This window comes from Physella acuta, unplaced genomic scaffold (genome assembly GCF_028476545.2).
Source record: "Physella acuta isolate Inbredline_101_S28 unplaced genomic scaffold, ASM2847654v3 ptg000860l, whole genome shotgun sequence".
In the NCBI taxonomy this organism is placed as follows: Eukaryota; Metazoa; Mollusca; class Gastropoda; family Physidae; genus Physella; species Physella acuta.
This window is the reverse complement of record NW_026732377.1, coordinates 125,366-180,717: the sequence shown is the minus strand read 5'-3', so window position 1 is coordinate 180,717 and position 55,352 is coordinate 125,366. Positions and strand designations below refer to the sequence as shown.

The window sequence follows — 55,352 nt, the reverse complement described above, 5'->3', positions numbered from 1 at the left end:
TGTCTGGAAAATATCGACACACTCAAGACAATTTACCCATTTAGATTGTTACATCATAAGGGTTAGATAGGGAGATAACTTATGGTCTCGTTCGCAGATATTTTGAGAAATTGTTTACGTCCGTATCGGAAATTATTATAATTTTATTGTCTATATTTTTATTTTCATGTTGTTACAAAGCCCGGCTTATTTACGAGTATATTTTACGAACGGTTTTTAAAAGAATTTTTCGGTTTCCCTATAAAAATATTGTTGATTTAAATTTTAATACTAAGGAAATATAAACTACATTATTTTTTTTTTAATTCAGTGCCTTATTTTATTCAAGTCGCATGTTTACTTTTTTAAATGATTGTTATGATAGGTCTATTACATTTTAAAAGCTTTAATGTGTTCAGTTCTATGCCCAGCCGCCTTTAGCTTCCTTATCGTGAGTCAGGTACCCATTAGAGCTGGTTGGACTCAGGGGCTTTCCACTGACTTGTGCCACCAAACAGTCAATCTTCAAATCAATCACCGTCGATTCAACCACTGTCCGATCAGAATTTTAAAAAAGTCTAAGTTGGTACATGTATCGGCGTCGGTGGTGTAAAGGTCAGCATGGTTGCCTTCCAAGCAGTCGATCCGGGTTCGATTCCCGGCTGACGCAAGTCTCAGTTTTACTTTTTAACTTTTACAAAAGTCGTGAATAGTAAATTTTTATTTTAAATTTTAATGATCCTAAGATATATAATAAAATACTTAAAAAAACTTTTTAAAAAACCACGTTTTTCTTGTGGACTAAAAAGTAGAAAATAACTATTTACATACATTTGATGACAAAAAACGTGGGTACGTTCACCATCAAATTTCCCGACCCATCTGCCCGACCCACGTTTTTTGTCATCAAATGTATGTAAATAGTTATTTTCTACTTTTTAGTCCACAAGAAAAACGTGGTTTTTTAAAAAGTTTTTTTAAGTATTTTATTTTCTCCTTTTTAGTCCGTTGCTACACATAAAAAACGTGGTTTTTAAAAAAGTTTTTTATATAGTTTATTTTCTACTTCATCTAATGACTTGATTAAGTATGACTTGACTAAGTGTTTATAAATACACGGACTAAAAAAATCTTGAGCGACCAGGATTCGAACCTGGGTTGTCGCGGCCACAACGCGAAGTACTAACTACTATGCGATCACGGCCAGCGCGCTCACATCGATTGGGGCCGAAGTAAATGTGTCGATAGGCCTCCAGTCTTGTCGGTATCTTTAGAAATCATGTCCTCAGTTTTATGGTCCTTCGGGCGTAATTAAATTAAGCTAATTACGGTCTCTAATTGCTAGTTTTTATGATTGCATCTGAAATTGTTAGGCGAAAGTAGCCTGCCTGCCAAATTTCAGAGCTCTAGAGCAATCAGAAGTGGGTTAATTTTCGATGTCAATTTTAACAACAAACATCCAAACAAACAAATAAACGCGAAGCTGAGTTAATAAAAACGTGTTAATAACATCAATGTGCCAGTTATCACATTGACATAGACCAGGGGTCGGCAACCTGCGGCTCGCGAGCCGCATGCGGCTCTTTAGATATCAAGATGCGGCTCTCCAGCTCCTTGCACAAATACTAATAATCTTAATCAAAAAATAAAATATTTGAGATAAAAAAATGTTAGTGGCTCTTTAAAACCAGGGAAATTTTGAAAATTGTAACTTTTGGCTCTTCCGCTTCAAAAGGTTGCCGACCCCTGACATAGACTGAAAGTCCGAAAGTCGCCCCCCACACCTTCCATAAAATGACGTTATACCTAAGCTAACCACTGTTCTATTTCCAGTTGTTCAATGGCTCTGGTCTGTTGTCGTACGTACCCTTCAACTTGCCTTCAAGGTGTGTGACGTGAATTGAAGGTAAGAATACTCAATCACCGTCAACAAATGATCAGAAGGTTATATTCTCAAATTTGTGGATTAGAGATTATCTTATCCCATAGTGTCGTGGTGTAAAGGTCAGCATGGGGTCTTCCAAGCAGTCGATCCGGGTTCGATTCCCGGCTGTCGAACTGTTTTTTAATAAAATGTTTGATTACCAAAATAAATGCTGTAATGGAAAATGGGAAATTACATATCTTAGCGACATACGCTTTTATTTAAAGTAGAAAGTTTGTTTTAATTTCTTATTCTCATTGCATGTACTAAGTTTGTTACAATAGAGGAGTTTATATTTGTTATTTTACTAGTTATGCTAATAAAATTAAACGCGATTGTTTTGTTGTGGCTGTTGACTTGTAATTGTAGTTGAAAAATAAAATTATTATGTGGATAATAGAATTTAACAACGAAACACTAACTTTAACGAATCGTGTTAATTCATAAGGATAAAAATGCAAAAAAACAACTTGTTTTTATTTTGGTATGTAGTCATTTTGTTTATTGATTTTAAAACTAAAATACTCCAATTACTAAACACAACAATCAAACAGTATTTTTGTTAATATTGAAAACACTTATAAACATTACATAAACCTTCTACTTCCCGAATTATTAATTTTAATATTAACGAGAATACATTTGTATTTTCCCTTTAACAATGTTGTATTGTAATATGGGAGATGATTGATTGCACTTAGTTAGGCAATCTTTGAAATTATTCGTTGTATTGTCAGGAATATATCTCCTATAGTGTCCTATACTAAAGACAATTTACCTACGTCAAATTGTTACATCATAAGGGTTAGATGGGGGATAAATCATTTACGTCCCTATCATAAATTATTATAATTTTATTGTCTATATGTTTATATTTATATTCATTTTTTTTTAAAACAGCTTATTTACGATTATATCTTATGTATGGTTTTTAATAGACTTTTAATTATCAGGTATTTAATGTTATAAATCATATTAGTCGACTTACGAATGTATAAAGTAAGATGAAGTTGTCTTTGTATTCATACTTATTGGGATTATTCGATATTTTAACAATGTTTACATTATACACGAAACATACAATTATGTTGTCTTGCATTTTTCAATAAAGATAGGTTTTAGGCTAAACTAATAACAATAGCATATACTTGTTTAAACTTTATTTGCATGTAGGGGCGGAACTACAGTGCAGCCATACCCCGCAATGCGGAGGGGGGGGGGGCGGGGGGGGGGGGCACGCCATTTAGGGGCCCACAGCCGATAATAATAATTTATTTCATAGTTTGATTTTTAAAAATGTTCTTGCATTTTGACTTGATGGTTTTTTTGTAAACAGATTACCGTAGCTGCGGTTGGATTATGTTTATTCTATAGACACCACTCATACTCCACGCTCTTGTATATTCTTTTTCATTTTGTTTTTAAACCACCGTGAAAACCGATTCCTCTTTCTCCTACGATCAAACGTATCAAAGATAAGCAAACGTTCCAACCACTTCCATGACTTATTTCCCTTTTTTAAATAGTCAAATAGGGGTGCTCATAAGCCTGTTCTAATAGATTTTGTACTAAACAATTAATAAATTAATTGATTTTTTAAAATTAATTATTATTTTAATTAATTGTTATTTTTTTATAAAGTACTTACTAAAGAATGACATGGTATAAAAAGGAAATGAATTTAAAATTAATTATACAAAAAAAAAAACATAAAAATAAACATAACACGAGACACCATTACTTACACAAAGCTTTCATGTTTTATATTCATTGACCTTCTAGAGGTTAAGGGAGCTATTAGCAGAAATAAAATAAAACTGATTTTCACAATACGCACTAATGCACTTAGGACAGCGATGAGTATCCTTTGATCGTATTTTGTGTTTATATATATGTATATATATATATATATATATATATATATATATATATATAAATTGCGGGGGTTGCCCTTTTTTTCTAGTTCCGCCACTGTTTGCATGCCATTGACTCCACAACCCTTACTTGTCTTAAATGTTTTATGTTTTATCCAATTATTTGTCAAATTTTAGACAAGTCTAATTTTATAAAAAGCGTTAAACTGGAATTTTGAGATGAAGAGGAAAGTAGACAGGCCAAGGAAATCCTGGAGAAAGAAAATAGAAGAGGCAAGGGTTGCCGGGCTTATAAAGAGGGCTGCCCAAAACAGAGTACGGCAGAGAAGTGTGACGTCAAACGAATGTAATATTACTCAATCACTGTCACCAACTGATCCGAACGTTTTAGAATTTACCTTATGCCTTTTACATGAAATCATATTTGCTGTAAATGTTAAATTTTACAAAAACTTCTTTTTAAAAAGCGAGTTAACAGCGGAGTAGCAAATTTAAAAAAAATATTTTTTAAATTAAAAAGTGGTGTTCACTTCCTGGACCCCACACTAACATTTATCTCTGATCAATGGCAACACTTTGTCACCATATTCCACACCACCTCCTCCCCCCCCCCCAGTGGCGTAGCGAGCTCGGGTGTCACCCGGTGCGGCACTTAATGGTGTCACCCCCCCCCCCAGAGGCGTAGCGAGCCTTACCGGGGACAAACTTTCAAATTTTCGATTTGCACCCCCCTCAAGTTTTCGATTTGCTCCCCCCCCCCCTTAAACTTTCGATTTGCACCATCCCCTCAAGTTTTTCTCTATATATTCTGCTATTTTTTGCCTTGGTGTCACCCCCCTAAATGGTGTCACTCGGTGCGGTACGCACCCCCGCCTCCCCTCGCTACGCCCCTGCCCCCCCCCCCCCTCAACCCATTGTGATATAGTTTATGGATGACCATACGCAGATCAATATTCAAATTCCTCACATTCGTTGTTTTAGTGTCAATAGTAGACTTCTAGATAATTGAAATTTCCAGTTGAACTTTCTCCTCACCCCCCCCCCCCTCCCAGGACTGTTACTACAAATAGGTCAATATACGAATCAATCACTGTCAAATTAATCACTATCCGATTAGAATCTGAATGAAATTGAGCTCTACTATGTATCGGCGTCGGTGGTGTAAAGGTCAGCATGGTTGCCTTCCAAGCAGTCGATCCGGGTTCGATTGCCGGCTGACGCAATTATATTTTTTATTTTTTTTACTTTATTTCTTGTTTTTGAAAACTTTTGTTATTTTAAAAAATCGCAATAGAAATTTGTTAGAATACTTTATGTTGACAGGGTTCAGACAGGATTTTGGAAAACATAACGATGTATTAAGTAAAAATTCAACTGTAATTGTGAGGGCGTTTGTAGGCTGAAGTGTGACGTCATTTTTTTGTGACGGAGGGCAGGTAAAAATAAAATCGTCCAAAAAGCTTAATGCCATTTATGGATGACATCTAAAAGAAATAAAAATGTTTATTATTCAATCACTATTAATAAATGTTGTAGTAGTTTTTCTTCTAGTTTTTTCGTTGTATATCGGCGTCGGTGGTGTAAAGGTCAGCATTGTTGCCTTCAGTCGATCCTAGGACTGTGACTATAAATGGGTCAATATTCGAATCAATCACTGTCAAATTAAGCACTATCCGATTTGAATTTGAATGAAATTGTTTTCTATATAGTATCGGCGTCGGTGGTGTAAATGGCAGCATGGTTGCCTTCCAAACAGTCGATCCGGGTTCGATTCCCGGCTGACGCAGTTTTTTTTATTTTTACGCCTATTGTCAACTAAGTCTTCTACGGTAAATTTTTAATTACCTAAAAAAAAAGCAAGAACCTTCACTCTATTAACACAAAGCCCTATAGTCCCAAAACGCCTTCCCCCAACTTCCCTCCCCCCTCCACATCTTGCTCATCCCATAATGTGACGTCACGCTGATGCTTACAACTCCACCCCTGCAGAGTTTATTTTCTTAATAAATTGATTTCTTTCTGAAATATTGACTGAGCTCCGACAACATTGAGTATATTATGATGCAGAATTTCTTTATTACAAAAATAGTTTTTAAAAAAATCGACCTACGTTTGAGAATCAGTTTCAAACATTACTTTATAATATGAGAAATTTTCCGCCACCCCCTCCCCCCGCCATGAAATGTGACGTGGTTTATTGACGACGTAAATGCTCAAATCAATCACTGTCAACGACTGATTATAATGTTGTAGGTCTATAGCTACTATTTGGTTTTCCTATAACTCAATGGGGGGCCACACTTTAATATCGGCGTAGGTGGTGTAAAGGTTAGCATGGTTGCCTTCCAAGCAGTCGATCCGGGTTCGATTCCCGGCTGACGCATAGTATTTTTTAAATTTACCCTATCCCCCACTACTGTGATATGGTTTTTGGGTGACCCCAAAGAGGTCAATAGAACGTTCTTACGCCTGGAAGTATCAGTGGATATTTCAAGAACTCAATTTTTTAAGTGGATAAAAATGAAATAAAACAACGCCTTTTTGTTTTCGTATGTAGTCACCTTGTTTATTTAATTCAAAAACATAATGCCTCAATTACTAAATCAAACAACCAAACATTGTTTTTGTTAATACAGAAAACATTTATAAACATTATATAACCATTGTACTTACCGAAGTATTAATTAAAATATTAACGAGAATACATTTCTAGTTTCCCATTAACAAGGTTTTATTTCAATATGGGAGATAATTGACTGCACTTAGTTAGGCAATCATTGAAATTATTCGTTGTGTTGTCAGGAAAATATCCCCTACATTAAAGACAATTTACCGAGCTCAGGTTGTTACATCAGAAGGGTTAGATGGGGGAGAAATCATTTACGTCCCTATCAGAATTTATTAAAATTGTATTGCCTTTATGTTTATATTGATTTTGTAACAAAGGTGGCTTATTTACGATTATATGTTCTTCAAATTATTCACTATCCGATTTGAATTTGAATGGAATTGAGCGTAGCTATTTACGGCCGTCGGCGGTTTAAATGTCAGCATGGTTGCCTTTCAAGCAGTCGATCCGGGTTCGATTACCGAGAGACGCATTGCGCATTTTTACTTTTTTTACTTTTTTTACTTTTACAAAAGTCGTGAATAGTAAACCCTTTAAGTCGTATGTTTTGCTCTTTAAAATGTTGGTTATGATAGGCCTATTAAATTTTAAAAGATTCACTTTTGGTAAATATGTCCCATTGTGATGTGGTTTATGGATGACCTTATACAAAGCAATATTCAGATTCCTCACATTCATTGTTTTTGTGGCAATAGTTAACTTCTAGAAAGTTGAAATTTCCAGTTGAAGTTTCTCCCCCCCCCCCCCCCCATCCCCATCCCAGGAGTGTGACTAAAAATAGGTCAATATTCGAAGCAAACAGTGTCAAAATAATCACAATCCGATTTGAATTTTAATCAAATTGAGCTAAGTTGAGTGTCGGCGTCGGTGGTGTAAAGTTCAGCATGGTTGCCTTTCAAGCAGTCGATCCGGGTTCGATTCCCGTCTGACGTACTTCTTATTCATTTTTACACCAATTACCAACTAAGTATTTTATAGTAGATTTTAAATTACCTAAAAAACAACAACAAGCAAGAACCTTCACTCTATTATAACAAAGGCCTATAGTCCCAAAACGCCTTCCCTCAATTTCCCACCCCCCCCCCCTCCTCTCTGACCCATCCCATAATGTGACGTCATGCTGATGTTTACAACCCCACCTCTGCAGAAAATTATTTTCGTAATAAATTGATTTCTTTCTGAAATATAGTTGAGCTCCGACAAGATTGAGTAAATTATGATGCAGAATTTCTATAGTTTTTCAAAAATCGACCTACATATTGTTTCATACATTACTTTATAAGATGAGAAATTCTCCACCACCACCCCCCCCCCCCCCCTCCTCCCGCCATGAAATGTGACGTAGTTTCCTCACGACGTCAGTGCTCAAATATCAACGACTGATTATAATGTTGTATGTCTATAGCTACTGATTGGTTTTGGCGTAAGTCAGAGGGAGGCTGCTAATAAATATCGGCGTCGGTGGTGTAAAGGTCAGCATGGTTGCCTTCCAAGCAGTCGATCCGGGTTCGATTCCCGGCTGACGCAAGTTTAATTTTTAGTTTACTTTTTACAAAAGTCGAATGAAAAACGAAAAGTTTGAATGCTTCGGAATGGACAATGTAATAGGAAGTGCATTGAGATAAGGAGTAACTACATATTCTAATAGAATTGTGAATGTTTATTGTTTATAGCTATTGTTATATCGTTTATCACCGAGTGTTGTAGACTAATATTTTAATGAGTTTTGAAAATAAAATTATTATTATTTGTGCATGGAGCTGAAGAGCCGCAACTGCACAACAAAAGAGCCGGCCGCATGCGAGCCGCATTTGCCGAACCCTGGCTTAGTTTTTTGTCGCTTTTTGCTTGTAGATTAAAGAAAATTTTATAAGCTGATCCGTATTCCGCAGTGCAGTACTACAATGGAATAAAGTTTCTTTTAAATTATAGGAATAATAATGAAATAAAACAACAGGGTTTTGGTTTCGTATTTAGTCATATTATTTATTTATGTTAAAAACAAAAATAATCTAATTACTAAAAAGCAACTAAACATTTTTTTTAATAGAAAACAATACTAATAAACTCTATATAAGCATTGTTCTTCCCGAAATATTAATTAAAATAATAACGAGAATAAATTTCTAGCTTCCCTGTTGCAATGTTATCATTAAATATGGGAGATAATTGATCATTTAAAGTACTAGTTTGATAAGGAAAATATCATCTAGACTCAAGACAATTTACCTTGCATACATTGTTACATTATAAGGGTTAGAAAGGGGTGATATCTTATGGTCTGCTATTTTTTAGGCAATCATTGAAATTATTCGTTGTGTTGTCAGGAAAATATCGACACACTCACGTCAATTTACCCATCTTAGATTGTTACATCATAAAGGTTAGATAGGGAGATGTCTTATTGTCTCGTTCGCTGATATTTTGAGAAATCATTGACGTCCGTATCAGAAATTATTATAATTTAATTGCCTATATTTTTACTTTCAGGAAGGGGGGGGAGGAAGGGGGGGCGGGGAAGGAAGGGGGGGAGGGGGGGAGGGGGGGGGGGGGGGGGGAAGGAAGGGGGGAGGAAGGGGGGGGAGGGGGGGGGGGGGGGGAAGGAAGGGGGGGGGGGGGGAAGGAAGGGGGGGAAGGAAAGGGGGGGGGGTTATGGTCCTTAATGAGCTACTTAAAGTGTTTTAAAGAAATATTTTCAGTGTCAGCGTTGGTACTGTCGAATTCACAAATTATGAATTACTGAAAATTAGAAACAACTAAATAGCGGCGTATGTTATGCCGCGGGCCGGCTCGTAGTAAATATTTATTTTAAATTTTAATGATCGTAGGAAATATAATAGCATCAACATGCCAGTTATCACATAGACTGTAAGCCCCAAAGTTACCCCCCCCCCACACACACACACACACACGCCATAAAATGACGTCATACCTATGCTAACCATTCCTTTGCCAGCCCCGCCCCCCCCCAACTATATTTCTAAAATCGTAGCTTTTCTTTTTTTAAAATATCGATTGCTTTCTGAAATATTTGCTGAGCTGATTCAACACTAAGCACATCAATATGTTACACAATTCTATTACAGTTTACGAAAATAGTCTTTCAAAAAGGGAAATAAATGCTGAGATTAAGTTTGAAACATTACTTTCTACACCGTAAAAGTGGTCCTGACTCCCTGAACCCCCTCCCACCTCTACCACTGATCAGTGATCCACCCCCACCCCATCCCTCATTATTAATGTTTTTACGTCGGGTAGTGTCAATGGTTGGTTTTTTAGATTTTAAATTTTCAATGAATGTTTTATTTTACGAGATTCTATTCTACTAGGCATGCTGCCCAGCTTCGCTTAGGCTTTCAAAAACATTGAGAATTTGAATGCTTAATTAATTCGGGCACCCGACAACTTTGCTTCATATATTATAGAGATTAGCAAATTGCATAGATAAACAAAGATTTCCAAAGTAGTTGCTTACTTTATAGTCTAATAAAATACTTAAAAAAAACTTTTTAAAAAACCACGTTTTTCTTGTGGACTAAAAAGTAGAAAATAACTATTTACATACATTTGATGACAAAAAACGTGGGTACGTTCACCATCAAATTTCCCGACCCATCTGCCCGACCCACGTTTTTTGTCATCAAATGTATGTAAATAGTTATTTTCTACTTTTTAGTCCACAAGAAAAACGTGGTTTTTTAAAAAGTTTTTTTTAAGTATTTTATTTTCTCCTTTTTAGTCCGTTGCTACACATGAAAAACGTGGTTTTTAAAAAGTTTTTTATATAGTTTATTGTCTACTTTATCTAATCACTTGATTAAGTATGACTTGACTAAGTGTTTTTAAATACACGGACTAAAAAAATCTTGAGCGACCGATACGCTTTAAACAGAGAAATGGTGTAATTTACGTTGCTGGCGTGGAGATCTACTCACGAATCACGTGATCAAATCTCCCATAAACAAACAAATAAACGCGAAGCTGAGTTAAGGAAAAACGTGTTTATGTGTATTTTAGCATGCCCAGCGTACCAACCGTGTCACCGTTAACAATGTGTTACCGTGTCCGTTCTCCTTTTTAGTCCGTTGCTACACATAAAAAACGTGGTTTTTTAAAAAGTTTTTTTTAAGTATTTTATTTTCTCCTTTTTAGTCCGTTGCTACACATGAAAAACGTGGTTTTTAAAAAAGTGTTTATAAATACACGGACTAAAAATCTTGAGCGACCAGGATTCGAACCTGGGTTGTCGCGGCCACAACGCGAAGTACTAACCACTATACGATCACGGCCAGCGCGCTCACATCGATTGGGGCCGAAGTAATTGTGTCAATAGGCCTAAAGTCTTGTCGGTATCTTTAGAAATCATGTCCTCAATTTTATGGTCCTTGGGGCGTAATTAAATTAAGCTAATTACGGTCACTAATTGCTAGTTTTTATGATTGCATCTGAAATTGTTAGGCGAAAGTAGCATGCATGCCAAATTTCAGGTCTCTAGAGCAATCAGAAGTGGGCTAATTTTCGATGTCAATTTTAACAACAAACATCCAAACAAACAAACAAACGCGAAGCAGAGTTAAGATAAAAATAAAATACTTAAAAAAAACTTTTAAAAAAACCACGTTTTTCTTGTGGACTAAAAAGTAGAAAATAACTATTTACATACATTTGATGACAAAAAACGTGGGTACGTTCACCATCAAATTTCCCGACCCATCTGCCCGACCCACGTTTTTTGTCATCAAATGTATGTAAATAGTTATTTTCTACTTTTTAGTCCACAAGAAAAACGTGGTTTTTTTAAAAGTTTTTTTTAAGTATTTTATTTTCTCCTTTTTAGTCCGTTGCTACACATGAAAAACGTGGTTTTGAAAAAAAAGTTTTTTATATAGTTTATTTTCTACTTTATCTAATGACTTGATTAAGTATGACTTGACTAAGTGTTTATAAATACACGGACTAAAAATCTTGAGCGACCAGGATTCGAACCTGGGTTGTCGCGGCCACAACGCGAAGTACTAACAACTATACGATCACGGCCAGCGCGCTCACATCGATTGGGGCCGAAGTAACTGTGTCAATAGGCCTCCAGTCTTGTCGGTATCTTTAGAAATCATGTCCTCAATTTTATGGTCCTTAGGGTGTAATTAAATTAAGCTAATTACGGTATCTAATTGCTAGTTTTTATGATTGCATCTGAAATTGTTAGGCGAAAGTAGCCTGCATGCCAAATTTCAGATCTATAGAGCAATCAGAAGTGGGCTAATTTTCGATGTCAATTTTAACAACAAACACACGCGAAGCTGAGTTAATAAAAACGTGTTAAAATAGTTAAAAAAAACTTTTTAAAAAACCACGTTTTTCTTGTGGACTAAAAAGTATAAAATAACTATTTACATACATTTGATGACAAAAAACGTGGGTACGTTCACCATCAAATTTCCCGACCCATCTGCCCGACCCACGTTTTTTGTCATCAAATGTATGTAAATAGTTATTTTCTACTTTTTAGTCCACAAGAAAAACGTGGTTTTTTAAAAAGTTTTTTTTAAGTATTTTATTTTCTCCTTTTTAGTCCGTTGCTACACATGAAAAACGTGGTTTTTAAAAAAGTGTTTATAAATACACGGACTAAAAATCTTGAGCGACCAGGATTCGAACCTGGGTTGTCGCGGCCACAACGCGAAGTACTAACCACTATACGATCACGGCCAGCGCGCTCACATCGATTGGGGCCGAAGTAACTGTGTCAATAGGCCTAAAGTCTTGTCGGTATCTTTAGAAATCATGTCCTCAATTTTATGGTCCTTGGGGCGTAATTAAATTAAGCTAATTACGGTCACTAATTGCTAGTTTTTATGATTGCATCTGAAATTGTTAGGCGAAAGTAGCATGCATGCCAAATTTCAGGTCTCTAGAGCAATCAGAAGTGGGCTAATTTTCGATGTCAATTTTAACAACAAACATCCAAACAAACAAACAAACGCGAAGCTGAGTTAAGAAAAACGTTTTAAAAACGTTTTAATAAAATAGGAAGATTCACATATTAAAAAAAAAATTAGGTTTGACTTGGTGTGTCTCGATCCAGCACCACCAGTGAGGTATCAAGTACACTATCATCTGAGCTAATTAGGTACCTTTTAATATAAGGAGAATAAAAGAAGTGTTTAAACAAAATAACACGCGAATATGCCTATTTTTTCAAATGTATGTTTTTAACCAAAATTAGCCAGTTTCATTGCTAAACAAACAAAGATTTCTATAAAATATTTAAGTTCTAGAAAAGTTAATTATAGAAATTTATTTTTGGAATAGATTCTACAGTAGATAAGGTTTGCCCTTGGTCCGAAGAACAAACAAAAGCGGAGTAGGCAATTGTTGAGTCGGTCTTCAGTCGGTGTTTTGGACGGGGTGGTGGCTACTGACTCGCTGTCTCCTACATTAACTTGAGCTGCTTTTGATATTTGCTCCGGTTCTTTCTTCCTTTTGGTTGTTGATGTCAGCAAGATTGTTTGTTGTTGTGAGATTTGAGGGTCGGATGTTTCTTTCTATGGTGTCGATATCTGTGTGATGACTGCATACATGCTTGTTACTGGCTGTTGTGCTGCGTCGCCATGTTGTGGCTGATTAATTTGTTTTGTTTTGTTTTGTTAGGTGAGAGTTCCCAGTCTATGTCTTAGCTTTGCTTGAAATATTCATTTTACCTCGATGTTAGTGCATTTTTTAAAATAAAATCTGAATTTATTCATATTTCCCCACATAGTCGATATATAAATAGCCGTTTGCTACTAGTCTGTTTTCGTCTTCTGTTCTTTGTCTAGTCGTGTTAATTACAATAATTAAGTTAAGTGTGATTACTTTATTTCTTGTGGCTGTTTGATTGGTGGTTTTTAATATTTTCTCAAGTTTGCTTTGCTTTCTGTACTAATAAACAATCTAAATGAATGTGTTTCTCGGTTTCTTGTATATTTTGTCTGACGTTTGACATGTTATTTTAACATTTTGATTTTGACTTTGTATTTCGTAACACTGGTGTTGTATTAAAAATCAGTCTGTACGCTAATTCCCTTTCTTTTGGTGTAATGAGTTTATTATGTAGGTTTCTAAAATATGTATCTGTTATATTGTGTTCCCTGACCCAACTAATCCTGGTGTATAAGATTGTCGCTTGTTGTTTGATTAGGATGTCGTATATTTTGTGTGTCTTCCCCAATAATGCTTTTGTTTCTTTGGAATGTTGCTAGCGTTTCTTTATAAAAGCTGCCTATGTCATTTCCCCCATAGTGTAGTGTTGTGATGTTTAATTTTAGAATTATCTTTATGTTTAACCCTTTGTAGTATTGTGCTAGTGGATGATAATGTGGATCTATCCTTATTCTATCCAGATGTTTTAATCGGAAGGTGTTTATTTTAGTATGAATGTCGTGTAGCCTTATACCTCCATTTAATTTGTTTTGTATTAAGGTTTTGTTGCTAATGTTTCTAATCGTGTTTTTGAAAATGAATGATCTAATGTGTTTGTTTGTTTAATATTGTATTGTAGAGTACGTCGCTGCGAAAATTATTTTTGGAATGATGTATATGTTTACTAATGCAGTTGTGGCAAAGATGGTTGTATTGCAGTATTGGTATTTTTCCGGATTGAGAATTATTTTACTGTTGAGTATGGCCTAAGTTTCTTGGTCGTCTTTTGTGGGATTGCTGTTATAGGTTCTTCCATAAATCCTGAGTTTATCTGTTAATGTGTTGTAATTATCTTTAACTTTCCATTTTTTCCTTTCCGTTTAATTGAGGATTTAATTTTTTTTTTTAGATTTGATTAAAATAATTTGGCAATAGCAACATGGACACAGCTACAATTAAAGGCGTATCGTTTAATTTTAAATAATAATAATGTAACAAAACAATAGCTGTTTTGTTATCGTATATAGTCACGCTGTTTATTAATTTTTCAAAAAAATACTCTTATTATTGAATCAAACAACTAAGAATGTGTTTTGCTAATTTAAAAAATCCACTAATGAACTTTATATAAGCAATGTACTTCACGAAGTATTTAACAAAATATTAATGAGAACACATTTCTATTTTCCCTTTATCAATAAAGTCGTTGAATATGGGAGGTAATTAGCTTCTCATTAAAATTATTCTTTGTGTTGTCAGGGACATATCCCCTGCCCTAGACTCAAGACAGTTTACCCATCTCAGATCGTTACATCATAAGGGTTAGAAGGGGGTGATATCTTATGGTCTCGTTCGCAGATATTTTGAGAAATCTTTTACGTCCCTATCAGAAATTATTATAAGTTTATTGTCTATATTTTTATTTTCATTTTGTAACTAACACCGGCTTATATACGAGTATATGTTACGTACGTTTTTTAAATAGAATTTTTCTGTTTACCTATCAAAATATTGTTGATTTAAATTTTAAAACTAAGGGAAAAAAGCTACATTAGTTTTTACACTCAGTGCCTTATTTTTGTTTTACTTTTTTAGAATTATTGTTATGATAGGGTTATAACATTTTAAAATATTTACTTGTAGTTAATATTCCTCTTTAGATCAAACGATCTTTGGGCAGATAAAGTAGAGTTCATGTTTCTTGACATCGGCCTATGTAGGGATAATATGATCAGTACTATGCCTAGCCGCCTTTAGTTTCCATATCGTGAGTCAGGTACCCATCAGAGCTGGTTGGACTCAGGTGCTTTCCACTGACTTGTGACACCAAACAGTCAATCTTCAAATCAATCACCGTCGATTCAACCACTGTCCGATCAGAATTTTAAATAAATCTAAGTTGGTACGTGTATCGGCGTCGGTGGTGTAAAGGTCAGCATGGTTGCCTTCCAAGCAGTCGATCCGAGTTCAATTCCCGGATGACGCATGCTATTTTTCATACTTTACTTTTAAAAAAAAATCTATAATAGTTAATTTGAACTTTTAATGATTCAAAATAATAAACTAATATCCGCATACCTCACTGTTGATTCGGGTTCGATTCCCGGCTGACGCATGCTATTTTTTATATTTTACTATTTTTAAAACAAAATCTATAATAGTTAATTTGAACTTTTAATGATCCTAAAATAATAAACTAATGTCCGCATACCTCACTGTTGATACGTAGACCGAATGACCCAAACAACCATTCCCTACAATTCACATAAAATTAAGTCACACGTCAGCAAACAACTTCTCTCTTTCTCTTACTCAACCCCTCTCCCACAGACATACACACCCGGCTTTAAAAGTGCCAGTTTTTGTTTTCTTATTAATTATTGAATCGAATTATTTATGAAATATTGACGGTCTCAATGAGGTGTAAAACGATTTTAGCCCTTTTTACAAGACGTCTTCTATACTTGAAGCTGCGTATACGACAGGGTTAGGAATGTTCAATCCATTTTAAATACATCTTTGATCTATGCAATTAAAAAATTTGCGTCAGCCGAGAATCGAACCCGCATCGCCTGCTTAGAAGGCAAACCTACTGTTTAACATTAGTCTGGACTAAGGTGAACATTGGACATGGTCTAAGATAAAAATGGCAGGCTTTATTTTTTTCCCATAAAATTCCTCAGTAATAGGGTGGGTGAGGGTGAGGGGGGGGGGTCAGTGTTTCCAGTGGCACGCTGGAAGACAACTATTGTCATTGACAGACGAAAAAAAAAAACGATGATTTTGACAGACAAGCTGTAAAAAGCTAAATAAAATCAGTCTAATATTTAAATAAATGATGTAAAATTAAAATTATCTGTAGGTTGAACGTTCAACAAAACGTTATTGTTTTCTTGTAGGATAACCAATATTTTAAAATTTCCTTTATAGCATTTGGGAATCAACATTTTATCAAAAATCAATGCGTTAGCCAGGAATCGAAACTGGATCGACCCCACACTACCGTTTTGCCCTGATCAAAGGCAACACTTTGTCACCATATTCCAGCCCACCTCTTTCTCTCCCCCCACCCCACCGTCACCACCCCCACCCCCATTGTGGTGTGGTTTATGGATGACGTTACGCAAATCAATATTCAGATTCCTCAAATGCATTGTTTTAGTGTCAATAGTTGACTTCTAGAAAACTGATATTCCCAGTTGAATTTTCTCCCCCCCCTCACCCCCCGCTCTCAGGAACGTGACTACAAATAGGTTAAAATTTGGATCAATGACTGTCAAATTGTTGGCCAGGTATGAGCGTCGGTGGTGTAAAGGTCAGCATGGTTGCCTTCCAAGCAGTCGATCCGGGTTCGATTCCCGGCTGACGCAAGTTTATTTTTTTTTTTACGTTTACAAAAGACGTTAATAGTAATTTTTATTTTAAATTTTAATGATCCTAGGAAATATAATGCCATCAACATGCCCGTTATCACATAGACTGAAAGTCTCAAAGTTACCCCCCCCCCCCCACACACACACACACATTCCATAAAATGACGTCATACCTATGCTAATCACTCCTTGCCCCCCCCCCCCCTCCCCAACCATATTTCTAAAATCGCAGCTTTTCTTTTCTTAATATATCGATTTCTTTCTGAAATATTTGCTAAGCTGTTTCAACACTAAGCACATCAATAGGTTACACAATTCTATTACAGTTTACAAAAATAGTCTTTCAAAAATTGAAATATATGCTGTAATTCGGTTTAGTTCCAAACAATACTTTTTACAACGCAAAAGTGGTCCTGACACCTTTAACCCCCTCCAACCTCTACCACTGATCAGTGATCCACCCCCACCCCATCCCTCAGTATTATTGTTTTTACGTCGGGTAGTGTCAATGGTTGGTTTTTTAGAACTTGAAATTTTCAATAAAATTTTGTTCGCCCACGCCCCCCCCCCCCCCACCTACCCCGAAATGTGACGTAGTATATTGACGACGTAAATCTTCAAATCAATCACTGTCAAAGACTTATTAAAATGCTGTAGATCTGTATCTGCAGATTGGATTTTTAATAAATCTGAAGCAGTAATTATATCGGCGTCGGTGGTGTAAAGGTCAGCATGGTTACCTTTCAAGCAGTCGATCCGGGTTCGATTCCCAGCTAATTCTAATTTTGTTTTATTTATTTTTCTACCACCCCATCCCCATTGGTGTGATGTGGTGTTTGGGTGACCCCAAACAGGTCCATAGAAATCAACGTTTTTACGTCTGAAAGTATTAATGGTTAGTTTGCAAGAACTCGATATTTTCACTAATGTATTTACGACGTCATTGTTCAAATCAATCACTTAGTTAACTAAGTGAAGTTCTATTTCTAGTTGTTCAATGGCTGTAGTCGTACGTTCACTTCAGCTAGACGTCAAGGTGTGTGACGACAATTGAAGGTAAGAATACTCAATCACCGTCAGCAAATGATTAGAAGGCTGTATTCCCAAATTTGCGCATTAGAAATTATCTTTTCCCATAGTGTCGTGGTGTAAAGGTCAGCATGGGGTCTTCCAAGCAGTCGATCCGGGTTCGATTTCTCGGCTGACGAACTGTTTTTTAAATAAAATGTTTGATTACCAAAAAAAAATATGCTATATTGAGAAATGGGAAATTACATATCTTAGCGACATAAGCTTTAATTAAAAAGAGAAAGTTTGTTTAATTTCTTATTTTCATTGCATGCACAAGGTTTGTTATTAATTTACTAGTTATGTTAATAAAAAAAAGTGCGATTATTTAGTTGTGGCTGTTGACTTGTAGTCTTTTTATAGTGTTCCTCTCTTGCTGCTTTCCCACTAGAGCAAGTGTTGACAGCAAGAGTAGGTTTACGTGAACATATATGTACATACGAGCCGACCCGCGGCATAACATACGCCGCTATTTAGTTGTTTTGTTTTCTACTTTTCAGTAATTCATAATTTGTGAATTCGACAGTACCAACGCTGCCACTGTAAATATTTATTTAAAACACTATCAGTAGGTCGTTAAGGACGATACTACCCCCACCCTCCTCCTCCCCACCCCCTCCGTTAAAATAAACTCCACTTATTTATTCCTCCCCCCCCTACGTTTAAAATCGTTTCAAACTAAATTATCTGCCCCTAATAGTCGTCACTAAACCCGGCTCTGCTTGTAAACATTTAGCGTGAACCACAGCTCACCAGACCATGTAGGGGTGGGGGTGGTAGGGAGCGCGCTTACAGCTTGTTTGTTTTCTAGCGTCTCCCACAAGAGAATTATATATATAGATTATACGAGTTATATTATGTGGCTAATACAAAACGTCTAAAGTGGTTAGTTAACAGTGTTTTATATTTTCCATGTTGCTTGTTCTCTTACTTCTTTTCCTTCTGAGATATTTCTTTATACAAAAACGTCTAAGTTTAACCAGTAGCTAGTGTTTCTTTGTTTTTTACTGTTGAGCGTTCGTGTGGTGGTTTTCTGCATGCAGCCGCATACCCTCTAATGGGAGGGATGCGTTACAAATGTTGCAGTTGTACATTGTTTCGCTGGGGTGTTCTTCTTCCAAGTGTTTGAGTATATCCGTGTAGACTCTGTTCGAAGGACAAATTTCGGATTGTTTGTACTTTCAATGTATGCTGTTTTCGTGCACTTCCAAGATTGTTTTGAATCGCAGGGTGCAAAATTTGCATTATGTTTTGTCATGAATTAGTTTTGCGGGTTTTAGACTTTTTTTTTGTTTTACCTCTGTGTGACTGTTTTTGACTTGTAGTCTAAAGAAATTATCACCTTCTAATATATTCAAATTTGCCAATCACCTGGTTGGCGTATCGTGTTAATATATAAGGGTAAAAATGCAATAAAACAACGGGTTTTTGTTTCCATATGTAGTCACGTTGTTTATTAATTTTAAAAATTAAATACTCCAATTACTAAATCAAACAACCTAATTGCTTGTTGGTTAATACAGTAGACATTTATAAACATTATTTAAGCATCATACTTCCCGACGTACTAATTACTATATTAACGAGAATATATATCTATTTTCCCTTTAACACCGTTGTAAATCAATATGGGAGGTAATTGATTACACTTAGTTATGCAATAATTGAAATGATTCGCTATGTTGTCAGGAAAATATACTAAAGACAATTTACCTAGCTCATATTGTTACATCATAAGGGTTAGACGGGGGAGAAATCATTTACGTCTTTATCAGAAATTATTATAATTTTATTGCCTATATGTTTATATTCATTTTATAACAAAGACGGTTTATTTACGATTATATGTTATGTATGGTTTTTAAAAGACTTTTAATTATCAGGTATTTAATGTTGTAAAACATATTAGTCGACTTACGAATGTATAGAGTAAGTTGTCTTTGTATTAATTCTTATTGGGATTATTCTATATTTTAACAATGTTGACATTATACACGGAATATACAATTATGTTGTCTTGCATTTTTTAATAAAGATAGTTTCCAGGCTAAACTAATAATAGTACCAAATACGGGTTTAAACTTCATTTACATGCCATTCACTCCACAACCCGTACCAGTCTTAGTTGGTTTATGTTTTATCCAATAATTTGTCAAATTTTAGACCAGTCTAATTTTATCAGAAGCGTTAGACTGGAGTCCCCAGAGGAAGAGGAAAGTAGACAGGTCAAGGAAATCCTGGAGAAGGACAATAGAAGAGGCAAGGGTTGCCGGGCTTATAAAGAGGGCTGGCCAAAACAGAGTTCGGTGGAGACGTGTGACGTCAAACGAATATAATATTACTCAATCACTGTCATCAACGGATCCGAACGTTCTAGAATATATCTTTAGCCTTTTACATGAAGGCGTCGGTGGTGTAAAGGTTAAATTTTACAAAAACTTCTTTTTAAAAGCTGAGTAGTAAGTTTCAAAAATTATTTTTTAAAATAAAAAGTGGCTCTCACTTCCTGGACTCCACACTACCATTTAGCTCTGATCAATGGCAACACTTTGTCACTGTATTATACGCATCCTTCTTTCCACACCCTCCCCCCACCCTCATTGTGATCTGGTTTATGAATGACCTTACACAGATCAATATTCAGATTCCTCAAATTTATTGTTTTAGTGGTAATAGTTGACTTCTAGAATATTGAAATTTTAAGTTGAAGTTTCTCCCTCCCACCCCCACCCCCCTAGGACTGTGACTATAAATGGGTCAATATTCGAATCAATCACTGTCAAATTATTCACTATCAAATTTGAATGAAATTGATTACTAAATGGTATCGGCGTCGGTGGTGTAAAGGTCAGCATGGTTGCCTTCCAAGCAGTCGATCCGGGTTCGATTCCCGGCTGACGCAATTATATTTTTAATTTTTTACTTTATTTCTTGTTTTAGAAAAGTTGTTTTTTTTTTTTAAATCGTAATAGAAATTGATTAGAACACTTTATTTTGACAGAGTTTAGGCAGGATTTTGGAAAACATACCGATGTATTAAGAAAAATTCAACTGTAAATTTGAGGGCGTTTGAATGCTGAAGTGTGACGTCATTTTTTGTGACGGAGGCAGGTAAAAATCGTCCAAAAAGCTTAATGTCATTTATAGATGACATCTAAAAGAAATAAAAAATTTTATTATTCAATCACTATTAACAAATGATTATATGTCGATGTCGGTGGTGTAAAGGTCAGCATGGTTGCCTTCCAAGCAGTCGATCCGGGTTCGATTCCCGGCTGCCGCATGCATGTTTATTTTTAAAACAACGTCTTGTGATAAATCAAGTTTAAACTGTAACTATAAACCATTCCCCCCCTATTTGTTAAACCTTGGAGTTACACTTCACAAGTCTTGTGAGTGAAATAGACCAGTGAAGAATATGATTAGCCTTTCTAGAACTTGATGTTGAAAACTGAACAGTGAACAATGATTCTGTAATAAAAACAGTTTCTGATTTAATTTTTGTTATTGTTTATTAAGTACATAAAACATCGCGTACAAAACAACTCAAATCATGTTTAAAAAAACGTGTAATACTGTTTAGTTTAGAAAAATTAATATCTACGTACATCATTAACTATAACAAATGCAGTTTTCTGAACAAGTTTATCTTTTGCAATGTAGAGCAGTGGTTCTTAACCTGATTTCGATTGAACCCCTGGGGTTCGATGAGTGAGTCTCAGGGGTTCTGCGGAGGTCGAGACACACAACCGACTCACGATTGTAATGTGTCAATGCTGATCATAGAACTCTTATAAAGTGTTCGGTGAATGCATGAAACAGGTGGGGTTCGGTACCTCCAAAAAGGTTAAGAACCACTGTTCTAGAATGTGTATATTGATTAGAAGTTGATTAAATGTACTCAGGAGGTTATTGATGTAGGGTAATGATAGCTGTTTACTTTTATGCCACTTCGTTCAACATTTTTGTAATGTTTTGTATTTATGTCAAGTAAAAATAATACAAACTCGAGACTGTTGGGCTAGCAGTCAAGCGCTCTACCACCAAACCACGCCATCCCATTACATCAAGTGTAGCCATGTCCCTGATCATCATCATCATCATTAACAACATCAGCATCAGCATCATCATTCCTTTGGCCCCTTGTGGAAAATAGGGACACATTTACATCTCTCCATTTCACTCGGTTTTAGGGCGATTCCTCCAAGTTGGGTCCATGATATTTCGACTACTTCTGCTTCACTTACAACTGATCTTTTCGAACTACTCCATTAGTTTATACAAAGCTACTGTAATAAAACCTTCAACGGATACAACACATTTCTGTACAAATACATCTCACAACATGTGTGAGTCACTACATTCCTTAATAACATTGTATTTTATAACATTTAAATTAGCTCGCTCACTCTCCAAAAACAAATCTAACCCTTTCACCAATACCTAAACAGATTTTATATAATTATATACGCACTATGAGAAACACGTAACTGGCTTTGTAAACATTTTGACATATTATATAGGTCTATATCAGAATAAAAAAATACAGATGATCTGTAAACCAAAGCAACATTCCACCTTTACAAATCTTAAACTTAAAATCTCAAGAGTTATATATAAAATAAATAAATACATTTTCTAAAAGTAATTTCTAGGATTTCACAACTATAACATACAATGCATTATTTCTAAAAAAAAACAACATTATTTGGATTTCAGTTTTAAAATTTCAGCTACAAAAAAGCATTATTTATTTTATACATTTCTCTGATTTCAGTTTCAAAACTAGATCTATATCCTTCTCGGCATTATTCTTAATAATTCATTTCTGACAAAGGTCACAAGCAAAAATTTCACCACTATTTTCCTGAACGCAATTTCACGATACATACATTTTATAAAAAATTAACTGCGCCAAATAACACAGAACATTCAACATCAAGTGTCTCTGTGAAGTTTGGTGTAACAAATTTTGTGTGCAATGTATATAATTATTGAGACAATTTTATTTTGAATAAAAATCACAACTTGAGATTTTAAAAGACCGTTTTTGTAATTGAGAAAAATATATCGTCAGTCATTCACAATGGATGTTTTCATTTAACGTTGCTAGTAAACTTGAAAAATCTGAATAAAAGCTTTCTGTTTATTTCAGAGTTTAAACAAACAAAAAAATATTTATGTTTATTATTTAGGTGCTTATTTATTATTTTATTGCAAATAAATAAAAATAATCGATGTACATTATAAATCAAATGTTTATTGTAAGTTTATACATTAATTTATTTAATAAAAGCTCCTCTGAACATATCTTTAAAGGTAATTGCAAAGTAGTGAGGATATGAGAAATATGACAGTGACGTTAGATTTGTTTTAACAACCTGTTGCATTACAATATTGTTGTAACCGAGTAAAATGTAAAAAACATAAAACAACGAAAGGTAACCAAAAAAAATCAACATTGCATTGCAAAAAGAAATAACAGACCGAAATTTGTAAAAACAAAAATGTAAATCAACATGATGTAAGGCAAGTTTAATTCATCAAATCAAAATGGAAAAAAAAAATTAACTTAAAAACAATTGTGCATTACCATGGTAATTTAGCTGAGCAAAAAGATGACATAAAATAACATAACATGATTATTACAAAAATTCTTGTAACAGAGATCGATGCAATGTTATCGTTAATAACATGTACAAAGGAATTTTACGCACAAAGAGGTCATTGTGTATGGGTGACACATGTTGGGCGCAAAAATAATTAGCAATTAAGCTTTAAAATGATAAGCTCTTTGTTAAAATAATTGTTAAAATAAAATAAAAATGATGGAATATTGATCTTTATGAACACAAATTATATTTCTAATAAAACAAGGCTTTGTACATGAAATGGCACTGTTGGTTTAGCCCTACGACTATAAGAGATATTATTCAACACCTAAAAACATTTTACATGCTGAAAACTGTAAAAAGACAGATTATTTTCTAGGTGGCAATTAGATATTTAAAAAGAAAGTATTTTTCAAAATAAAAATTAAAAGGCCAAAAAATTAGTTTGTTCTTTTCAAAGGGAGAAAATATATTTTAAATCGAAAATTGAAATTTTTAAAATTTCTGAACACCATGTAAAAATGAAAATATCTGATAAACACAGGAGAAACTGACACTAGCCTTTTCTACATAATGAACCAAAAGTTGTGGTATGGCTAACCCAAAAGTGCTCACATAATATCATCAGAATAAAGGCTCAATGTGTGAATGAGTTTACAAACCAACAAAATAACAAAGAATTATTTAAAATTTCTCAACAATTCAAATGCAAAGCTAAATTTTCTTACCGTTTAAATTCCTAAAAAATTCCATAAATTAAAAAATACCATTTAAATACTACAAAAAATTTTGTTTTACAATATTAAAAACTCATGAACTCACATGTCGTTGTAAATACTGTTTATCTTAAATAAGATTTATTTTTTATGAGGCCAAAAAGGAAAATTGTTAATTTTTTTCATCATAAATTGAATACCACCAACAACATTAAATTAATTAAAAAGGTATTAATACGTCAGTAATCTATACTTCATTTTAAAAAAAATAATGCATCAACACATTTTTAAAAAAAAGATAACTCTGTTCTTTCTTCATCACAACCAGACAACTCTTGTTGTTTATATTTGGTAGTTTAATTTATTTGGCATGAGAGAGGATCATTCACAAAATCCAAGTCATAATGTAATGTTCTGTCAACACTCACTATTAAACAGCATGTGCATAGAGACGCAGCTGTTGTTGAATGGGACTAATCAAACCTGGTACACAACTGCTGTATCTACTGTACGGTCTCATGGGGTAGCAACATAGGTGGTGGTGCAGCCAAATCTGGTGCATCATAAATAGTATAGACAGTGTGTGATTGTGTGTGTGTGGGGGGGGGGGGTGGATAAACTTGATAGTTTATCCCAACCTGTATGAATGTAGGTATGGCACAACCTATTCCACTGTGCAAAAATTATAAATGGTAACATGTATCAAAATCTATTCCATTCTGCACCAAATTGTATAACATTTAACATCTATTCAACTGGGGCACCAAATTGTGCAACTTATAAATTTTATTCAACTGAGCATCAAATTGTGCTACATTTAAAATCTATTTCATTCTGCACTAAATTGTGCAACATTTCAAATCTATTGCACTGGGCATCACATTGTGCAACAATCAAGGTTTATTTAACTTGGGCACCAAATTGTGCACCTATTTCACAACCTTAACTCTATTCTTGTCAGATATTTGTGTTAAAAATAAAAAGTATGTTAGTGTATTGCCCACCATGTTAGCACTGAAACATATCATCCTCATATAAAAACAGGAACATTCAGTCTTCATCAGGTATTGTTTTAACTGTGTTAAAGCTGAAGTGTGTAAAAAAAATACAATTGCACACATCAAATATTTAACGAGGTTACATATTGGTGTAAAAATTCATCTTAATGTAACAGTAAATTTACATAAATTCAACCAAATATATGAAAAACAAGATAACAAAAAATAATGAAATATTGAACTAAACTACATTGGATATAATACATTACTATTTTTATTTTGTTATATTTTTTTTGTATTTTAATTTGAAGACCTTATATAACTGTTAATGCTAAGTTGAGCATTTTATCTTTGAATGAAATAAATGGAAGGCATTAAAGTTAAACAAGATAACTATGGATGAAGTATCACAACAAGTGTTGCAACTTGAGCATTTTTAAAAAAAATGTACTGATTATCAAATCCTGTAGACACAACATAAAGAATGTTTTTTTTTTTCACTATACCTACATACCATATATTTTAGATCTATTGCTACTAAAGAGGTATTCTACCAACAAGATCTACTGCACTAATAATTCACAACCATCAAACTATTTTTCTTTAAGACTGAGGTGAATTACAGGTGAACACAGATATACAACAATCTAAAGGCGTCTACTATTGCACATTAATTAAAAAAAATTTTTTTATACAGAATATGTCGAATGTACGAAAGGTAGCTCAACCGGTCATTTCTCTGAGGTCAAGGTCACTGAACATCATGTAGCTGGTGAGCAGAGGGGGCAGCTGGAGGCGTGAGATCTTGCTGCTGACCGACAGGCCGCTGCCCAGAGTTTTGCGGATCCTGCGCCGGCAGAGCCGCAGCAGGCTCTGTGGCTTGAAGAGGGTCTCGCTCATTATCTCCGCCATGCTCAGGTCCTCCATCTGCAGCATGGCGTAGAAGATGTTCATGTTCCTCAAGATGGTCGCCCCTTCTTCAGCGTAGGCGGCAACCAGCCACTGTACCAAGGTGGGGTTTTCTTTGTGAACGGAGTGGATTATGGGAGAACATGGGCTGCAGTGCGAGGCGTACGATTCATTCTGTTTGCTGAAGTCGCTGTTGCTTTGCAGGAGGAGTTTGACTACGGGGAAGTTTGCGTTGTCGACGGCGTACCATAAAGGGAGAGCATTCACATGGTCTACAGAGTTAGGGTTAGCCCCGCAGGCTAACATCTTTTTAATTATAAACCTGTCGAGATCCCTCGACACGGCTTCGTTGAGCGCGGTGAATTTTTCTCCCGGTAATTTCTCTAACGAGCAACCGTGGTTGAGGAAATATAAAATTGTCGGCAGACGGAAGTTGCGAACGGCGCTGATGAACGGAGTGACGCCTTCGGTGTTGCGGATATCCACGCTGATGCCGTGTTTGATGAGCAGCTCACAGCACTCGATGCTCCCCCCCTCCGCGGCCAGGTGGAGGATGGACAGGTCTTGCGAGGTCCAGTGATGAAGGTCAGCCTTGTTGTTGATGAACAGCCTCAAAGTCTAAAACAACAAGATTGGAAAAGTTTATTAATTATAACAAAATCTAAATTAATTTACTTCTTTGTAAAAAAAATTTTTAACTTTGTTTTTAAAAACAGAATCAATCAGCAGATATAGATTTTTTTTATAATGGAATTAGTGTTACACAACAGAGTTTAGAACTAAATTTCAGTATTATAAGGCAGAACCAGGGAGTTGCTTAATTTATAAAATAGAAAATTATCACTTGTTGCCGATGTTCTGTACTTAACTTAGACATGCTTGAAAAAAATATTAAATACACATAACCATGTGTGAAGAGTTGTTAAATATTTAACAAAAATATTTCCTAGCTCCTCCCAATTGGGTATAAGAGCAAGTACATTGAAATTTGGCTTTACACCAGCTATAAATTTATCTGACTAGTGATATTTTCCAATAAAAAAAACAAAAACCAAAAGTCATTCATATGACAGTCAAAATAATGAAATGAAAATTCTTTAAATAATTATTTCTAACTAATTAACATCAGCTTTTACACATGAAATAAAAATACAACCAGTATTAATCAGCATCATACATAAGATCAAATGACCAGACAATATACCTCAACATTGCCTTTGGCCGCAGCTAACATGGCTGCTGAACATCTCTCAGAGTCCAAGCTCTCCATGAAAGCCCCGGAGTCAATCAGCTTCTTACAGCACTCAGTGTATCCACGCTCAGCTGCGTAGTGCAGGGCTGTGCGCCGGTTGTAAGCAGCCATGTTGACGTTGCACCTGGCGTCAAGCATCAGCTGGAGGACCTTGACCCGCCCCTCCAGGGTGGCCATCATCAGGGGGGTGAAGCGCCGGATGTCCTGGGCATCTATTTCAGCTCCATGGTGCAACAACACCTGACAGAGAACACACTTGACGATAAATCTGACACACTTGATGATAAATCTGACACACCTGACAATAAATCTGACACACCTAATGATAAATCTGACATACTTGATGATAAATCTGACACACCGGATGATAAATCTGACAAACTTGATAAATCTGACACACTTGACAATAAATCTGACACACCTAATGATAAATCTGACACACTTGACAATAAATCTGACACACTTGATGATAAATCTGACACACCTGACAATAAATCTGACACACCTAATGATAAATCTGACATACTTGATGATAAATCTGACACACCGGATGATAAATCTGACAAACTTGATAAATCTGACACACTTGACAATAAATCTGACACACCTAATGATAAATCTGACACACTTGACAATAAATCTGACACACCTAATGATAAATCTGACATACTTGATGATAAATCTGACACACCGGATGATAAATCTGACACACTTGATGATAAATCTGACACACCGGATGATAAATCTGACACTTGATGATAAATCTGACACACTTGACAATAAATCTGACACACTTGACAATAAATCTGACACACTTGACAATAAATCTGACACACTTGACAATAAATCTGACACACTTGACAATAAATGACACACCTGATGATAAATCTGACACACTTGATGATAAATCTGACACACCTGATGATAAATCTGACACACTTGATGATAAATCTGACACACTTGATGATAAATCTGACACACTTGATGATAAATCTGACACACTTGATGATAAATCTGACACACTTGATGATAAATCTGACACACTTGATGATAAATCAAACACACTTGATAAATAAACAATAAATCTAACATGCTTAATATGGGCATCAGAGGACTTTAGTCTTGTAAAAAATAAAGGGGACAGTATGGTTGGGAGGGTGAGTATATGCTTGCTAACCCAAAAGTCCTGAATTCAGACCCCATGGTCATTAGCTGGGGAAAGCAACCCTTCATGGGGAAAAAACTCCGAAAACAAACAACTGCTGCCTTAAAGATGATCATGAGTAAACTAAGGATATGAAAAAAAACCAGACTGAAGTCAAGAGTCAACAGAGCATAAAATGTTGACATGTAATATTTGTGTTGGAGGAAGTTCCCTTCAATATTAGAATTAAGAATACAAATCTAATTACCAATCTAAAATCATTGCTGAATTATGTCACATAACATGTTGAAATGCTATTAGCAAGGAAATGCAAAATCACAAATGAGGTGGGATTAACATGATGCATTAACCAACTAACAACATCACCAGACAGACACTAGATTGAAATCCCTAAGAAAAGAAGAAAGTAGGTAGGCCAAAACAAACTTGGGAAAGGCCAATGAAGCAGATGCAGCCGGAATGTTGTGAAGAAATCGCCAAAAGTGGAGTACAATGGAGAAGTGTGGTTGCGTCCATATAATCCACAAGGGATCTACAGGAATGATGATTATATAATACTAAACAACATTGGAGGAAATCCCCTTTAACACCCAGATTTACCTTGCAACATGCAGTCCAACCTTCCTTGGCAGCATAGTGCAGGGCGGTTGTCCCACTATGGCTGACCCGGTTGACATCAGCCCCTTGTGCCAGGAACAACAGAACAAGGTTAATGTGACCTTTCTCAGCTGCCCTGATCAAAGGGGTGTTACCAAAGGTGTCTTCATCTTCTAATCCAGCTGGCAAATAAAATTTGACACAGGTATGTACCTTCTAGACCAAAGTTTGTGGATGTAAAATCAACTCTTAAATGGCTAACAATTTTAAAAATGGATTTTTAAAAATTCTGATAATATATTTGTTTTTTGAGCTGTGCAAATCAAGTGTATTTTTCCCAAGTCAAGATCAGTCTCAAAAAGTAGATTCCAATTGACTGACCAATATGCTATTTTTGTCATATAAACATTAATCAGTGTATTGTTTTTTTTTTTATTCCCATTGATTGGTAACTACAGGATTTCTGGAAGATCTTCCAAATATACCTCTTGTTATAAGTACCATTAGCCATCATTCCCACAAACTACTATGGACCATCATTCCCACAACTACCATTGACCATCATTCCCACAACTACCATTGACCATCATTCCCACAACTACCATTAACCATCTTCCCACAACTACCATTGACCATCATTCACACATACTACCATTGACCATCTTCCCACAACTACCACTGACCATCATTTACACATACTACCATTAACCATCTTCCTACAACTACCATTGACCATCATTCCCACAACTACCATTAACCATCTTCCCACAACTACCATTGACCATCATTCACACATATTACCATTAACCATCTTCCCACAACTACTATTAACCATCATTCCCAGAACTACCATTAACCATCTTCCCAACACTACCATTGACCATCATTCCCATAAACTACCTTTTGCTGTGATGAGATATGAACAGATCTCATAGTGGCCTTGTTCCGTGGCCTCATGTAGAGCCGAGCACTCATGGTATCCCCTACGGTTGATGGAGGCGTGGTGGTCCAGCAAAAGCTTCACCACTGGCAGGTGACCATGCTCAGATGCTACAATCAAGGGTGTGTTGTCCTTTTCGTTCCGTATGTTGACGTTGGCCCCTGCCGCAATCAGCGTGCTACAGATTTCTATGTTCCCTATGAATAAATACTTATTTTTTTTTAAAAGGTAAGATTTGAAATAACATAATAAAATGGTTTAACTAATACAAAACCATTGGGTACAGTCCTAACATTACGCATCAACATAAAAAAAAAAATTTTAAATAATCAAGAAATTGGCAACTTTTTTTGAGTAAGAACAATACATTTACATTTTTAAATCAGTTCCAATAAAGAAATATTAACAGAATTTCTTTCATCCAATTGCTAGACTGCTAATACAAAAGTCTCAAGTTCAACCAAGGTTCAAGTCAGTAGAACATCTCTAAGTCCAACCAGCTCTGATAGGTAGACATCAGTGAAAGGAGTCGGCTGGGCATAGTGCTGACCACACTATCTTTTTATATGCTGAGGTAAAAAAAAACAGGTGAACTTGCCCCATGAACCGTCACTTTCAAAACTTATTTTTACTTCATATATTTTCAAAGTTTATGTAATATTAAAACAACCAAACCTATTTCCCATCTTTTTCCTGTAATACATTTTTAAACTAATGAAAAGAGCTGATTTATACATTTAAAGAGTTACAGGTGTACCTGCTGTGCTAGTCTGAATAAAAAAATCAGTGAGGGTCTCCATAAACATGCCATTAGTTGTACACATAAACAGTAATTTCTAATAATTATTGGATAAACATTATCCAGTTTTAATTTTCTAAGAATAATTAATTATGAATTTACAAATAACAATATCCCAAAATGTTAGGAAAATAAAAAAGCTATTTTTTTCTCCAATGAAAATGAAGTAGCAAGAAAATGAATAATAAAAAAAAAAACTTCTTTCCTGTAGAGCCAGAGTTGCTAAATTATATTTTAATATTTTGTCCAAAATAACCATAACTTAAAAATATAAACCTGATGTTTCTGTACTAGTGCATCAATCAAACTGTTTATCCATGCATAGGCTCATGGCCTATATTCTCAATATCAGCCATTGGCTTATAAGCCAATCTTTACCTGATTATAATACAATACTTACTAGGCTTCACAGAAAAGTAATCATTGTAATTCACAAGTTTAGTGCAGTGGTTCTTAACCTTTTGAAAGGTACAACACATCACCATTCATATGCACATTTACTGAGCCCTTCTTAATAGTTCTATTGTCCAAAATGACAATATCTAATTGTGAACTATATGACATCGGGTGTGTGTCTTGAACTACGTCGAACCCCTGAGACTGACTCACCAAACCCTGATCGAACCCAGGTTAAGAACCACTGTTTTAGTTATAACTGTGCAGAAGAACTGCTAAGGGAGAGTGGATACCTTGTTTAGCAGCTAAGTGAAGCGCTGAGTTTCCGTCAAGGCCACCTAATATATCTATCTGGCATTCCCAGGTTACTAAGAGTTTGGTTATTTCCAAGCTACTGGCTGACACAGCATGCATCAAAGGTGTCAATCTATTACTGTCTGCACAATCTGAGGGTCCAGACAAAGAAACAAGGAAGAGCAATCTAAAAGTCTACAGTGAAGATGACAACAAATGGGAAAGTTATGATTTTTTTTTATAATGGAATGTTTTACAACATGGAGCAATCAACACATTACTAGGTAGTTCAAGTAATTTTTTTTACAAAGTTTAGATTAAATAGATCGAGTGTGTAAGACAGTCAGATGATTATAATAAAAAAATGGTGTATATAAAAATTCAAGTTAGTGTACTTATTTATCTTACTATAAAATGGGTTGTTATGTAAATTTTAATATGAATACGTTCAATATTTTTTGGCAAAATAATAAGTCAAAATGTAATTTTTTTACACACATTTGTATATTGAATACCATAAGACATAATGCCTATGTTGGTGAAACTAAAGTACAACATATACTAGCAAATTAAGCACTATTTTAATATAACCATTTTGACTCAGAGAATTCACACTCAATATAACCCTTTGAACCCTGCTGAAGAAATCCACTAATTAAAACTTCAGTAGGGGTCAGTGTGGTCGATTCGGTAAAGCTCATGGTTGCTAAACCGAAAAGTCTCGAGTTCAAACCCTCGGGCAGACTCATTAGCTGGGGACAGCTACTCTTCTTCAAATATCAAACAACTGCTACCTTGTAGTTTGTTTTTGGTTGGACAAAGGCTATGGAAGCAAATCCAAAAAGCAAAGCAGGTTGAAATCAGAGTCAATGACCTCAACAGTGCATAACCAGTTGACATGTATACTTAATTGTGTTGGATGGGATCCCTTCCAACACTAAAATTAAGAACAAAGAAGAACTAGAAGAAACCTCAATCATACAGATATTTTGGTCATGCTGATATTGTCTGACCAAATCCTGATGGCAGCATGAGAGGGTTGCAAAGATACAGCTGTACATTACATGTATGATTTATTTTTAAAACTAATAATGTGGGCATGTCAACATTCAGTATGCACACCCTCCACATATCACAGATAACTCAGCTCTTACACATCTCCTCCATCCTGCTCAATACAGTTCTTGATTTGGTGTTTATCAATACCTGTCAATGCTATGTCTTAATTTTTACAAGTTCAAAATAAACGTCCATAAGTTTGCAAAGGTAAAATGTTTTTAAAGTTTACAGAAAATCAGGTTTTGTAAGCTGAGCACTACAGGTCACCAGAATAGATTTAGTTAGTGAGATACCACTGTATGCCTCCATTTCTAATCAAAACATTCTACTTAAAACTATAAGAATACCCATAAAATTAAAAGCTACTGACGAAAATGCTTTAACAATCAGGGTTCAAAGGGTTATTGTACTTGTGTTAATGAAAAGCAGAAAATAACATATTTTATTAGTAACAAAAAATTATTATAGGATTCTTTTACCCTTGTCCACACCAAAATTAAGTAAAATGGCAACACAATTTTCTGCACAGTAGTCACATGATTTACAAAGGAGAGCCTCTAAGATGTCCTGATTCAATCCTTGATTGATGTGGTTGTTTAGAAACAGGTAATCATCACGTTTAATTGCCTCCTCCATTTTTTCTTATCTATTTAAATATATGTAAAAACCATATTTTTTAATCAGTCAACTTTTGCATTTTCATTCAGTTACTTTGTATAGGCCCTAGGCCTATTTATTTTTAGGTTTTCTATTTTTAACACTAACTAGATCTAATAACTATAGTAATTGCAACACTTAGGCCTAGATGTTTTTTGTACAAAACCCTTACTTTTTTTTACTAATCTAATTTCTGGGCATAAGCCCCTCTCCACATTTTATGGCAAAATTCCAACCCTCCCCCCCCCCCCCCAGAGTGCAACCAAATTTTATCTAAAGAACTTAAAGCGTATTTTTAAAAACTATGCTACCGCTGAATCCAGAAAAACCTATATACTATTATTAATTATAATAATATTGAGAAGGATTTAACCAACCAGTACCTGTGCCCAAAAAAAATATAATTTGTCAATTTTCGTCCAGGATAATCTTGTCCAGTAGCCTACCACTACCTAGTTTGCAATTTTTTAAATTTTTTTTTTAAAATTTGGCTCTTAATAAAATAATAATATTATAATTACAGTTAAATAAAGTCTAAGTCAGCATCAACAACATTACATTGCGTGCATTCTTAAACCGAAATAAAACGCCGAAGAGCCGTCGAAGGCCGTAGGCAGAGAAACTACTGAGTCGTGACTACTCTTCAAACTTCAAACTAGATTCAAGATTCCAGATCTAAGATCTAGATCTAGAAATCTAGATCAAATCGGGAAGCTGCATAATCTCAATGGATGCATTTAAAAGAATGTATATGGTTCTAAATTAAATGAGTAAAACAATTTTGTTCAGTCCTAGATCTAGACAACAGACATAGATATCTAAATTTCTAAATCTAGGCCCATTCTTTCTGTGTTGTTGTTGTTGACAAACACTAAAATATGCGAAGTTTAATTTTAGATCCAACTTCCGCAAACAGCATAGTCATATCAAAATGTAGAAATTTGCCAAAAAATATAACTATTTATTATCAAAGCAATGCATATTTGATTTAGCAATGAATTTTACTAACATCAATACAATACATGGTGGCCTAAACATAATAGATCTAGATCTAGATGTTTTAAAGATAATTACTGTTTATTCGGATAGGTTAATGATAAAAAGCCATGAATATTACAATGATGTTACTGTAAATTAAATGATGGCAGATTTGCAAATGGCAGTGCGTTTTAAATACTCGAAATTGAAAAATAAATAAAACATTTAAAATGCAAACAACATTAAATCTCCTAACTATACAAATGGTATGGATATGAATAGAAAATTTTAGAATATTATTTTTTATGTGGCACAAAGAAGATAATCTTTTAAATGTCAATATGGCAAGCATGCCCCTACGGCCTACCGCATTACCCCCATTCCCTTAAAAAACTATTATTATTTATAATTGAATTTTAGGTTTAAATATATTATAAATTACATTATAATTAAGTTTTATAGGCCTAAGCATTTTTTTAAAGTTCTTGTTTAGTGTTTAGATCTAGAACTAGTTTATGTATTTATGATTATTATCATAGATCTTTGAGACCTTGACATTTTCTTCCTATTTTTCTTTAACTGAAGATCTATTTTCAAAATGGCAGACATGACTACGTCGTATACAATGAAAGGGGATTCAGTTGCTCTTGATTTAAGTGCCGCTCAGTCGTCGATGTATAATTCACACCCTTATGAACAACAACTTGAAAGCCCACAGAAATATATGCCATCTAGAGATGAATTCCAATTTGTTCCACAAACTGCTGAAGGAGGTAAGAAGCCCGAGGGTTCAGGGCAGTTCAGGCCGAATCTTGGTCTTGTATTTTAAAAAGTATTTTTATTTTCGAAGTGTCTACTCGGAAGAAGATTTTTCTCCCCAACGTCTCCATTTAGTCGGCAAAAGATAGTTCTGCGCATGCGCAGTGACCTATGGCTAGGGTTAAGGCTAAAATGAGGGTTAGGATTAGGGCAGGGGTCGGCAACCTGCGGCTCGCGAGCCGCATGCGGCTCTTTTGATATCAAGATGCGGCTCTCCAGCTCTTTACACAAATAATAGTAATCTTAATAAAAAAATAAAATATTTGAAATAAAACAATGTTAGTGGCTCTTTAAAACCAAGGAAATTTTGAAAATTGTAACTTTTGGCTCTTCCGCTTCAAAGGGTTGCCGACCCCTGGGCTAGGGTTAGGGATAGGATTAGGGATAGGGTTAAGGATAGGATTAGGGTTGGTGTTAGGGTTCTGCGGTTGTAAACACACGCATGCGCAGTACCATCGAAAACATTGCCGCTGAGGCAAGTCGTAGTTTCTCTCCATTGCGCATGCGTATCGCATGCGTATCTTATTCCGACTAGAATCTGCCTTTTATTTTAGGCCTAGATCTCTAGATCTAGATCTAGATTTTATTTTAGGGAAAATAAAATGAGGTCTCACAAAATTTTATATTTACCAGGTCTAGATCTTATATTTATTATAGCTTGAGGTCCAACAACAGAGCCTTTTTTTTTCTAACACTGGTGTTGGAACAACTTCATCAACTTGGCATTCTACTCCGAATCTACGCCATTGGGTGTTGCCAGTGTTGGGAAATTGCGAGACACGAAAAGTGAAATGGCGAGGCGGTGAATTGAGAGAAGGCTGCGAAAACAGTCGGTCACATGATATTTTTGCTTAGCCTTTTACCACCACCCAATACTAAAGCAGGGTGGTGGTAGGATGCGAGGTTATCAGCAAAAATTTTACCGCGACCGATTTACAGCAATATTTGATGCAGACTTCAAAGACTTTTCGTTTACATTGTTAAAACCCGCTTTTTCAGTCGTTAGACATTCTGATGATTCGTTAACTTAAATAACTTTCTTTGTTTGTACTTAGAATACTACTGTGTTCGAAACCGCCCGAAATACCGCAGACATTAGATCAACTTATTTCTTATGTGTGGAACATCGAGACCGCTTGCCGCCGCAAGGCCACAAACATTTATTGTATTGTTGCAAAGAAATTTTGTTTTATTACGTAGCAGAACGAACCCCAGATGTAGCCTCAACCAACTGGCGGGTTTGTTGCATTGAGTTAAATATAAACTCAAACAATAATATATTTGATAGGTCAGGCCACATAGTGTTGTGTGTTATGCCGTAATACATTCAAACTAATAAACTAAATAAATAAACTATCTCCCTTTATTTTCTTTAGCAATAATTGAAATAACTAATTAATTAAGTAATGAAATTACACATTTCCTGTATAATTTATTAATATTATTACAGAAACAGCTGTGTTGTTTCAATACCACCCGATCTGTTTCTTGAATCAAACGTTACACTATATACTTACTGAAACCGAGCAAAAAATAATTCACCGAGGTATTGACCTTGAATTATATTATGGCATGCAGGTTTACTTTTTTCCCCTAGAAAAAACAAGGCAGTATGATATAAAGGTTGCACTTATTAAGTCATGATGTAGATTTAATGAGTAAAAGTGGGACGTTGCGAAATGTATACCGACCCTCAAACGGCTTTTTTTTTTTTCCAGAATGTTTAGAATTTAGAATATCTAGATATAGATTTTTACAAATTATAGTCTAAAATGATATTCTCCTTATGAACTCCCACTGAGAGTCTATAAAGGCGGGATTTTTCTCCCGCTGACAAAACGAGCGCGGCGGTCAGAGGATGTTAAGATTGTTTAATATAAAATCGAATTAGATAATAAATAAAAATAACACACAAATTTCATGATATATCATCTGCTTTAGTTTATAACTATAAAAAACAACTACATGAAACAAAATTTGTTTTCGCAAATTGTGTCTCGCTATTTACCCTTGCTTCTGCAGGTATGTCTCACATTTTCTTCTTGCAGTTTACCACCTCGCCATTTCACTTTTCACATCTCGCGATTTCCCAACACCCTACGCCATTCTAGTCTACAGTTATTTTCTATCCAGTAACTTAATTTATGGGGTGGGTGGGTTCCTAGGCTTAGGATAAATAAAAACTGCCAATCTTGCAGAATCTCTTTATTATTTCAATGTGAGAATGCACATAACAGGGTTCCCGCGGCCTCCTGAAATTCCTGGAATTCTCCTGGAATTTCAAAAAACCAGAAAAGTCCTGGAATTCTCCTGGAATTTTAACATTTCTCCTGAAATTTTGTAATATGTCCTGGAATTTTACTCGCATCGATAATTTTAGCGAATATTTTTTTCGCGCTTAGATTTCTAGGTAATCAGACCTGACCGCCCCAGTAAAAATGTTTTGCCTTTTCAATTCTTCGCGTTACAAGGCACACATTTTAAAATATAGACCTAAAGCTGTCTTTAACATGTGGGTTTGGTTTAATTTTTTTTCTCACGTCTTTCTATGTGTGCGGCTCTGTTTAATAGTCCGGACTTTTTTTTTTAATTGGAAATTTCAAGTAGGCCTAGGCCAAAATCTAGTTTTTGCGCAGCTAATTTGAATCTACAGTCCGATAAGCTCTAGATCTACTTTCTATTTTTACATGCGTGTTGTAATACTACCACCCTCCCATCCCGCATTTCAGTTTCTTTCCCACGACAGGGTGGGGGAGGGGGACCGCTGGTTGGGTATATGAAGTATACTCTGTGTGACCCGCTAGTGATGTCATCAGCAGTATACTACAGGCCAACTGTAAGCTCAGATGAACTCAGACTGACCCCGCGCGACCGTGTCTAGCTGGAGGAAAACTAATACGCTACCGGCAATAAAAAAAACTATCTGAAATTCTATTTTTGGCTGAAATATTTTAAATTTTTCAAGTATTAGGGGTCGTCCATAAATGACGTCACACTCGTAAGAGGGAGGGGGGTCCGTAATTTTGTGACGGTGTGTGATGAGGGGGGGGGGGTTCAGATCACACTCCTAAGAGGGAGGGGGGTCCGTAATTTTGTGACGGTGTGTGATGAGGGGGGGGGGTTCAGATGGTGGGACGTCACACTTTTGCATCATAAAAAGCAATGTTAGAAAACGAATTTTAGCCGTTATTTCGCATTTTAGAAAACTATTAATAAATTGCAATAGAAATTTATCAAAATACTCTGTTGACGGCTTTCTGAAAAGATTTTGGAAAAATATGGATGTTTTAAGAAAAAATCATCAATTTTGAGAGGGTTTCAGGGTCCGTAGCGGACCTTGAATCCTTGAAAAACCCTTGAATTCCAAAAAACATCTCAAGGCCTTGAAAAACCCTTGAATTTCCCCAAAAATGAGCAAAAACCCTTGAATTTTATAGGTAAAGCTTGAAAACCGTGCGTAAATCGAATTTTAAAAAAAATTCAATTCTGATGGATCTAAACTTTTTCTGCCTTTATTTATTTTTTGCCGTGGGTCTGCGTTAACTTCGGAGTCTATTTCCAACCCTCTCCTTCGCTGAGCCTCGCGGTTTTGCATAGGCTCTGCCTAACCTAGATTCTAGATCGTGACGTAGACTGTCGTAGATAGCCGAGGGCTAAATTTAGCATCGTTTTTCGGGTATCTCCGTTTACTAGATTCTAGATCTAGATTCAGTGTTTTCTGTTAGGGTCTACCTACATGTACGGTTTTGTCCGTAATTTTTCGATTTTGACACCCCTGTTGCGGAATTAGGCCGCAAATGTTACGCAAAAGCCCACCGTAAACATCAAAATCGATTTAGTGTCGACCTTTTTTTTTTCTTGTGTTAAATTTCCGTGTTATCCGGTTCTATGGTTTCAAACATCTTCAATCATAACAATCGACGCCCCCCGCCCCCCAAATCCCTTCCCGACAATATCTCGGCAGTCGTTGGCTCTATTTATATTGTGAACTTTATTGACCCCGCGAGTGGTCTGTTGTCTCCTGATCGGTGATGTCCGTAAAGAAAAAAAATTGAATGTGGCCTAAATCATTAAAATTCTGGTCGCGCATGGAAATTATCTCGATTATAATTAAACCTACATCTAGAACTAATATTTTTTCTTCAAGAAAATAAGCCTTAGGTTTAAATAAAAAAAAGAATAGCCTGAACTATGCGAGCGTAGGTTTCTATTTATTTAAATTAAAATTTTCTCGGTGTGGGTTAAACACAAAAGGGCGAAACGTAGCTGCGGAATTACGGGTAAATAGCGAGACATAATTTATCGAATTATTGTGTTCTGTTATTTTAGATGTGCGAGAAGACACGTTTTTACGAACCTAGATCAATCACGGTTCTTTGTGTACCCCACGATAGCAGATGTTTCGGTCACTGCGACCTTAGAAGGTCTTCTAGGTCTATCTCAACTTACAGTGACCACGCAGTATATTAATAATTAATATAGTCGTGGATCTTGATCTAGATTTTTAACTATTAACCAACAAGATTTACTAATACCAATAGGCATATTTATCACGTTCGTTAAAAAAACCAATAGCAAATGACGTAATCGTCAATCTCACATGGGCTATGGACCAAATACACATTGACTGTATCAGATGGGTGAGGCTGTAGACAGAACTTTTTGATGTCATTCTTGACGTGGCTGTCTGGTTATTTATGACGAAAGAGGTTGGGGTAAAATTCGCATTAATTACGTGACGTCATCAATGGACTACCGCTAGGCTGTGTAATTAAAAAAAAAACTAAATCCTAACATTACCAGCTCATTAGCATCGCCGATTGTCTTCTTAAAAAAATGAAAGATTTTGCGCCGACGTAAAAAAAAAAATTGTATTTATCAAAAGAAAAGAAAAATAATTTGAAGGACTATGACTGTGCTGTTTTCACTCAACTTTACGGGCACTTTTTACCACCTCTCACTTCAAGGTCGCGCTGACCGTAAGACCTACGACACGAGACCACGCGCGAGCACAGTAGTGTCTCACGGTCAAGGCAGTTCTACAAACGCTGTTTATCTAATTTTAACGTGGTTATCTTTAATATTGGGCTTACTGCTAGATTAAAGCGAAAACAAAAACTAGATCCGCATCGTTTTAGGTCATTGAACAAAATATGTAGGTCTGCTGTAATTTAGTTACACCATCTAGCAGGATCTAGATCTAATTGATTTTTACTGTGGTAAAACGTCCTTGGAATGTTTAAGAAGCCTCGAATTACCGTGTTTGAGAAAATTGCCGCTGTCACTGCCCCCTCCCATCCGCTTGTAAAAAAATAATCCGCTTTTCACTTTGTCGGGCGGCTACATCTCTGACATGAGTATTACTAGCGTAGTTACTTGTGAAATTGTTTTAAAAAAATAACTTAATTCTGTTATTCCGCGATATGAACTAACTTAAAACTTACACGATATTTCTTTACGTCATCATGTATATCATAGGTGGGGACATTGGGGTCGTCCATAAATGACGTCACACTCGTAGGGGGAGGGGGGGATCCGTAATCGTGTGACGGTGTGTGATGAGGGGATGGGGGGGGGGGTGGTCAGATCGTGGGACATCACACTTTTGTATTATTAAAAAGCAATGTTAGAAAACGAATTTTAGCATTTTAGAAAACTGTTTTAATAAATTGTAAAAGGAATTGATTAAAATACTCTATTTTGACAGAGTTCAGACAAGATTTTGGGGAAAAAAAACCTATTTTAAGAAAAATTGAACTGCAATCAAGGGGGGGGGGGGGGTGTAGGAGGGGTTATAGGCTGAAGTGTGACGTCATTTTAGAGGGCGGGGCCTGGCTTTTTGTGATGTGTGACGGAGGGGGGGGGAGAGGTAATAATCTTTTAAAAAGCGTGAGGTTATTTATGACATTAAGCAGGATAATTTCTACAAGGATAGGTGGGTTTTTTTTTTGTTTCTATATGTGTGCAGAGTCCTTTTTAAAGGAATATGTGTGCAGAGTCCTTTTTAAAGGACTATCAAACAGACGAACCAATGCTTCCTTTTATGTATAATGACCTGATTCTGATTATCACTTGACATTGACAAGTCATTCAATTGAAGTTGGGTTTGTTGCTGACTCTCTAATAAAGTCTCTAGAAAAAGTAAAAAAAGCAAGTGAGCTTCAAATTCTCAATTTCAAATCTGATTGTAAGACAACTTTTATAGGATTTTCATCAAATTTTTTGTTGAAATCTCCATTACTTTAGTCATTAGTGAGAGACTTAGCCTAATGCAAATGTTTAAAAATAGAGCCAGTTCACCAAAAAAATGAAGGGAATTCTTCACATCCTAGTCAACAAATGGAAACTGAAATCAGCTGAGTGTAACCAAGTTCTGTTTCAATTTTCAACATTCATAGATACATGTACTCTAAATGGTTGTCTATCTAAATCTTATTGAGAACATGATAGGCTGGACATTTTTTTCATAGAACAGCTTGGTAGCAAAATTTCTTATGTGAACATTTGGAAAATTGTTAGAGATCTATTGCTTCTGTCACATGGTCAAGCCAGTGTTGAAAGAGGTTTTTCTGAAAATAGAAGTTGGAGGAGTGTCATTTGACACCAAAGATACTGATTGCAAAAGGGATTATGCTGGACTCTCAGACAATCTCCTGACTTAGATAATTTTGTAATAACACCAACATTATTTCAAAAATTGTGTGTGCAAAAAACATATATCACCCTCATTGTAATGCCCGTTAGTGGTAGTTTATACCTTGAAATTCCCCCCAAAATCACCTTGAAAACCTTGAAAAAGCCTTGAATTTTCTTTTGGGATTTGGCTATGGACCCTGGGGGGGGTCTGGCTTTTTGTGACGACGTGTGCGGGGGGGGGGGGGGTAAAAATCGTCAAAGACCCCTTGCCCTTATTTCCAAAATACATTTTATTTTTAGTAGGACAAATCTAAGCTACTCAGGTTGATCTACTTGTTCATCAAATGATAAAAAGTTAAAATTACAGTTAGGCTATTTACTGTTGAAGACTCCCATTTAAATCACAATGCCATGTCCATTTTTAAAAGACATGGTTTCAGCTGTTCTGTTTGTTTATAATTGACATTGTTAGTACGGATGATGACATTGGTGAGGGGTTGAGGGTGGGAAATTTATTAGATGAATTTGTGACAACAGGCCTTAGAACTGGTGCTGGGGAGGGGGTATATAAACGGGCTTAATTTATGGACAGTGAGTAGTTAAAGAAAAGTGTCACATTTATATATTTAAGTACAAAGATAAACATTGTTACAGGATAGTGACTGGTAAAAAGTGCCATCACATTTTCCAAAGGGGGGGGGGGGGGGAGAGAAAGAAGAGATAGCAATTTTATAAATAATTTATAAATGGGAGGGGTGGGGTGCAAAATTGAATCTACTTTGACTAAACTAAATGGTTTAGAAACAGTTACTTTTAAAAATTACAAATGCTATGCTACATAGCATTTTATAAAGACCACTTCCTATTTAAGAAATGTCAAACTCCCTTCCATTCAGCGCGGGATTGAGTCGTTGTTGCTTTTTAATAGGTTAAATTATGTCCTGGAATTTTGGTTTTTCTCCTGGAAAACTCCTGGAATTCTCCTGGAATTTCAAGTTCACTTTGGTGTAGGAACCCTGACATAAAAGGATGGTCGCCTGTCATATGTTAGAAAATATATTTTTTTGGGGATTTTCCTTGAGAAATAGGGCCTTCAGGTTTTTCCTGTCAGATATACATCAGTCTCTGCATCAAAATGAAATTGAAAGCTGGCTCAATCATCCATGCTATGGTCTCCACCTCAAGGCTTACCAATAAAACAGTTATTTACCTGAGAAGTTTTTGAAGAAATTTTGAAAATGTAGAATACCAGTTTGCAGAAAAGGCCCCCATATTCCTGACACAAATTGATCAATCATCTATTTCTTTATAGTGTCACATTAAAATAATTATTACATTTAGCAAAACCAGTGATTTTTGCATTGATCCCTTAACCATTAATGTCCCATTCATTCTACCAAAACTCCACCCATGATGGCCCAATGTAAGGAGCATAACTCTGTATGATCAAGTGAATAGTTTCATAAAATATTTGTTTTTGTCTAAATGAAATTGAAAATTAAGATAAAAACTACTGCTTAATGTTGGGAATAAACCTGGCTTTCCAACAGTATTAAATAGAATATATTATATTCGGTAAAAGTACAGTATAAAAATAAAAAATGTCGGAGAAAATTCAAAACAGGTCATTTTCGGTAGTCAACTTTATTTATTTTTGTCTTAACAACTATGCATCGAATTTAACAGTTAAATATCAATTTGGTTATGTTTAACATATATAATTCATAAAATACATGCCTAGATACGTTTAGAGGCATTAATTTTTTTTATTTTTAATATTAAATCTACTAAAAATACGACAGATGAGTCGAAAATTTCGAGATAGAAAGAAACTATTATTTTTTATCTTTCAAAAGCGCCATTGAAATTAGAAGACCGGAAAAGGATGCTGAAACCATCCGACTTCCTGTTTAGTTAAAAATTAGGATTTGTAGGCCAAATTTTAATGAAACAAATTTAATTTTTCTATGCGTATTGTAAGCGGGCGGCAGCGGGCGTTACGGGACATTAACGGTGTCGGGCGGCAGCGGGCGTTACGGGACATTAATGGTTAAGGAGCCCTTGAGACAAAGCCAAAGTTAAGAAATGTCCAGCAGTGTTTTAGTCAGGTCATTTCCACCTTCAATTTTGGTGTTTTATCAATTTGCAATGGATATACTTTGCAATTGAATAGGTTTATACCAACTTTATTTAAATACAAATTTAGTGAGACTAGCTACTAAATTTATAGCAACATTAATAAATAATTTATGTTATTTGAGTTTATAAACTTAAAGTAATGTATGGTATTGCTAATTATAGCAGGAAATTTGCTTTTTCATCTAAAGAAAAACAACCTTTTTTGGACTACATTGTTCCTAAAACTTCTAAAAAAATTGATACTGTGCAGTTTGAAATCGAGCAATCAAACTTGCTGAATTGGCAGTCCATTAGTTTTACTAGAGATGGCCATAGTTATACCTGGGTTAACATTGATACCTTATGGATCTAGTCTATTCTTTCTGTATTTGCCAAAAGAAATACATTTGCTTAGCCTTATCTAAGTTATATATAAATTAATTTGTCATTTTTTTTCTGCATTTGCCAAAAGTAATGAGTTAGCTTAGCCCTATCTAAGCTTCAAATAATGTAGTATGTTAGTAAAAATTTAAACTGCAATCACTTTGTAATGATTAATTTGCATATCTTCCATAGGACATTCAAACATTGAAGGCACTATAGATTCAAAGGCAGCTCCAAGTAGTGGTGATGCCTATGGCGTTAGGAAAAGAGGAGTAACTTCTTCTATTCTGGAATCTAAGGGTTTCGGCTGGTTACTGGAAGATGAAGATCCAGAAGAGGAAGATCAAAGGCCACTTTTGTTAGTATTTGTATTTGTCATGTTTTACTTTTAACTATTGTTTTTATATTTACATTTAAAAAATTTAAAATAATCTTGTGGTTGAAAAAATATCTCAAGATCAGCTAAATAAATTTTCTTTTTGTTTTTGTTGGTACTAGCCCAAACGTAACCGTCGATGTGTTAGGTGACACTGCTGTCCGGGCAGTAAAACACATTTCAGTTAAGATTGTATTATTAATAATATACCAACCTTTTTCCTATAATAATTTTTTCTCTTTTTATTCAGGGAAGAGCTAGACATTGATTTGAAAGACATTTACTACAAGGTTCGATGTGTCTTGTTTCCCCTTCCTCAGTTGGGATTTAATCGTCATATTGTCAGAGAAAGCCCTGATTTTTGGGGCCCACTGTTTGTGATCCTTCTGTATGCAATTATTTCCCTGTATGGTCAGTTCAGGGTGAGTGGGTTTTATTTGTATCTCAATTTGTTTTAAACATAAGTTAAAAAAACCCAGAGAATTGATAATTATTGGTATTTGCTAACCGTAAAATAGATTTTGATTATTTTTATACTGCATCAAACTGTGTGCAGTGATTGTGTTTTTAAATAAAGTTCTGCCAAACAGTGAAACACTGTTTTTAAGTTCTTTATTCCCGTTTGGATTATGCATAAACAATCATTTAGATATGCCCATGTTTTTAAGTTGGAGCAAAAATCTGGCAGGAAAGGTTCATGAGCCTATTTTGTTAACATTAGAATATTGGATATTTTGCATAGAATGTTAATCATGGTTATCATTATTTGTAGGTAGTCTCCTGGATCCTGACTATTTGGATTATTGGTTCTCTCATGGTGTTCCTGTTGGCACGTGTTCTTGGTGGAGAGGTAAGATTGCTGTTTATGATTTGTTTTATGTTTAAATAGTTTTTTTAGCAAGCTTTAGGTTGCTTTTCTTGTAGTCTTAGGGGTCGGCTTGGTCGAGTCAGTAAAGCTCATGGTTGCTAAACCTAAAAGTCTCGAGTTCGAACCCTCGGGCAGATGAGGCTCGTTAGCTGGGGACAGCCACTCTTCTAGGAGAGACAACTCCAAAATCAAACAACTGCTGCCTTGTAGTTTGTTCTTGGTTGGACAAAGGCTATGGAAGCAAATCCAAAAAGAAAAGCAGGCTGAAATCGGAGTCAATAGCCTCAATGGCGCATAACCAGTTGACACGTAATCCTTAATTGTGATGGAAGCATGGTCGAGTCGGCAAAAGCTCATGGTTGATAAATTCGAAAAAAGTCTCGAGTTCAAACCCTCTGGCAGATAAGGCTCGATCCCTCCCAAAAAAAAATTAAGAACGAAGAAGAAGCAGAAGTAGTCTTAGTTATTTACTGCATGTTAACTTACATCCTCTCGTAAACATCCTTTGTGATCTTATTGTACAGTTTTGTATATTTTGTGTAGTTAATTCAAGTTCTCGGAAATTAGTTTTTAACTTGAAGTTTAAATTCTAGATCTTGGTTCAAGTTATTGATATGATCTTTGTTGTTGTTGCAGGTGTCTTACTCACAATGTTTAGGAGTTATAGGATACTCAGTGCTGCCCCTGTTTGTGATTGCTTGCTTTTTGCCACTTTTACGCTCTTTTCATTACTTGGGCAGAGCTTTCAAGGTAAGAAATTATCACTTCAATATTTTTTATTGTAGCTAAACACTTAATAGTTGGGCATAGTGGTGACCACATTATTCCCTTGTGTGCCGCATTCATGAAAACAGATAAACTCTACTTCATCTACCCCATGTGTCTTGGGCACAACTGTGAAAAGATGATGATGAAATGCCTAACCCTGAGATTTAACTTTGGGATTAGTGCTTGAGTTTTCTACCACACCATCCAAAAACTTTCAAATGTCACTAGCTAATATCTTTTAAAAAAATTAAATTTTCTGTTAATTAACCACACCTTTCTACAACTATTCCAGCTGTTGGGTGTGTTTTGGGCGTCATACAGTGCTGGCTCATTGCTGTGTGTTCAAGAACTTCAGCATAAGAAACCTCTTCTGCTGTACCCCATATTTTTACTCTACATTTATTTCCTCTCATTGTACACTGGTGCCTAGATTTCTACATCATGTTTTACTGTCTGAGGCTTAGATTTTGGGAATTTTTAAAAATACTCCTCTATTAAAATGGAGCAATTTTATTTTGAGTTCAAGTATCAATATATCATATTTGTTAATATAACATTTAAATGAATGTGTTACATTTTAATACAATCTCCATTTAAAAAATATGTATAATTGGCTTCTATGTTCTATCCTATCTTAAAAAAATTACTTTAAACAATTAATTTCAAGCATTCACAATAGGGTGTTTTTTTTTTAAAAAAAGCAATTTTTTTAGTTTTGATCATATTATTTTTCACTGTTGCTAAACACTTTCAAAAAATAATGGTCCTAAATTAAAACTTAAGCAGAAGCTGCAGTTGAGATACAACTATGAATTAATTTGTAAAAAATTGACATTTATAATATGCTGTTTGAGTGTGTTTGATTGTATGGGAGATGCTATGTGTCTGTGTACATACAACAACAGCTTTACTGTGTGGATAATACCAGTGATCCAACACAATGGATACTTTTTGTATGTACCTGTTGCTTTTGTTTTATAACTATCTTTGCTACAACATGAGAAGGGGTTTTTGTTTACAGTATATGATCTGATTGTTGCTCTAAACTAAATTTATAGATTTATAAAAACTGTATTATACCGAGTACATATAAGTTGTTAGTTTCAATGTGTTGAAATAAAAAAAAATATATCAGACCTATTTTAGAAAGAAATAAAACCATTCTATTTTATCTTATTTAGCGTTTAATTTCAAATTGAAGGCTAGTTTTCAAAAATTTTAAAGTATATTTTTGTAGTTTTCAGATGATTTTTAATTAAGAATTTTTTTTACCTTCAGTTGAATGTAAGGAAAACTTAATGTTTTACTTAAGCCGTCAAGTTTTGGAAAGTGTGTTTTCAATGGCCCATAATAATTTTCTTTTTTGTTGAAATTAAGATTTAAACTTAAATAAAAATTTTGTTCATTTTGAATTTTTAAAAATCCATTGTGCCATTTTAGCTGATGAATTATGTTTGACAATTATTGCAAATATTTTACCACTGGGATTTGAGTGTATGGAAACCTATGCTTTTTTTTTAAGAATGCAACAATTAAAACATTTTTTTAAAAAGAAAACAAAAGTTTATTTGTACTAAGGCATAGTTTATTTCATGTCACATAATGTTTTATTAGTCCCTTCCTAGTGGTGCTATACCAACATGTGCCAGATACCAGTAGTAGGGTAAAGCAAAGCTTAACTGGCATTATGTTGGCTACCCAATCTTTTCACACTGTGATGAAATATAAAACCTGCCCTACTGGACAATGCAATTGTCATGAATTGTAGAAATAATATATCAGTCAAGTACTACAATTTTTATTTTTAAAAATAGAAATTTTAGTTTGACTCTTGAAACGTTTAAAACCCTGTTATAAAGTAAAAGTTGTTTTAACTGTTTAATTTTGTTTTTAAGTAAACAAACCTTACACAATATTCTCGTAACTAGTATGTGTCTGTTTATAAATCAAGTAACAGGCATGTTGAAATGTTTATATAACTGCCATAATTTAATATTCTGGCACTAATTATCAGAAACTAATTTTCATTTCTAGCATGCCTCTGGCTGAAGTAAGTTAAATGATTGGAAAGTCATTCTTACGATACTGTGGTGTTTTCAGAAATGCAATTTTGCATCAGTTTGTTATATTGTTTATTTTCAGAAATAAATGTGTCTATTTAAATAACATTGTAAATATGATGATATACATAATTTATGTTTTCTTATTGGGATTTTTAGCAATAAAACAATTGATAAAAAACAAAAGCCTGTCTTTGTTTCTATCAGATTAACCTACATGTGAGTGCATAGTGAGGGATTTAAAACAGGTTTTAGGTCAAGGGATAGTTAAATAGGAGAAAATCATTGACTTTGTGGCAAGGTGAGGTGAATTATTAATGTTGTATAGACGAATTACTTGATTAACGTTCGTTGGCGTAGGGGGGGGGGGGGTTAGGGGGTCATAACCCCCCCATAGACCCCTCGGTATATATATAAAGTATGAGGGGGTGTAAATCGAAAGTTTGAGGGGGGGGGTGCAAATCAAAAGTTTGAGGGGGGAGTGCAAATCAAAAGTTTGTCCCCGGGTAAAAATTTGAACCCCCCCCCCTATTAGACGATTCTGGTTACGCTACTGTTAACGTTAGTTATGTTAAATAACTATAGCTTTGTAAGTAATGCAGTATTGCAACTACGACGGACCTAGATGGTAAAAGTTTGCGTGATGCAATCATAGAGTTAACACTTAACAGCGATCTCCCTGCAAAATACAATATTCTTTAAGTGGGGCAGCGTAAACAAAATTACTCTGGTCACCCTTCCCTCCTCGTCGCCTTGCAGTGTTGGCCGGTGTTAGGTTACAAGTACAACATAGCTGCACGTCACCGTGCGATACAATCCTGTTGTCTCCCTTGTCAAGAGAGCAGACGAGATTTTTTTTACCAGGGGACGCGACTCTCGTCAACTCGCAACCATTGAAACAGAAGGCGTCACAATGCACAGTCTTGAGTTATTTTAAGGTAGGTGTTATAATTATGTCAACAGAAGTATGTTGTCTTTTTTTCTCTCTTGTTTTTTTTTAAATTAATTAATTCAACTAACAAAAACATAAATTATCTCTTTAAATGAATGTAAGATAAATTCTGTACTAAACCTAAACAATTTCAGTCAATAAATTAAATTGTGTTGAGTTGTAGTTATTTAATGCAGTAAAATGTTAAAATTGATAAAGCTTATCATTTAAGAGTGGTTATCGATCTAGTGCTTACATACACTAAGTTTTTGTTTAAATGTTAACATTTTGGTAACCTTTGGTACTTAAAATACGTAGTTTTGGTGGGATTAGCTATGTTGGATAATTGGATTAGGGGGTCGTCCATAAGCAACATAACACTCCAAGGGTGAAGGGTTGGGGGTCGGAATTTTATAGCTGAATTGTGACGTCATTTTATGGGTGCGGGGATAGGGTCTGACTTGGGGGGGGGGGAGGTAAGTAGTTATAAAAGCATAACGTCTTTATGGATGACCCACCTTGACTAGATCATGTTAACATTCTTACTATAATGTATAAGCTAACCCTGATTTGACTATTCACTATCTCGCTTTAACTGGTTATGCCGAATATTTCAATTACAATTCAAATCACACATTCTGTAAAAATGAATTACCGGTCTGACGAGAGTATACCTGTGACACCAAACAAACACGTGAATTTACAAACAGGTAAGAAAGCAGTCGGTACATCAAATACCAGGGGCACCCAGTCATCATGTAAAAACTAGCACACCAACTTGACGAATGACACAAAACTCGAGTTGTATATCTTGGTACCCTACAGCGGTCATATAGGTGTCACTGTCAGGGGATAATTTTATGACATTTTTATGCTAGGCTATGACAGTATCCAGTCTATATGCTAGGCTATGACAGTATCCAGTCTATATGTTAGGCTATGAGGGTATCCAGTCTACGTGCTAGGCTATGACAGTATCCAGACTATATGCTAGGCTATGAGAGTATTTTTTTTAAATTGCATTTAATAATGGATTATATTACCCAGCGTTTACCGAGCTCTGCTCTTATTTTAGAAAGAAATGGCTTTTTAAAAATCCTAAGCTGACCAACCCACGTTAAAGATTTGTTTCGAATATATTACTGATCTCGTTCAACATTTGATATACTGACCAGTGGCGTAGCCAGGGCGTGGCGGGGGGTGCGGACCGCACCGGGTGACACCATTTAGGGGGGGGGGGGGGTGACACCAAGGCGAAAAATTGCAAAATGCACAGACTATAGAAAAACATCGTTACTATTAAGTCTGCAGTGTACTCATATGTGGCATATATTTAAATAAATAATAGACTATATATACTAACACACACACACACACACACACACACACACACACACACACACACACATATATATATATATATATATATATATATATATATATATATATATATATATATATATATATATATATATATATATATATATATATATATATATATATATATATATATATATATATATATATATATATAATTTGTTTCTTGTGGCGCCCGGGTTTAACTGTTAATTTTGCGCCCCCCCCCACCCCCGTTTTTTACCTGTCACTGTCACCGTGTTTAAAATTTTTATTTAGTGTTACACAATCGATTTAGGAAATTAGGAAATCAGTCTGTTAACCCAAGTAGTAGTCTTAAAATAATACATTTCAAAACTAGGCTTTTATTTATTTTTTTACCCCGTTTGGCGCCCCTCTAAATTTGGCGCCCGAGGCGGCCGGCCCACCCGCCCTCCCCTAGCCACGCCACTGACGACCCCTTAATAGAATAATAGATTATAACTCTTTAGTAAGCGAGCGATAAAGTAAACAGAAGAGGTCATGGATTTGACGACATTAATAAAAATTGATCAGTATTTTAAATGTTGAACCAGCTCACCAAATATTTTAGATAAAAATCTAAACAAAACTGATATTTAAAAAAAAATTCAATATAGGCTACTTATACTTTGACGTTTAAAACACTACTACTTATTTTTAAGAATACATTATAGATTTTCTCCCTGTATTGTTATATTTCAGTTAAATAATAAACACGAGCCGACCAGCGGCGTAGCATACGCCGCTATTTTGTTTTATTTTCTACTTTTTTTCTACTTTTCATTAATTCATAATTAGTTAATTCGACAATAAGTAGTGGTGTCCACGTAGAGAATTGTAGATATAAATAGATTACCAAAAAACGTTAAATCAGTATGCCAGATAAAACAATGTATTAATGCATGCTGTTAAAATTGTGAATCGTGAGTACGTTTTAGGAGGTCAGCTAAATTTTTGACGACGTGGACATCGGGATGGACACTTGTGGCATACGGGAGGCGTTGCGAAGGCGGGAGGGGGGAGGTGCCTACAATTCAATTTTTTTTGTGTAGATCGTGAAAGGGTGACCCCCTACACGAGTTGCTTATTTCTTCTACCGTTGACTGAAATAAGCACTACCCCCTTTATGAAAGATGTAGGCTACTGATTCAGTTGCAAATATTTCTTTCTCCAGCTGTTTCCATACTGGTAAACATTAGTATTTCGAGAAGCACGAAAACTTAAAAAAATATAAATACTACCCAATAGGTCTATAAAAGTAGACTAAATATAGGCCTTTATGTGTGTAATTGTAGTATTGAATTTATCAATACAGCAGCGTATTACATTATAGTTTAACCAGTATAGACCAGGGGTCGGCAACCTGAGGCTCGCGAGCCGCATGTGGCTCTTTTGATATCAAGATGCGGCTCTCCAGCTCCTTGAACAAATACTAATAATCTTAATAAAAAAATAAAATATTTGAAAAAAAAATGTTAGTGGCTCTTTAAAACCAGGGAAATTTTGAAAATTGTAACTTTTGGCTCTTCCGCTTCACAAGGTTGCCGACCCCTGGTATAGACACATGGCTGTGTTGTAAAAAAATAGTATGCCTATATATGGAAAATTAAATTGTATTTGATGACATCTTCAAGGAAAACACAATAACTAAGGGATGTAACTTTAATTTATATTCACAAAATGTCTTTAAAAATATTGAAAAATAAAATTAAGAAAAAACATGACAATTAATTTCTACTATTGAAAACAATAATAAAGTATTATATAATTATGTGCCCACTACTTACCCTGTTTAAAATTTTAGAATTGTTGTAGACTTAAATTTACATAAAAACCATTAGCTCTATCGTAAACTTGATTTGTAGACTTCTGACATATTTAAAGAAATATTGTTAACCCTCCATTTTTCATGGTTTTACTATCTATCATATATATATAAAAAAAAATCATATAGAGCAGGGGTTCCCAATCTTTTTTTTACTCTAGAGCAGGGGTCGGCAACCAGCGGCTCGCGAGCCGCATGCGGCTCTTTTGATATCTAGATGCGGCTCTCCAGCTCCTTGAACAAATACTAATAATCTTAATAAAAAAAAAATATTTGAAATAAAAAAAATGTTACCAGGGAAATTTTGAAAATTGTAACTTTTGGCTCTTCCGCTTCAAAAGGTTGCCGACCCCTGCTCTAGAGCACATTCTAAAATATCGGTAGGGTGGCGCGCACCACCTATTTTAAATCGACAAACTCCTTCCATAACTTGTCATTTTCCCGTAATTTATTTTCTTATTTTCTTATAGTCATATTGTATTAATAAATAATAAACAAAAAAATTATCGCTTATGAATACAATAAATTACGCACCTCGCTATTAGCCTGTTAATTTTTTAAAAATAGAAAACTCCTAATTCGTGTTTCGTCTGACGAACATATCTCTTATCTAACTGTCGCGATACGAACAGGGCAGCAATCACAATGACAACAACGCGGTTCCAGGCGGGGAATGCTTTTTGCCTGTACAAGGTGTGATGTGCAAATGGCACTAGCCGTTCCAGGCTAGCGTAAATAGTGCAGTCTGGCTCGCCGCTAGACAAGTTGGGATAAGTATCTATCATATTTAATAAACCTAGGCAGTAAAAAAAAAAAAAAACTGTAACAAATGAATAAAAATAAATAATATTTTAAAATAATGTTTATGAAAAAAATTCTGTCTCTGTCGAATAGTGAGAGGCTGGCACATACGAATCGTTCAGCGGGCGCCATGGCGCCCGCGGGCACAGGGTTGGGAACCCCTGATATAGAGTATAGTATGGCGCATAACCAGTTGACACGTAATCCTTAATTGTGATGGAAGCATGGTCGAGTCGGCAAAGCTCATGGTTGATAAATTCGAAAAAAAAAAAAGTCTCGAGTTCAAACCCTTTGGCGGATAAGGCTCGATCCCTCCCAACACTAAATATTAAGAACGAAGAAGAAGAAGAAGAGTATAGTAATTTTGTAACAATGTGCAATACGTTGAGGGACAGGGTGGGGAATTTAAACAATGTTTAACACTTTTGCATTATAAGGAAGTAATTTTAGAAAACGAACATTTAGCAGTTGTTTCGCGTTTCAGAAAACTGTTCTAATAAATTGTAATAGAAATTGATTATAATACTCTATGTTGACCAAGCTCAGTCAAGATTAAAAAAAAATGTTTCAAGAAAAATTCACAAATTCAACTTTAATTGTGAGGCTCAGGTGTGACTTCATTTTATTGGGGGGGGGGGGGGGGGATCTAGCATTTTGTGAGGATGTATGACGGAGTGGCGGAGTGGAGTTTGAGGTAAAAAAAATTAATTTAAAAAGCGTGACGTCATTTATGGATGACCTCCATAGCAGTGTTTCTTCCAGACATTTTTTTCCGGGGGTGCACTTGAAATTTTCGGAAGGGGGGGGGCGGACAACAATTTCCGGGGGGGGGGGGAGGGGCGTACACTGCCAAAAGTATATATTTTCTATATAAATTCCATTTCGTTCGGGGGGTCGGTAGACTTTCTTCGGTGGGGCACCGCCCCCCCCCCCCCCCGAAGAGGTGCCTGGAAGAAACTCTGCTCCATAGGATATTATCATGCACAATACCTAAATCGAGATTCTGAAAAAAGTCTCAACGGTTTACATATTCGTGGGTCGGAAAATCCCAGTGTGGGAATCTCGACTGTATACGTGTTTGTGAATACACAAAAACTCAGGTATCGTTTTCTGTTTTCTCAAACACCCTAGGATTTTAATAATTACATATCTTATTACTATAAAGTATCTGATTTATTAACTTTTCGCCTCTATTTATTTCCTCGGTAAACGAGCGGTTTTGTCACAAACTTACCTACCTTTCTATAGCCCAGTTCTACTAGCAGTGCAACCCCACCCTTAACCGCTATATTCGAATATTCGAAAATTCTAGAATTCATAATAAGATGATTAGTTTGGAGAAGATCGCTATTTTTTGTATTCTTTTTAAAAAGGGGCAGTAATAACAAGGTATTTGAAAAGTGCTGACTTAAGCTATGAGTAACTCCGAGCCAATGAAAAAGTGAGTTAATTGATTGTTATGAAGTCCTGACAATGTTGCTTTTAATGTGACGTTTATTGTGACTTGAGTATTGATTGTCGTGTAATTAGGGGGAAAACTAAATGAAGCCTGTACGACCAAAAAAAAAAACACATTAGTTTTAATTTTTGAAACTAGCAAATGTACCTAAGTAAGTGCCCAACATTTTTTATGAAAATCTGTAAAGTCGTAGCAAAATTAGCTGGTTTTGAGAAAGTATGGTCCCTGGGTAGATGAGGTTCAGTACCTGAGGACAGTGACCCATTTACGAGAAAAAAAACCTCCAAAATTAAACAACTGCTACCTTGTAGTTTGTTCTTGGATGGGCAAAAGCTATAGAAACAAAGGCAGAAAGAAAAGCTGAAATCGGAGTCAGAACGGCCGTGAAGATAAAAAAAAAGTTGAAATGCAATACGTAATTGAGTTGGATGAAATCCAGTTATTCATTACGATTAAGAACGAAGAAGAAAAAGAAGAAAGTATAGTTATGGGCTTTTCAGATATCTATGTCAGTTCACAAGGAACAATATTTCATTCAACGAACATTGAGCTACGAAAGGAGCGAACTGCTCACTCAAAAATTTTATTTGATATTTCTTTGGTTTATTCCATTTTTCAAACTACTAACGAATGTGGTCAGACACTAAACAGGATTGCTTGTACATTTAATTATTTTAATTTTTGAAGACATTTTTTGTTACAATGGATGGGGCATTCCAGTAACGTCTATGCTCAAGGTTGGTTTGTCTGTAAAAACTAGACAAAATCACAGATGACAAAACTCTGGAAAAAAAAATTCATTAATAGCAA

The 55,352-nt window shown here is 35.2% G+C and overlaps 2 protein-coding genes and 4 non-coding genes across 7 annotated transcripts; 5 read left to right on the top strand and 1 right to left on the bottom strand.

Annotated features, from left to right (window-relative positions):
• The first annotated feature begins 577 nt into the window (after positions 1-577).
• On the top strand, positions 578-649 carry Trnag-ucc (transfer RNA glycine (anticodon UCC)). The gene has a single exon. It is a non-coding gene; the product is annotated as a tRNA-Gly (tRNA).
• Positions 650-7,861: 7,212 nt separating this feature from the next.
• Trnag-ucc (transfer RNA glycine (anticodon UCC)) lies at positions 7,862-7,933 on the top strand. Its single transcript has one exon. It is a non-coding gene; the product is annotated as a tRNA-Gly (tRNA).
• An 8,672-nt stretch (positions 7,934-16,605) lies between these two features.
• Positions 16,606-16,677, top strand: Trnag-ucc (transfer RNA glycine (anticodon UCC)). The gene has a single exon. It is a non-coding gene; the product is annotated as a tRNA-Gly (tRNA).
• Positions 16,678-20,578: 3,901 nt separating this feature from the next.
• Positions 20,579-20,650, top strand: Trnag-ucc (transfer RNA glycine (anticodon UCC)). Its single transcript has one exon. It is a non-coding gene; the product is annotated as a tRNA-Gly (tRNA).
• A 4,167-nt stretch (positions 20,651-24,817) lies between these two features.
• LOC131952214 (ankyrin repeat and KH domain-containing protein 1) lies at positions 24,818-33,624 on the bottom strand. The gene is made up of 7 exons (XM_059314785.1): positions 33,526-33,624; positions 32,965-33,131; positions 31,426-31,578; positions 29,898-30,134; positions 29,001-29,179; positions 27,188-27,475; positions 24,818-26,601 (listed from the first exon to the last, which is right to left on the bottom strand). Exons 2-7 carry the CDS (start codon positions 33,119-33,121, stop codon positions 25,798-25,800), a joined length of 1,818 nt encoding a protein of 605 aa, XP_059170768.1. The 5' UTR covers positions 33,122-33,131; positions 33,526-33,624; the 3' UTR covers positions 24,818-25,797.
• A 438-nt stretch (positions 33,625-34,062) lies between these two features.
• Positions 34,063-46,895, top strand: LOC131952215 (protein YIPF4-like). 2 transcript variants are annotated; one of them, XM_059314786.1, is made up of 7 exons: positions 34,063-34,167; positions 34,726-34,893; positions 44,270-44,435; positions 44,704-44,875; positions 45,226-45,303; positions 45,958-46,071; positions 46,382-46,895. In XM_059314786.1, exons 1-7 carry the CDS (start codon positions 34,137-34,139, stop codon positions 46,517-46,519), a joined length of 867 nt encoding a protein of 288 aa, XP_059170769.1. In that variant the 5' UTR covers positions 34,063-34,136; the 3' UTR covers positions 46,520-46,895. The 2 variants fall into 2 exon arrangements, with proteins under 2 accessions (XP_059170769.1, XP_059170770.1); XM_059314787.1 differs by lacking the exon at positions 34,063-34,167 and having other exon boundaries at positions 34,706-34,893.
• Positions 46,896-55,352: the final 8,457 nt, after the last annotated feature.

What these genes read in the sequence shown, in the direction of transcription:
- LOC131952214 (XM_059314785.1), bottom strand. Translation starts at nt 33,121, where the DNA reads ATGGAGGAGGCAATTAAACGTGATGATTACCTGTTTCTAAACAACCAC. An exon ending in TAATTTTGGTGTGGACAAGG is followed by an intron (nt 31,579 to 32,964) that starts GTAAAAGAATCC and finishes CTGGACCCTCAG; the next exon opens with ATTGTGCAGACAGTAATAGA. An exon ending in CGGCCAAAGGCAATGTTGAG is followed by an intron (nt 26,602 to 27,187) that starts GTATATTGTCTG and finishes TTGTTGTTTTAG; the next exon opens with ACTTTGAGGCTGTTCATCAA.
- LOC131952215 (XM_059314786.1), top strand. Translation starts at nt 34,137, where the DNA reads ATGAATTTTACTAACATCAATACAATACATG. An exon ending in TCCACAAACTGCTGAAGGAG is followed by an intron (nt 34,894 to 44,269) that starts GTAAGAAGCCCG and finishes TATCTTCCATAG; the next exon opens with GACATTCAAACATTGAAGGC. An exon ending in ACTTGGGCAGAGCTTTCAAG is followed by an intron (nt 46,072 to 46,381) that starts GTAAGAAATTAT and finishes CAACTATTCCAG; the next exon opens with CTGTTGGGTGTGTTTTGGGC.